This window comes from Buteo buteo, chromosome 5, assembly GCF_964188355.1.
Source record: "Buteo buteo chromosome 5, bButBut1.hap1.1, whole genome shotgun sequence".
NCBI classification, from domain to species: Eukaryota; Metazoa; Chordata; class Aves; order Accipitriformes; family Accipitridae; genus Buteo; species Buteo buteo.
The window spans coordinates 50,954,682-51,018,894 of record NC_134175.1 but is presented as its reverse complement, the minus strand read 5'-3'; the positions used below and the strand labels follow the sequence as shown (position 1 = coordinate 51,018,894).

The 64,213-nt window shown below is 39.2% G+C and overlaps 1 long non-coding RNA gene across 1 annotated transcript; it reads left to right on the top strand.

Annotated features, from left to right (window-relative positions):
- The first annotated feature begins 3,496 nt into the window (after positions 1 to 3,496).
- On the top strand, positions 3,497 to 57,172 carry LOC142031480 (uncharacterized). Its single transcript, XR_012650540.1, has 4 exons — positions 3,497 to 3,737; positions 4,042 to 4,177; positions 51,878 to 51,987; positions 57,143 to 57,172. It is a non-coding gene; the product is annotated as an uncharacterized LOC142031480 (long non-coding RNA).
- Positions 57,173 to 64,213: the final 7,041 nt, after the last annotated feature.

Here is a 64,213-nt window from a genome sequence, read left to right as displayed (position 1 = left end):
TGCTAGAAGGAAAAAAAAAAAAAAGACAGGCATGGATGAAATATGAAAACCTCCTGTCTATGAGACAACATCTGTTTAAATGGAATATTTTCATATTACCAGGTGACTTCTATTCAAGAATCTTAAAGGCAGCAGGTAAGGAACTCTATGAGGCGCTAGGGTTATTTTGTAAGATCTCTTGGACACGGCGTTTGAAACATTTTTCGGTAAATCCAAGGATGAGGAACTATGTCTGCAAGTAAAGGCGGCAGTCTGGGGCATTGCCCTGGCTCAGTGACACAGGGACCTTTGGGAGGTTCACATCAGCCCTCACGAGAAGCTTAATGCAATCCCCGAATTACAGAAGGGGGCTATCACCCAGAGGTAGCGAGCGCTGGTAAGAGGGCTTCAGGGCTGCTCTTTTATTTCCAGTGTCTGCACTTCAAGGAGGAACGTGAACTCGCTGACAAGAGTTCACAGGATGACTACAAATACGAACAGTTTTGTTTGAAAATGAGCCTTCCAACGTGAGGTTTAAGGAGGTCAGCCTTCATGTCGTTGACGGTGCCGAGGTGAGCTGAGTGCCTGCTGAGCTGCTTTGGAATGGAAAGATACTGGCTGCTCTTTGGAGGTTTTGTTCGGTTTTTTGACTTTGCAGACAGTAATATTTGGAAGTTGAAGTTAGGCCACCTCAGCCTGGAATTGAGACTCAGCTTTCTGGTGGAAAGGGTGACTGAGGTCTGGATCACATCACTGGGACGTGGTGGACTACCCTTTCCTTCACATCCTTAACAAGAGCTTAGGTTTTGTTTTTTTTTTTTTTAAATATATATGTTTAGTTCAGTTTCGACAGAACACCCTAAGGCTGGCATTTGCAGAAAGCTAGTTGTCCCTTCATGAGCAGTCACAACTACTTTCACACGGGCTGCTCTACCCCAAGCAGCAGAGAAATGCAGCTGGAACAGGCTGGCAAAGGGTGCAGGACAGTGTGGTAGGAAGCGTTGGATGGGAAAGGGTTTGATGAGATGGTTTTCCCCAGAGAGGACCATTGTGATGGGATCTCAGTGTCGCTGAGATGAGGTTGACCTTCCCACAGCTGTTGGTGGGGTGGTGGGGATGCCCAGAAGCCCACTGTAGTGTCTCTAACGCACTTCAGAGCTTCCCAAGGAAGATCCTTTCTGTGGGCTTTCACAGCTCTGTCAGTTGGCTACTGTCGTTGCTGTGGTGTGTCGAGCAGGTGTTTCATAAGCAAATCCAAGGAGGGATTAAGAAAAATGGGAAGTAAAAGAAATACTGTCTTTGTATTGCAAAACCTCCTTTTGCAGTTCCACTGCACATGGTGTCTAGCAGGGCTTGTAAAGAGCTGTCGGATTTATATTCTTTGTAACTCAAAAGAGAGAGATGAATTTTCTTGGAAATCAGTTGCTTTTTAGATGATTCTGTACCATAAATCAACCGCCTGACCCAGACTGATGTTTAATCTGGTGTCTCTGAGCAATGGGGCACGGCGAACTCGTGCTGATGGAAGCTCAGCCCACCTCAGTTCTCAGTTTTATCTCAATATATATATTAAAAGAGAACTTTACTGTAGCATCCACATGTGTTTTCTGGCAGGCTGTGACATCTCTTCCAGGTTGAGCATGGACTACTTTATAGACCTGTATTTGCAGAATGGCTACTATATTAAAACTCCAGGTAAATGTAATTGCAGCATATGTTCTGCACAGAGAATACTTGTTTTGTCTTGAAGTGTGTTGTATGAAGATAGCAAAGGAAAGAAATCTAGAAATGGGGCATAGAACAAGCACGCCACAATTATAAGAAAAACCCAAATATTCTTACAAATAAACTAACTGTTTCATATGGCTGTGTTTATGGTTATTTTTATTTATAGTGTTACTCATAGGAGCCATACCAGTAATATAAGTTAAGGACCCCTCCTTCCCCCGTGGTGCCTCTTTTCTCCAACATCTGGATGAGCACAAGCAGTCCTCTGGATGTACTGCATGCCTGTGTGTTGTTATTACTACCAGTGTCTATTATTATTTTTACTAATTATTTTAGAGTACTTATATGGTGTTATTCCAAAGTTTGCTCTAGCTCAGCATCTTCTCTGGCCAAAAGAAGATGCCAAGGGAAGAATCTAAGAACAGGGCAACTGCATATGAAACTGTTTTGTGCTGATTTTTAAAACCCAGAACAAACAAAGGGACATTTTTTACTATTTAAGATTAAAGAATGTATTTTTAGGTTTGTGCCTGCTATTTCAGCCTGGAGTATCTTTCGAAAGCCAAATTACAGAGCCTTAGAAATGAAGACTGCAAATGACAAAAAATGAATGCAACTTTAATAATGGCATTGGAAATGTCAGAGGAATGATAGAGCTACTGCATTTGCTATCACTGCTCCCTGACTGCTATTCTTTATTGGCATGTGTGCCTCGATTGTTCAAACTACACAATGTCTGAACATTGATGTCATATTTTTGTTATTGCAAAAAGCCTACATTTGACCTTTCTTTGTAATTGTGACACTAGTTGAATTCTGCTTTAGTTCATGGCAATTTACTAAATCCTTTGAGAGTTCACTAGTTAATTATTGCCAAGTGAATTTTTAATTTGCTCCTATGATTACATTGGTGAATACAGTCATTAGTGGGAAATTTATTTTAGAAATTGGCACTAGAGGGAGCTAAGTAATTGTATCATTTATGTATCTAGGAAGGAAAAAAAAGAACATTCATTAAAAACTTGCTTTTTTCTGAACCTGCTGATTTTACAAATATGGCAGCTATGCCTCAGCAAATTATAAGCGATAATGAATTAGTTAATTTTCCTTACTGAAAACTGCTATGCTAAGATTATTAAATTACTGTATTTCTATTTAGTGAAACTAGCTACCAGTCAGTAAATTAGGATTTCTAGGACTCTTTTGGGAGGGGGAGCTTTTTGTGACTATTATCCTTGTTTAGCATTATTTTGCTCTTAACAGAATTAAAATGCTCACAGATACCCTCCCGAAGAATAAGTTCGTTCCCAAATGCGTTGCGGGATGGATGGCCGTGTCGGATGCTGCAGCTCCGTAAGAGGAGCCGGAGGAGGTGCCTGTAGCGCAGACCCTGAAACCTTTCTGGACTGCGCCAAAGCTGTATCTGGACACGTAGTGACATATTTTCCAGCTCGACGTCCACTTAAATCAGTGGAGTCCCATCTTTATTTAGCGGCGGCTGACTCAGGACATTTATCTTCACAGCTCAGAGGCCAGCCCGACGCAGGACCCCGTCCCCAACCTGCCGGGTGTCTAGGTTTGGCTGTGGTTCAGGAGGTCCTGTAATTATCCCCAAATTGCCATGCTGCTCGGGCTCCACGGCTCTGTCCATCTGAAGAAATGGTGACTTTTTAGCGTGATATAACCCTTCTGGTTGCATGTGAAATGTCATTTCATTTGAAGGTGGTTTTAGGAGGGCTCTGCAGTTCACCTGGAAGCCCCCTGTGCTCTCTGGATTATTGCTGAATGACTTCTCCCTCCCAGTTTTCTATTCCTCTTAAAAGAAAAAAAAAAACAAAAACCCAACGCTCTGTTTCCCTGTGGTGGGGTGAAGGCCATAGGAAGGGAATGACTCATCTCTGCCTTTGAGGAACCCACCTCTACTCCTTCCTTTGCTTCCACAAAGCTGTCCCTTGCACGGGAACACCGTGAACGAGTACAGAGGAATGGTTTAGCTGGTGGTTCCCAGCTTGCTGACCTGTGCATTGGCTGTAAGTATGAAACCATTGCAGGAATTGTCCATCTCCAAGAGCTGATGCTTCATTTCTTTAAAAAATTTAACTTTCAATGTGGTATACCCAATAAACAGAAAGTAATGCAGACAGTTAATTAAAATAGATAAAAATCCTGAATCTCAGATGTAGCAAGTGGCCTGGATTCTTTGATAAGGGTGAGCAACATCTGGCCTTATTATGAAATATCATTAAACAAAAATTTCTGAAACATAGTGGCTTTCTGATCCCCCTTCTCTCTATTGTTTACACCAGTTTTTTTTTCCTGTCATCCTTTATTTAGGCACCAAGAAGGCACTACCACCTCCTGGAAGCAGTATTGGTTTCACCTGCTGAACTAACTTAGTCCTGCCAGGGAGGCATTTAGGCTATTGCTTTTAAGTTAGCCACTGTACCCACGGTGCTCTGTCTGCGTTAAGGTATGGGATTTGTATGCTGGCTGGGTTGGATTTCATGATATGTCCTCTTTTATGCACCCACAGAGGTAGGTATAAGCAGGGTTATAAATGAGGATAATGTTGCCTTTATTTTTTTGAATTTTTTTTTCTTTTTTAAGGATGTTTTGCACCTGTAGTGCTGAATGGGTATTGGTGTTTGCTATTCCTTTTGTCACTTAAGAAATTTGGGTTCTTCTTATGTACAGTGAATAATTTTGCCAAATTCTTTTTTTATGTCTGTTGTAGTCCATTTCAGTGTGCGTAATACTTTCCTGATGTAGTTATCTGAACTGAAGTTGACTAAATGAAAACTCACCATGCTTTGCAAGTCACTTTTCCAGTATAAGCTCCTGTGAAATCCTATGAGAAGTAAACACCACATTTCATGCTTTTGACACTAGATGTGCTGTTCAATAGTTTAAATTAATATAAGTAATAATATTGCCAATCCAAGGCAATTTTTTTCCCTTTTGTGTCATATGTGCGTATAGGCAATCGGGAAAATGATTTGAAGTTCTGTTGGTTTGGGTATGTTTCCCCGGTGACTTTATTCATGCTTGGCTAGAACAAGACATCTTACCTTACGCTTCTCGGGTGTGAACTATGGATTAGATTTAGCAGTCTGATATTATTGTACAATAACTGGGGCCCAGAACCAATACATATTCTTTATATTCCTAATAAACCGGTTTATGCTAGTAAATATTAAGCTATTTCTGTCAGCTTTCTGGCTTTTCAAGCAAGTGCAAAAGTTGTGAATTTACGGTGGAGTAAAATCTGTTTCAGGAAGGGTAGTGCTCAAGGCACCTGTACCGTCTACAAAAGAATTTCTTTCTTAACTCCTTTGATTTAGCTTTATTCTGTACCAAAAGTCTGTACTATGAAGGTCAGAGATAGGAGTAGAGGGAAGAATGTTATCCTTTCCAGTTTCTTTGTAGTATCAGTGGGTCTGGGAAAACTTTGTAGCTCTGTGTCCACTTTGGGCATTTCTTTCCAAATTTCGTTTGGAAATGAGGGTATCTTGTAGCATCTTTTTCTGTACTTAATTTTTCTTAAAGAGTATCTCCTGATAGACATTCAACAAGATATGCAAGTATAGGCATTGATAGAAAAATCATCTTTATTTCCTGGCATTTATCAGGAGCACAGGGAAGCATTGTGGAAGCTTGTCCACCCTTTACGTAGCAAGGGCTAAGTATGGGCTTCGTATTCTGCACAACTGTTATGATCAACGCCAAAACACATAGGCCAGCTTTCTAGCAACCTAGAGATGAGAAACCAGTACATAAAAGCTAGCCTGGGTAGGTGGTCTGCCAGGTGGGTGTCTAACTGGTTGAACTGCTGAGCAAAAATCACAGCAGCTAACTGTTCAAGGTGTAACCAGCTGCTGATGGAGCCCGTGCAATTCTGCAAGTGTTGTCACTACCTCGATGGTGGCATCAGGTGCACGGAGGCTCTTCTCTGAGGTTCTCCACCCTTGTGGGCTTTCAAAAATCATCTGGTAGAGGTTCTGAGCATGGGGGATTTGGGAGATTTTTAGGGTTTTTTTGGAGTGAAGAAGTTATGCAAGGTGGACAGTGAGGAGCATGCATGTGCCTGTTCTTTAAAGGGGGAACTTAAACAGGAAAAAGAAAGTTGTCTTGAATTTTTGGCACGCTGGTGGAATGTAGAGGGCAAGATTAAATTCCCATAGTTTAGCTAAAAAAAATTAAATAATTATTTCATAGGAGTTATAGATTTTATATCATTTCTGCCAGGAGAGGGAAAGAAAAGGGTAATATCATAGGAGAAAGGTAGAAGGAGGAAGAGGCAGTAATGCTGTGGAGCCATCTTTCCTTTTACTTGCACTACTACAACTAGTCAGACTGATTATTAATGCTATGTTATAGCACTCTGGTCACATTGTTGTTTCTGTCCTCAAAACAAGACAGCTTGGTTTTTATTGATCTAAAGCATAGGAACACAAAGCCTGATGTTGTTTCTGCACATAATAAATTAACTAGCACTGTGTGTGTCCTATCATCCCTTAACTTTCATGTTATCTCAGTGTTTTCCTTCAAATTCTGCTTTAAAACAGTCCTTTTCCTACCTTTCTGAAATGTCTAGGGAAATTTAATAAAGGTTAAGTCAGTCACATGTGTACTACTGATGGCTCAGTACAGTTTACTGGCTCGCATCCAGCTGTCCATATCCCTCCCTTGTATTTTGAAATAGGGACTGAATTTTATGTTGCATTTCTATGGCACCCAACGTAATGGAGCACTAGCCCTTGTGCAAAGCCTTGGGCACCTTAGTCAGACAAATTCTTATCCATGAAATAGGAAAAGTATTCAAAATAACTCAATAGCTCTCTCTATTAACTATTACTATAACCACTATTTAAATGCATTAGGTGAATTCAGTGATGCAGTTTTGTTTTCAGTAGGTGAAGTTGAACAGTTTCTTTTTGGAAAAATAGATAAGGCAGTAGTGAAAGAGCTGGTATGACTTATTAAAATATGATGGTGGGTGAAGCTTTTTATGATACAATAGGGATGTTGGTATAATTAATAGGTTAGGAGTTGGAAAGCCAAGGTAAGTGTGAAGGGAAATACATAATTGAAACAACTTTTGAATCTGGCTGGCTATGGATAAACACTGAAATGCAAAGAAAAGCAGTTGTATAACAGCAGACTGTTGCTGAACTTTTCTTGTGAACTTTGCTTGTGTTAACTTAAGATGGGCCATCTCCTGCTGACTCCTCGTGGTGCACTGCTCTTTTCTGTGGTTCTGTCAGACTGAATGTTATTAGCAAAAAAAGGCATTTAAAAATGAAAATATTGCAAGTTGACAACAAAAGTGTGATGCTATTTTAGATTAACCTCCCCCTTCCCCTAACATTGGGTTAGTTCAGAAGTATCTGAATTGTTATTTCAGCCTATCTGTGGGCACTGGCAGACTTTTTTTATACGCTGTATGTCCTGCTTATATTTTGAAGGGTATTTTTAGAGCTGTGAAGGCCAGAAATATATATGTTGGGGTTTTTCTTTTCCTTTTTTTTTTTTTCCCTTTTTTCTTCTTTTAGAGTAAGCTGAGATTCAGGGGCACAAGATGGCAGCATAAGGAAAACTTGCTAACATCAGAAATAGCTGACTTGTCTAAACTGAAAAAAAAAGTGAGAGTCCTGGTTAAGTTTTTTAAATGATTTGGGCAGATTTAATAAGATTTAATAAAACTTCTTACTAAGACAATCTATCACATGATCATCTTAAAATCCCCTCCTTCTTTCAAAGCCTCAGTGAACTCATATCTTATAAAAATTTGCTTTCTTAACACAAACTTCTTCTTTAATAAACACTTTTGCTAGTTCCTCCCCCCCCCCCCCCCCCAGTTATTTATTTTCATCTGGAGTAAGATCAACAGGAGACTTAGACTTTATAAGGCACTTATCCAATAGCTTTTTTGTGATAAAATGTCCTCTGTATGCCCCTTTAGGAGGTACTTGTCAGGGCACAGTGCGCTGTTTCAAACAGAAAGCTAAGTTATAGCAAATTAAGTACGTCTATGCTGAATTTGGAATCCCAGTCTCTGACTTTTTTTCACTAGAAATTGCAGCTTTGATAGAGCCTTTGACTTTACTGGGTAAGAAATTGTAACTCTTTAGAACCCCAAATAAGAAATGTTCAACATGGGGTTCTTTTTAGCATTATACTGATTGTGTTACCACAGTGGGTATTAGAAAACCTTCAGTTGAGGTTTGTACCTTCATCTCCCCAGTGTACTCCTTTTGGTGTGTCTTTATGATTTGCATACTTCATAAGACAATTCCATGATATCTTTGATATTTGTTATGCTATGCTTTGGAGAAATGATGCTTTGTACAGTCGTTTAGCTTGAGAGTCTGTAGTCTAAGAGGTCTTTCTGGATATGCTAACATGTAGAAAAATGCTCTCTCTGTCAGCAAAATTACAAGGTGTTCTGCTTTTGTGGAAATTATTTTGCATCAGCTCTGCTTTCTAGAGCTCACCAACGAAGTCCCATTGATCACAGGGGAGCCTGAGATCTTTGGAAAGCATGTGCTGTTTCTCTGAGGTTTGCGACGTCAATCCATGCAGTTGTGGCAACAACGAGCAATGTGAAAACCAGACACAAAAGTTCTATATTTCCTTTGGTTTTACTACACAGCACCCCGTGACCATCTACAATGGCTCAAAAAATAAATACTGCGATGGCCAAAGAGACAGCTCTGTGCGTGGATGTCGGCTGCTAAAGGCCGCGGCCGTAATAATCTTGTTATAAGCCACTTGTGACACTGGAATTGTTGTTATTAGTTTGTACAGTGTGTTAGAGTTTTATCGAACATATCACAGGATAACAAAACTCTTTAGTATAAGCTCACACAAAACTCTCATTTTGCTTCATTTCTTTTGGCTTCCTAGCTATGATCTAAAATATAGTGCTTTGCTGCACATTTTCATGCCTCCAATATCTGTCTGCCAACTTGTTAAGCTGTGGTTTGTTGCACATAGAACATATTTAGGAATAAAAAACCTAACCAAAACAAAAAAGGTGATCCATATTCACATTCATTTATACAAGTACCTAAGTATTTCTAATGCCATCTTCTGAAGATGGAAGCTGTCCCATTGATTAAACAGGCTTGGGGCATACTTTAATTCATGTTGCCTTCTGGTTTGCCAACAAAAATATGTTAAAGAAATTCGCCATGTAGTAATGGAGAGCTTGAAAGGCAGTCAGATGCAGTTATCTATGTATTTTGCTATGAAATTCTAGACAGCTACATATACTTTCCACTGCCTGCACAGATGCAGGAGGATTGCACTGGTGTTTTGATGCACCACTGGGGCTTTTATTTATTGCCTTTTCCATAGCCCAAAGGGTGCTGCTTTTTCTGTTTAGGAAATAAGTTTGGGAAAACATTGTTGGCCTCTCCTGATTATACTGCAAGTCTTCTGATGTTTGGCATCTCTTAATTTCAGACCTATCCAATGAACATATATTTTCATTATGACTAATGTAAAACAGCAAGCTTCCAACCAAAATCTGGATATGAGACTTGAATGTATTTTAAAGGCTCAGAATTAAGAAAGAGGATCTAATTCAGGGATGCTGAGCTTTCTCACCCTTGATCCCTTTCTACTGTCTCTATGTGCATGTTTTTTTTTGGGGGGGAGCAAACAACAACAAAAAAAACCCAAAAGCAAACGTCACGGGGGAACTCCCTGTAATTTCTAGGCTCTACCCCATTGCATGCCGACCAGCAGCCCTGGCTGCATGCAGCGACTCACATTTCAAAGAAATGGAGCATACAGGCTCAGCTGAATACACTGATTCCGAACAGACTTTGATTAAAAGAATGGCTGAGTTTGAACAGCCTCGGTACGTTACGATCTACGTGCACAAACTGCAATAAAATGATCCAGGTGCACCCGTAGTTCGTGTAGAAGTCTTACACCCACCTGCGATCAGGTGGTTGTCACCTTGCAGCAACATTTGTCCCCTTCTCTCTTTTTGGATCGCTTTTATGGACCTAGAGTTCTCGGTTCCCCTTTGTAGTTGCAGAGGTAATCAGGAAAAACAATTTCCCCAGCATCCTTCACTCTGCTCCTTGCCGTATAAGGTCAGGAGCGCGTCACAATCCCAGATGTAACTTCAGAGGTGAAGAGAGGCATCTTGTTCTTTACCGAGCAGGTCACTACCATCCCCTTCCTTCTCACCTGCCACTTAGACCTGTTAAAATGAGAAGCTGCTGACAATGTTCTTTAGATGTAATCTAGAATACTGTGGGTATCTGCTCATGTTTATAGAAGATATGTATAGCAAAGCTTTTTTTTTTTTTTTTTTTTTAACTAAGCATATACCACCCCACATTTTTTCTGATTTTCTTTTTTTCGTTTTCTTCTCAAGTTTGAGGCATAAACAGGGCACTACCTATGGATTTAGTTGGGTATCAGCAGCACAGCCAGTGAAAGAGCTGTGACAGTGATGAGAATGTACACAGATCAGAGATGAGACTATGCAGTTATCTGTGTCAATTAGTATTTACACTTCATATACATCCAGTTTTTCTTTACATATGTCTCCAAAAAATAAGTGTGCGCATCTGTGTGTATACACATATACAAATAATACCGCTCCAGATCTAAAAGCTTAAATTTTTCGAAGTTCAGGGAAGGCTGAGCTGTTGTCAGTAGTTCACTAAAACCTGAACCAAGCTGAGTACAGTGCAGAACTTGGTGTGGTTCGGATGATGCAAGGAATTAATTCATTTCCATGCTGATCTACGTTTCTCGTGTTGAGAAACCTTGACGTTTTGCTATGTTTGGTACAGCTAAAGGTAGGCAGTGCCTGAATTTCAGGGAGATCTGTTTTCATAGGAGTGACTTTCCAGCTAACTTGACTGACCTGAAGGAGCTTATCTTTAGCAAAACTGCACCAGACGTGTTTTTTTTGTATTTGTTCCTTTTAAGACCTATACAGCAAAAAGTAACTTTGGTCTACCAAGCTGTATCTTCAGCATGATGTAAAACACAGACACAGATGTAGCATATGATGGAATCATGGAATTTTTAATTTTTTGTGATGTATTTTCTATTTTAAACTTTTTTTACATTCCTTGTATCACTCCTCCATTCCTTTCACACTAGATGTTAGTTTTTACTTGTGGTACACAGCCACAGTTTCTTGAATTCAAGTTGGACAATCATCCAAAGTTTAGGGTCTTACTCAAATACACACCTATTCTACTAGAGAGGGTGGTTTGGACATGGAATAAAAGACTTGCCCAAATTTCTCAGTAGTTCTTTATAACAGTTACCCTCAAAACATTAGAACAGACCTTCTTTTGAAATACCTTTAATTCATTTTTACCATTATTATTCCCAGTTTCATTGTGTCACGAAATGTACCTTGATCGCAAATCCTTTAAATATAAACAAGGGAAAGGCTTACAACTTAAATACTTTCTTAATCAAGCATTTTTTTTAATGTTCAATAGATTATTGAATGCTTTGGTAGCTCTTTTAGCTGATATAGAAGAATTTGTATCTTTGTGCAAATGAAAAGAGCTGCTGCCAGCAATGAATTACAGCTGAACTAATGTTAGGGAAAAAAACATCCCTATGGCTTTGGTTTATTCCTGTCTACTGCCAGAGGGAGTTATGCCTCTCTGTACCTTCTCTGATTTTCTGGGTGAATGAAACACTCTGCAATATGTGAACTTTCAGCTGGGGTTGGCAATGCATTCTTCTTTTTTTTTAAATGAAGAATGGTACCCCACTTACACTGCAGAAATTACGAATATTAACGTGACATACTGAATTATGTGCTGTGGTGTTTCGTCACATGAACTAAACCCCAGCATGTCTGGTATCAGTTTAATGAGCATTAGTCCTGTTGGTACCTGAGGCTGCATCTATATCTTTGGCATATTCAGATTCATTTGGGTTTCTCTGGTTCTTCAGGTGAGAGACGTGGTTGCTGCTGTTCGAGCGATGTGTTTCAACCACCTCCAAAACCTGGTGCTCCAAAGCTCTGGGTGTGCGATGAGCTAGAAACGTGGTTGTTGAACACGCTCAGTAGGGATGGAGGGCAGAGAAGAGTTTACGGGTCTCAAGGAGGCAAATGCTGTTGTTTCTTTGGGGGCTCCCTGTTGGAGGAGTTAATTAAGAAAGGCAGAAATACCTCCTTCTGTTCACAGCTCTGTTGAATGGAGGCTTAGTAAAATCCTGCTCGGTCTGTGGAGACCGAACTCCCGAGTCTCACTTAGTGTAAATAATGACTTCAGTGCAGCTAGACCGGTGCTTACCCATTTAAGTAGACAGCTGTGTTGGTCCAGCTTTTTATTATTGTTTTAGTGTACCTAAAATATACGGGCACCATGACTATAGGTTGTAGCCAGTAATTTCCTCCTGTGCGCGTGGATGAGTGGTCATGGCGTGCGTTCAACTTCACCCCGTGGTCTCCGACAGAATAGGTGGAAGATGCTCCTCAGTACAATAGTCTCTTGGAAATGCACCATCATTAGGAGAACTGCTTTTTTTGGAAAATGGCAAAATAGTAATCTCATCATGTAATTGACAACACCTTTAACTGGTAAGTTAATTGTAATTCGTCTTCAAGGTTCAGAGAGTAATGCATTGTTAAAGACATGCATGTGTTTATCAGCGTCTATTGTCTTAGCAGCTAATTACCTCAGAGGTTAACTCCAGATTTCATGTTAAAATTTGTATGTAAAATAAATCTGAAATTTGAACAGGAGTTAGTTGATGGATATATTTCAATTTAAAACTGAAGACTGAAAGTCTTTTCCTTACAGTGACTAAATGTACTGTCTGCTCACAAAATCTGCATAGCAAGTTCCCTTGCCACACATTTCAGTGAAAAGCAGAGTGGGGTTTTTGTCGTTTTTTTTTTTTTTCAAAGGGAAAAAAAAAAAGAGCTCTTTTAGACTCTTTCCAGTTGATGCTCCATGTTGTGACATGTCATGTAAAACTGCATCTGTTATGTTGAAATAAGAACATAAGAGAGACACTTTGACATGACGAATCACAACACAACTTAACAGCAGGAACATTTAAAACTCAACACGGTTTCGTTGTCAGTAACCTCAGCCCTGATAGAGATGAGGTATTTAGTTGAGCTTCCAGCTTCACTGAATCTGTGTTTCTTCCCTAATGAATTTTCCTTGTAACGTCAGGCCCAATCCAGCCATTCTCATAGGCAGAAACTCCTGGTAACTTTTAAATGTTGAAGCCAAGGAAAGTTTTGCCTGAGTGAAGACCTCAGGATCAGGCCCAGGAGTTTTTACCGCCTGTGAAGTATAAAATAGACTCAGATTAAGCTAGCAGACTTGTTATTTGACAGTTTATAAAATATTTTAGTATCTTTTTGGCAGTAGCAGTTTGAATGTTGGCAAATGTACACATTGCTTGCAGTTACAAAACCTTGTAATGAGTATTTTCCACTGTAATAGCAGTGAGTTGAAATTTGGATAAACCACTTAGACTTGTGAACTCTGACATGCATGGTAACTATGTCTTTGCAAAAGAATTTTGTCAAGTATTGGAGCTCCTACTAATAGCACATCCATCTTTCTGCACACTATAAATCTTAAGAAAATTTCTATTACTCTGCAATTTGTCTGGCTTATGCTATTTATTAGCCATTTTATTCTGCTGCTTTAAGAAGTAATGTGATGTTCATTTTATTGCTGGTTCAATAAATTGTTAATTATAATGCAGTGATTGCTGCTGACGTGATTTAAAAGCCACATTAGCACTATAGCATTAAGTTTTAACTATTTTACCCTTCAATTCCCTGTTTATACAACAGTAAAAGGAAAATAGCCTTAGACTAATTTAAAAAATGAAGGTACTTGTATCTATTGATCACATGATATACTAGAAACTTTTGTTGTTTTTTTTAAAAAGGTTACATTCAGGTCTGAAAAAGAAAGAAAATGCATCAACCGAGTGTGGTCTTACTGTTCAGCAAAAAGTGTTCTTAAAGCAAGATTAACCCCAAAGTTAAATTAAAAGAATTACTTAGTTAAATTAGGACAATTGGCATAATATATTAAAGGAACAAAATACCCAGATAAATCATAATCATTTTATAGTTATGCATAGCTTCTGGTGCCCATTTTGTTTAATAATGGAGCATAAGGGAGGCTGAGATTGGAAAGCATACCTATTTTCTCCAAGAATATCGTAAATGGGATTGGGAGAAATCTCCATTTTGCTGATTTAAAGTCAAATCTAATTGCAAGTATAATGATATATCCTTGGCTGAGCACTTAGAGGCACTAGAACTGACTCTGTACCACAAACCACACACAAGTATTGTGGAAGATGGAGAACCATGGAAATACTGAGCCTAGAGTGAATAGGCACACTTACTGCCCGTTGGAAACATGTATTAGTGTTAGTGCAGTACCCCCAGACACACAGACTGTTGGTGAAAATATCTACCTTTTTTAGTTAAATCAGGTGATTTTATTTTTTTTTTCTTAGTTGAGCAAACTATACTCATAGAAAAATAGGGAAAAAACAGAACAACTGTGGAAACTGGTATAGAAAGCTGTTATATTTGCACATACACACACATATACATTTTTAATATACATAAAAATAAGCATAAATGGAATTAATGGATCTGAATGTTGCTGTAATGTTCCTGTGCTTTTGCAGCTCCACAAACACACCACCACCAAAACTAATGTGCAGCTCTCAAACACTGGAAGCTAGAAGTCATTCATTCAAACAAAGCCATTTAAATACATAGAAAAATGTAAATTTTAACTGCCTGTTCCCATATAAATTTGCTGACCCTGCCATAGAGCCATTCCTTCCCGTAGGGGATGCTTGCAATCACGTCCTGTCAGATGGTCAGACTTTCAGGCTACAGCATCTCTGGTGGTGTTAAAGCATTATGTGATCCTTGGTACTCAGATAAGGACAGGTTTAATATGTAATTAATAATACAAGGAAGAAAAAAATAGTAAGATGTGGTTATGAAAAGCTGCCTGGGCTGAGATTCCCAGCTCATCCCTCCTCTGGCCTTTATTGTGAGCTGCTATGATCTGGTGATAGACAAACCAAAAAAATCACGACAAAAAGGCTTTCCTGCTAGTTAGAGATTTGTTGAAAGAAATTAAACACCTAAACCCTTTAGAGAGTCCTAGGAGAGAGAAATCTTACCTTTAGGTGTCTAATTGCATTTAAAAATCTGCCTGGAAGGAACCTTCCTACCCCTTGACTAAGTCAGAAATAGTTATTAGCTTGATGACACCTGTTTTCAAAGGTGGACTCCTTTGAAACCGAAAGTGGTTTTCTTGTAAGAAAAGAACTTAAATTATCTTCTTGAAGAAGGGTCTTTTCCCAAGAGGGAATAGTTTCTGCCAGGATAGTGTATTTAAAAAAACCCAAACAGGACAAAAACAGTGAAAAAGAAAGCGAGCCAAACCAGCAGCCCACCCCACACTTGAATTTTGATAAATCCTAACTTATTTTATTTAATCATCCCTCATGTGACTTGTATATAAGAAACTGGTTGAACTGCTTTCAAATAAGGATGAGTCTTGGCACTGGTCATGGTAAAAATTACAGATATACGGAAAAGTTTGACAGCCAGCTAGCTCCAAGATTTCAGACTTTGGGAGCAAAGATCTGAGCTAAGGGACTGATAAAGCTTACTGAGCTGTCATAATATACTTAAAATCCTATACTTGACTTAGTACTGCATGACATTTCAATACAAGAAATTAGGATATAAAAAATTAGTGTAGCCCATACTAAACAGATTTAAAACTGGTAAACTAATTGCAAAAAGTAATTGGGATGTTTTTAGCAGCGTCTCATAGGGATCTAGTCCCGGCCTAACGCGTTTCCACGATATGAGTAATGATCTGGAAAAAACCCTTTCCTCTTAAAGCTTGCGGATCACACAAGAATTAGAGGAGTGATAAATAAAGAAAGGGAAGAGTCATTTATATAATAATCTAGACTATTTTGGAAGACGGAGCCTTGTTATCAGACAGAGCGTCAAAGCTGACTCTGTGCTCCGTCAGAAAACACTGACAAACCAGGGGGAAGGTGGTAGTGCTACAAAACCAAGACAAAATCAGGCTCTGAACCTTTCCCATGGAGCAAGAATTTGCCTGTCTCGGTTTTGTAGGATGGCGAGAGACTCTGGCCGGGGACAGCAGCGTGGCCGCTGCTCTGGAGCGGCGGATGGGGGATGCTGGGGGACGTTGCGCTAACGCCGCGCTGGTCCACGTCCTCGGCATCTCCTCGGCTGGCTGAAGAGCCCTGGCAGCCTGCCGGGTGGGGTTTTTTTACGCTTCAAGCTGGTTTGCGTTAAAGCCTTGTTTAAAACCCCCACGTTTGCAAAGGCTGGTTTGAATTTGTTTGAAGAATTCAGATCAGTTCTAGCTCTACCAGAGGCAAATATGAGATTGCGGGGAGGGAGGCAGTGTGGCGAGTATGAGGCTTACTCCCAGCCTGGAATTAACACCTTCCCCGCCTTCCCCCAGTTAATTAATGCCATGTTACACGAGTGAGTAGGTAACTGGGAGATAGCACATCATCCCTGTGATCACTCCCCAAAACCCCATCGAGCCCTGTGGTCTGAATTTGCAAGGTGGCAAATTCTCTGTGTTTGCAGAGAGCGAGCTGCTAACGGGATTCCTAAAACGTGATTAATGGTAAGAGAGATGGTCTGCTAAAAGCACCAAGACTGTAGGAAACATAGTATACCTAAGAGCTAAGGGGTAAATCAGATCTATCCCCATGTTTAGGGCTTCTCTACATTATTTATTCCTAAATAAAGGAGAGCAGGCAAGCCTGAACTCATGAAACTCCGGGAATGCATCGCTCAGTCATCTGCATAAATAGCGTTGCCCAGCACAGAAAGCTGAACAGCCTGTAATGGAGGGTATAAAAGAAATGGTTAAATAGGTAGAGTGAAAAGCAAACCACATAAGTTTACTGAAAACATCAGTTTCTTGTGTGTAGGAAACTCTGTCAGGAGAGTAAGGGGAGCGGGGCATAAGTTGATAAAGCCAACACGACGTGCGTCTGCCGTAGCTTTTGAAAAGTGTTCAAACTGTGACTTTGGAAATGCCAATTTACTGTTGGCTCTAAATAGTGTGTATAAAGTTATCCACAAAGCCATAAGAGAAAAAGAAACTTCTAATGAACTGTGAAACCAGATGCTTTATGCTGGAGAAGCACATTCTGCAGTCTGCATATTATTATTTTGTTTTGGGGAATGCTGCAGTGTGCTAGGTAATTTCAATTATAGATGCAGGCGTAGTTTGTACCCCAAAGAGTTTATGCTGGGAGGAATATTCCTATTCGTGGTTGGGGGGCGAGGTGGGTATACATTCAACAGAAACAGATTTATGAAAAATAAGTGTATTTTTCAGTCTGGAACAGCAGTTTCATTTAGAAACCACATATTGGGTATTTTTGCATGCTAACAGTCAGCCCCTATCTATGAGAAAGGACGTGAGTCTGTACAGATGCTGTAAAGGGTTTGGGCACAAACAGGGTTTGGATGAGAGCTGTAAGAAAGTGTCTGCATGGCCAGCCCAGATACCCTAAAAACTTGCTGGGCTGGACTTGACATCAGGGTCTCTTGTTCCCCAGAAATGTTCGGGACAAATAATATGCCTACGTGATCTGGCTGCAGTAGTCATTATTACGAGAGGTTGAAGTAAAGCAATAGTGACAGCCAATGAGGTAATAAGTTCTGTACACAAGTATGAAGTAAATTTTGCTCATGAGAAACATTTTGATCCTTTAAAATTTTGAGCAAAAAGAGGAGAATGTAAAAAAAAATATGTTTGTCTTTAGTATATATGATTGAAGTACCGTTGCACCATAACTGAAATTTCTTGTGGGTTCCTGGAATTAGTTATGACCCAATCACACCTCTAAAATAATATAACAAATAAGGAAAACCAATTTTATGCTGAATTTATTGATGAGCTGACAGAATAGTGAAAACCTGAAGTTGAGATACATCATGAATTATAAAAAGGGCTACATGTATTTGAATTATCTACACAGAGTAGAAAAAGTGAGATACAGAAATATGTTCTGATTAATAAGACAAAGGGAAATGGTGCAAAACAGATACATGGCATTCCATTTTGCTTTATGATTATGTATGATGTCATTATAAAACACTGGGATTTTTGTATTAGGTGATTAGAGACCAAATTATCAGCTCTACTTTTTCTAAACTTCATCTTAATCTATATAATTTTAAATACAATGGGTAGTAGGCTCCAACAAGCAGTTCCTGAAGCAAATGCTGCAATCGGGAGTAACAGTACAAAGAGGAATTTAAAAACAAACAAACAAACAAAAAACCTGAGACACTTTTCTGATTTATACATCAGATTCTGACTTTTTAATAGTCACTTCTGATGCATAACTTCTACTGTAGACCATGTTACAAAGAATAGGAGAAATACATTGTCTCACTTTATTGCTTATGTTCCAATAGATTGGAGCATAAGCAGTAGCAAGCTAGTTTAAGGAAGGATGAGGTAGGTACGAAGAAGGAGACAGATTATGTGGTATGTGGAAATAACAGAGGAAATCTAAATATAATGGCCTCTATAGACAAAAGCCAATTTTAAAAAAAATTATTATTATTTTTATATGGGTGGAAAAAACTAGGAAGGAAACAATGTTCAGCACTGACTGCAAAATGGAATGTGTTAGGCAAGCAGAAAAAAAGCTGAAAGTGAGACAGGCTTTGAAAAGCCTAGAAAGGAAGGATGGAGAGCTTGATTTGAAGTAGTTCCAGCTGAAGGAGGTCTGTGTGGCTACGACTGCATCATTAAAGTGCCATTAATTGTGCTTGATGCCAACACTTTGGGTGGATCGGAGGAACGCAGACTGAGAATTCACACAGGCAAGAGGGACAAGGTTAAAGAAATGATGATAGGAGGTTTTGAAAGCTCCATGACTATTTTTGATTTTGCTGCAGCAGGAATATTTGCTTTCTTTGCTGTACTTGAGTACTGGGCACTTCTATTTCTGGAAATGCCCCAAGAACGTCATTCAAACTATTTCAAAACTCAGGAAAATTTTCTGAGTAGTTTTCAGTTTGCACTGCAGTTTCACTTGTCTCTTATTTCCGAGACTGGTTTAGCCATCTCTGATGAAAAGCAATAGATCCTGTAGATAAATTCACATGTAATCTTTATGGAAATGAATAGTTGTTTGTCCATTGACCAAAACTACTTTGTCTTCATCTTTGCATCTTCATTTTAATCTTCAGTTTAAATTAGGTCAAGGGTAATGTTCCTTAGCAAGATTTTTTTTCTTTTTCTTTTTTTTTTTTTACCAGCATTATCTGAAAAATCAGAGGAGGGAAAGTCTACTCTTCAGCATTGAGATGTCTGATGCCAGTTTGATTTTGTATTTGAGTGCTTTTAGCAAGTGTCACTTACTCATTCCATTCAGGTTTTATCCATTTTTTAATTTGTCTTTTGTGTGACACATTGAAAAATGCTTATATTAACGTGTGTGCTATTTGCTAAATGAAATATATACATAAAAAGAAATCACTATTTTGCTTTACTGAAGACTGTACCTGTTTTAAAACACTTAGTGAATTCTTAGATGCCTAAAGTTTCAGAAAACAGTATGACAACCAGGAATATTGAATGTGTTTCATTTACAAGTTAAGTAAGAATACAATAATATTCTCACTTTAGCCACGGTAAAAACAAGGTATGAATTAACAATACAAGTAGAGAGGGAAGAGCACAGATATACGAAATATAGCTGGGAGGCAGGATCAACTCTACCTAAATCATTCATGACAGATACTTGTCTAACTTGCTCTTTAAATCTTCAGTGATGGAGTTTCCACAATCTGTATAGGCTCTTTTTGCTAATGTCTAATCAAAATCTCCTTCTCAGCAGTTCAAGCCTGTTACTAGTTATTCTGTTTGAAGTGGACACACCGAGCAATTCCACTGCAGCTACCAACCATCTATGTACAAACGTACCACTGCTTATTCTTCCCTTTAGGTTAAACCATCTCGGTTATTATCGTTTTTATACAGATCATGTTTTCCAGGCCAACCAGCCTTTTGTTTCTTATCTCAAGAGTTAAGGGAAGAATTGCTAGATGAACAATTACATAAAAATGAGTGGTGCTTAAGCCAGGTAAATATTCAAGCCACAAACAATCAAATATAATAATTAGAAATGAGTGCAGATATTTGGGGTTTGTTTCTGTGGGTGTGTGTGGGTTTTTTTATTAGACTTTGCCCTGAATATATGTGGTCCAATATCATACCCCACTCTGTCCTTTGGTTATGTGGGATGGGGATGGACGGTTTTGAAACTGGGGACAGTCTTTTACCCTTAAACCTGTTGATTCTATCAACAAACTCAATGCTGAATCAGGTGGCATTCGAAACACCTCTCTGAAAGCATTTTGAAACAACTATTTTTAATATAAACTGGTTTTGCAGAAGGCAAAAGGGCCTTCACAGCAGAGCTGGAAGAGCAGGGTGCAGGGCATTTGTCCTCTGTCTCTTGCTTTCCCCTCTCCTGTCACTTTGTGTAGGAAACCATCACTAGTGGCTGAGACCCATGTCCTAAAGGCTATGGAGGACCATAATTTTTAGGATCTGACAACTTTGTTTAAAAAAGAAAGCAGAGAAGTTCAAGGCAGAAAATTTGATTTGCACTTTCATATATATGACACAGACTATGAACTTAAAAAAAACCCAAACAACAGACTTACCAAATTTTTGCATGCTTAAGGAAAATTAATGGTTGTATATTCTTTAACACATATTAATCCCAGAAAAATTAATTTGTGAAGGAGAGAAAAAAATACCTCATGTACATTTCCAGTGATAGAAAGAAAATAAAGTCCATTCATTTTTGTGTTCATATAACGCACACACATATTTAAGTTACCAGACAAGCACTTAGCTATTGAGATGACCTTTGAGATATTTGCTAAGTGATTGTATTTAAAATAGAGTTTTGTTTTGTTTTTCTTTTCAAAGTTCCCTGTTCCATTCACCATCTATTTTTGGCCATTATTTTTGTATTTAAATTTAGGGTTTGCTATTTTTATTGAATCTAATAGTTGTATTGCTGCCTCTTGTACCAAAAGAGTGGGCTTCTACGACTGGTAGTGTCCCATTTTGGAAAATCCTGAGCAATTAGCAGCATTGCCTTTACCAAAAGTGCATGTTGGAAACTGGAAAGTTATTTTATTTTATTTTGCGAACTTTAGCTTTCTGTCTCTCAAGAAATGTGCTATTTGAGTGAGGAAACCCAGCTTCTGGGGCACAAAGGCCCTGCAGCACACTCCCAGGCTGGCAGGGAGTGGAGTTTGACTTTCCAACCGTGGGCAAATTCATCTCCTGATGCAAGAGGATGGTCTCCCCGCTCCACAGTCAACACAGCTTAAAACTGCGTCCTCAAAAATCTGTTTACTCATCACTTTAGTCTTCCTTGAGCATGCCTAAGTAAAAAATAGATTATCCCCCAGGATAGGATTTGCCTTATCTGACTTCTGGTGTTTGCAACGCAGACTTCTACAGCCGAGCTAATCGCCCAACTGCCCTCTGAGTCAGGGAAAGAAATGGGCACTCCCCGAGCATGCTTCCCATCAGCTTTTGCTGAGATTTCCTTTTATACTCCCAGCTATGGTTACGAAATGAGGAGATAAGTCTGGGTTTTTGTTTGCTTGTTTTAAAGCAGATTTGCAGACAGGAGCTGACCTGGTCTGGTTCATCTGACTTGATCAATGTATGAACCTGAATGTTGATGTTGAACGTATAAGCGGAACAAAAATTTGGAGCAACATTGTCTTGATCCAGGGGTCAACGGCTGCATGTCGGAGTTTTCCCACAAAAACCCAAGTGCAATATTCCATTTCCTATCTCCTTGTACATAACAGGCAGCTTTCAACCACAAATGTTGCTGGAATGTGTCAATAAGCAAAGTTTAACAAAGTTCCTATTGCAGATATAATTTCTGATAGGGTGCAAAAAGGGCTTTGCCTTAGGAAGAGCAACGACAAACTCAGGCTGAAGCTAAAGGAACTACCCTCTTGCAGTGCAAAAACTATTTGGACGTAATGTGGTCCTCTGTTCTGCTCTTGGGGACACTATTGCAGGTAGTGAATGGGATGAATCCCCTTGCCACTGCAGGCACATCGCCCTCTTATTTCAGTGCTATCGCCTTCAGGAGAGTCGGGTTTATGAGTTTATTCCCAGTTGATAAAATATTTTGTTATTGTTGTTAAAATGCAATTACTTCAGTTGGGTGGTAAAAATGGAGCAAAAAATATTACAGGCAAAAATGCCTATGTAGTGCTTGTCAAAGTGTCAGTGACCCTCAAAGGTTTGTCCATTTATCGTAAATGGCTTTGTTAATACGTATCATCCCCAACACTTAGACCTGCGTTTGCTTTAATGCTTTATTCAAAACCGTAGCACAACAACGACGACAACAGGGCATAAATACTTTATAAGCCATCTATTGTCATCTATTTATCATTTATAACACGCAGAAAAAGCATTATAAAACATTTATTATGCATTTGTAGGTAGCGTTTTGTCACTGGCGCCGCGCATTCGGGATGTGGCGCTCCTCTCCGCCTCGCTGGCAGGTAACCTGCCTGCTGCGGAGGGACCGGAGGAAGAGGAGGAGGGAGAAGACGACGAACCCAACCGCGACAGCGCGGCATCACGGAGGGGAGAAGGAGGAGGAGAGGGGGGGAGCCGGGTTCGTCTTCAAACGCGTTGTAGACAGGAGGAAAGGTCCGCGCGAGGGACGAGATAAAAGATTTAGGAGTGTTTTTTAGCACGACGCGCACGTTCGTTTTGAACGCCGGTTGTGGAGCAATCCTGCTCTTGTTGCGGGATGCTGGCGCAGCGCTCCCGCTTGGGCAGCGGCCGCCGGGCTTTGCTCTGGCTGTGCGTAGGGCACCGCTGTCGCAGAAATGCACCCGGCAGCTTCGGGAAGCAAAATTCAGGTGCTGTTTGGTCAGGAGAGACAAATAACATTTGACTGCTTTTTCTTATTTGCATTGCAGCTGTTTCTTATTCCCCGTGTGAGACGTGGTACCAAAGCACTCCTCTTCTCCAGAGGAAAAATCCCTGCTATTATAATTTTTTCATTACAGCTTAAACATTTTCAGTTTTAAAAGAAGAAGGGAAAAAAAAAAAAAAGATAATTTGCTTGATCTGATTTCTGATGCATTTTGTTCAGTGTTATGTAGCCACATTTTTCTGTAGGAAATTTGATACATTACTTTAAGTTAACTACATACAAGAGAATACTAAATAAATTCACTTTATGTGCTTCCCTAATTAGTTTTCAGTCATGTAATTCTCTTCAATATAGAGTTGAGAAATCCCCAAGTCTACCTTGATGTAGTTAGTGTCACATACACTGATCATGTGAAATTGAATTTGAATTTACTACTAATATTTAAACACGAAAGCTGACTTGAACCATATTTCCCCCTTGGATATAGATGTCACTGCTCTCTGTAATGAGTAGCATTATGTTGAATACTTAAGCCAAGAACAACCAAGTTACAGGAACAGGACATTAATCTTAGAGAACTGTTGAATTTCATGCTTTAGACAATACAGTGTCTTAGCATTACCGCTTACACTTTAATTACTCGAGACAACTATTTTGCAATATGTATTGCTTGAGTATATTTTGTGGAGATGGAGTGGGAATATAGATATCAGCAGGATGTCTTGGAGAAGTGGGTAGACTGAGTGCACAAAACTACATTATTTTTGTCTATAACCTTCAGCTGTTGAAGGCACAAGGCCTAACAAGTTCCTGTACAGATCTCCCTGACTTTCCCCCCAGATCCGAGGGTGTCCGTGGGGCCTGTGGATGTGTGCCAGACCCACGTTTGGGGGGAGAGGGAGACGCCGAGTGCTTGCTCCCTGCAGGGTTTGGTGCCGCGCTGCTCCTGTGTCTCTCTTGCAACTCTTCTGCGTGACTTAAATAATCGTGCGCCTTAAAATCTGAAGCTCAGTGTCGCTTCGGGGTCTCTCCCCCACCTGTGGGGACACTGAGGCTTTAGGGAGTCCGTCAGGAACCATTTGCAAAGACCCTGATTAAATCAAACTTCTTCTGGAGTTCCTTTCTGCAGCCTCTGGGGTGCTATAGTTGGAGAGAAGGGGTGGGTACTGCCGGACTTAGCACTTGTGGCCCAGTTTAGGTTGCTGCTTGATTAATTCCTTACCTGAGTGGATATAAATACGTGGATGACTTTAAAGTACTCTGCAGTATGGACTTTCTTGGCTCTGTTAGCACCCGCTGTTTGCAGATCACTTCATATAGAAAGATATGGGGGGAAAAAAAAGAAGATGCTCTTCAAAGCTCTGCTTTGAAACTGGGCTGTTGAATCTCTCTGAAAATAGGAAAAGCAGATGAAATTTAAGTCCTTCACAGCATACATGAAAGGGATGATTACCACTGAAAGACATATATGGTGAGAATGCAATGAAACCCAGGCCAATTACCATGGGCGCAATAACCACCCATAATAAAGAAAAACGTGTCTGCCTCTGGGATTGCAAAGGGGTGCACCCGCTGTGGGGCAGGGGAAGGGGCTGCAATTCCCTCCCCGTGCAGGGTTGGTCCCAAGGGCAGACCAGAGCAGCAACAGGCAAATTGCCCCGTGCCTTGTGCTGCTCAGAAAATTTCCCTCTGACTTCAGCAGAGGATAAATGAAGGAGCTGGATAGGCTGATTGCTGTGGAGATCTTTACAATTTTCTCCCTACAGTGATCAAATAGGAAAGAAACAAAGACACGGAGGAAATCCCCAAAGAACTATAAAATGAAGTAGAAAACTTTCCACTGTATGTACAAAGGGAGAGTCAGGAGACAGGTCACTTTTTTTTTTTTTCTGTAAGGTGTCTTTAGAAAAAGAGAGCATGCATTTATGCATATAAAATATACAAGGTATTGCACTGCATGTATAAGATATTTTGATCTTTGTGGGAAATGTGTAGGTGAACATGTTTCTTTTTCCCATATGCAGTTGTGAAACTAATGTTTCTCTTCTCTAAATCTCCAGCAACAGGCTGGTGCTGGGTACATTAAGTCCTTGCTTAGGTACTACTCTTATAGAACCACAAAATGGACTTTTGTCTGGTTTACCAAGCATTTCTCTGTCCTTTCTGCAAACCCATCCAGATCCCTTTTATTTTCCTTTTTTTTTTTTTTAAATGGGGTGTGATAGACTTGTTCCTAAACGTGTCCGATTTGCTTTTCTACTTAAAGACTTTAAAGATGTTGCTTACAAACTAATTTACTGAACCTGCATCAGATTAATAGCATGGTCTTTTTGCATGACAAGTCATTAGCAACTGCTAAACAAGTGGATTGTGACACATTTGTGGAAACCCCCTTCTCTGTATTGATGTAGATTTTCTTCCAGTTTGTTGCAATGGGTGATGTAATAACAGCTCTTTGGCTGACTCATCTCCTGCTTTAAAGAAGGAGTTTGGTTGAAATCAGGTACCAAAAGCAATTTAACTATTTTCAAAGGAGGAGTGAACTGTGAAGGCAGAGAGTTGCATCTTTCTGTATTAGGGCTGCATGACTGCCTTCAAGGATAACCCAAAAAGTTGGATGGTGAAGCTGCATTTTACCACGTTTGAATGGATGAACTTCTCTTGCTCCTGTTTTCTCAACAGCAGTTGTGCTGTGGTGTTTGCAGGAGGAGGATTACACTGCATCTGGCAAAGGAAATTAAGGATTAACATGTGCGTGATGTGGGAGAAACATTACAGGAAAACTGTCATTCGTATTTTACAAGGAAATAATCCTTTAAGTCTCTTAGGACTGAAATAACTCCTTAGTTTTTCTCCCCTTTTGGAATACCCTGTGAATCCTCATGTCAGAATTAGTAAAAAAACAACAAAAAGATTAGAAGAATCTGGACTTTTTCAACCAGAACGGCCAGTGCTAGAAAAGAGATTGCAGAAAACTTTCCAGCAGTGACTGAAAAAAAACCCTCAAGCAGTCGGACACTGAACTGCTAGGGTCCCTCCATCCCTCCCACACTGACTACCGGGGCTTGGATTTCGTGGAGTTACACTCCACGTGCTGAGTGTGGTCTAGATACATCCAGATGTCTTTCTCTCTTACCGTAGTGAAAATGTGGAGTAATGACCTGCAGAGGAGCTACACTGGTTGCACTAAACCTCAAAGAAACAGGCTTACAGCCCACAGGCTCAATCTATAATTTTGATCGTTAATATTGCCCAGGAGGAGTGCTGCTTGGAGGTCAGGAAACATTTGAGAGCTAGATGAACCGAAATACCCACTCGCTGGTGCTCTCCTTAGCTCCCGCGGCGGTCTTCTACTCCCAAATCATCCGATGCTGCTGCCCTAAGCTGCTCAGGTTTGCAGAAGGAAGGTCCTGCCTGCATCACCCAATTTCTTAGATTTGCTCAAATAGCGCCTAATTTATTTGCTTTCCCAACGTGTGGATTAAGGATTTTTAGAACTGCAGTCATCAAGCAACAGTGGGAAGTGCTGACGAAAACAGCCGGGTGCTGTTGCTCCTCTCGGTCCTTGTCGTGCAAGTGTCCAGCATCGGTCGAGTCGTTGCTCTGAAACGGCTTGTGACTATGGAAGGGGGATGCTGGACCTTGATGCAGATCATCCTCCGGACAGCTCTTCCCTCCGTGGGGTTGTGCCTTTGCTCTCCAGCAAAGGTCTCGGTAGCGTTTTCCTCTCCCGTCTGGGCATTACAAGAAATGGTGACGCTCTTACAGCTCTGCGGTGTTTGCTGTTTCTCAGGCGGTCAGAGGGTCACCTCTGTGCCGTGTCGTGGGATGCGTGCCAAAGTTGGAAATCGAGAAAACAATTTTTAAAAATGCCCAAAAGGGGCTGCATGGCCCCGTGCTTGAACGGGAGACCCCACGGACCCCATAAACATTTTAATTTTGGCTCCAAAGCTCTATGCGGCATGTTGGAGGGCTTTACGTGCGTTTACCGTGGCTGCTCACTTTACCCTTATGCTCGAGATTACCACCTCTTTCCAAGAAAAACACCAAGCTGAAAGGTAGTTCTGAGGGAAAACCAGTTGTCAGGTTGGGCCAGGGATCTAAATTTCAGCACATCGGGTCGAATGCTGACTTTGGCGACGCTGGTTCGACTAAAACAGAACATGACACCGCAGGATGTTATTTTCGCTCGTGAAAGCTGTCATCTCACCATCTGATTTTTGGCTAAACTAAGTGCAGCTTTAAGCAATACTCTTTATTTTTTAACAAACTCTACATTTACATTTATTTTGGGTTTTTTTCTGCCCTTTTTTTTTTTAATGAATTCCTTGGAGTCTATTTTCCAGCCTACCAAGAAACATTTAAATGACTGAATCTCAAAGGTTTGAGTACTTCTACAAACAACAGTCACAGGGAGGAAAATTAACGGCTTTCTGTTAATGACTCATATTAGTCCTCTTTGGTGGTCCAAAGCAATGGATTATATATATTTTTTTTCATTCCCCCCCCATTTCTTCCATATGCCTGTCATGGGGCTGCTTTTCTGATTGCTAGTTTTGTTGTTAAAAATGTCACTCTCTTTATTCGCCCTCCTCCCCATAGAATCTTTAAAACTAAATGCAGGAAAAGTGGAATATACCTGTCATTTAGACCAGCTAGAACAAAGGTTGATAGAAAATACATTCCTAGTTTGAAGAGGCTTCCCTGCTGATTTTGTTTATCAGAAAATGGCAAGTTTTGTTCCTAATGGACTGAAATTTAAATAAAATCTGACTCTGGAAATAAAAGCAGCCATTATGACAAAATAAAATTATATATTTTATAGGAGAAATTGAATTAAAATGCTAGTTTCCTTTTGTTAAATTCTTTTACATAAGGAAATGAATAAACGAGAGAGAGTGAAATAGAATAAGATAGAAAGCTGATTGTTGAAGTAAGCTTTTTAAAAATCAATAATCTCTTGTAATTTATATTTTTGAAAAAACTTTGAACAGACTTCCATACAATATCTTGAATTATAGCTACATTTCTATGTTTCCTTTCATTAGAAGTTGAACTAGGGGTTAAACAGTGTTTTACCCCTGAGATCTCAGGTTCTTATCAGGCTGTGGCTTTGCACTACAACCTTCTACAAAAGAAAAGCGTCGCCAGAACCTGAGTTAATTGAACAATTTTATTTATTAACATTTAATATTTTTATTTTTTTTTCTAAATCAGATTATTTTGCCTGCCAGAATGGGAACTTAACTATCAGGGGAGGTGGTGGAGCCATGTCAGAGCTAGGGAAGGTGATGGTTCTGAGCAATCCACCCGTTTGAGACTCTTCTTCAGGGAGGCGGTTCATCTGGATTCAAGTGGTTTAAGATTCAGGTCCAAACCCCTGATGATTAGAACTAAAATCAACCTATATGCTCACAAGGTAACTTGGTATGTTGCTGTATGCACCCACAGCCATTTTATCAACCTTAAATTAGCACGGCTTGCCTTGGAGACGCCCTTGCAACTCCTTGCAGATAAAAGGATTGTCCAGATTTTGAACACTGGCACAAGTTTCCCTAAAAATAAGTGGCTGGGGTTTGAATAGGCAAATAAAGAAGCTTGCAAACTCTGAACTATTAATTAAATTTAAAGGGAAGATCAGAGTTGTACTAGATGTCCTGCCTGGCCCCTAGGTAAGAGTGCACGGGAAATAAAATCCCAGGGTATTGCAAATCCTAATTCAGATTGAAAAAAAATAAAGTCACAAAACATAGATTCTTGAATTTTCCTCTGTCCCCCCCCAAATTATGACTCTTTACTAAGTGCAGTGTTTCCTAGTGGGCCGGAGGATGGAGCAGGTTTGAGAGTACCGAAATGTGAATCCCCACACAGCTTCTTGGTACGACAGGGAGAACCACCCGTTTCCATTGAACCTTGGTTTTCACATCTGTAAAATGGCAGCAAGGCAGCCTGGCTGTGATGGGAATGGCATCATTAATCCCCACAGAAATCTCTGCCACCCCTGAGTGTCAGCAGGGTTGTAATTATTGTCTTCTTTAAACAGTGGCTGGAGAGATTCTGTTAGCAGATGTTTTAAAAGTGCTTTGAAGAATAAAATATCTAAATATTCTTATTACTATTATTATTATGGCTGTCCACAGTGATTACTGTGATTATACAGCACCTTTCTGACATGTCCCTAACAATAAAATATCTTGATATCTTGTGGGCTGTGAAGAGTTGAAAGCAATTCCTCTGCCCCACAGGAACATGCATATAGGACCCGATTTGGGGCAAATCCAGCCACGGTACAGAGGCTGGTGGTGCTGGGCTGGCCTCAGCCCTGCTTTCCCCAGCGGTGTTTGGGAGGATGGAAATCCCTGGACTTTTTTTCCTCATCAATTTGCCATCCAGTGTGGCTGTGGGATGCCAGGGCTGAGTTCGCAAGACCGTGGGCTGGGACTGGTCACACCATCGTACTGGTGGCTGTCTGAGCCTTCCTCCAGTGGTGCAGAAATATGGAGTAAATCAAGAAAACTGCTAAAACCACACTGGTTCCTGTAGTGAGGTGTAATGCAATAGCATCATACAGGAATCTGCCTTTATTTTTTTTTTTTTTTTCCCCCAGCTGACTGAGGTTGTGGTTTAACAACTGCTTTAGCTGTTTCATTTCCCAAAGAAGTCTAAGCCAAAATTTAAGGCCATGAAGCTAAATTTAGGATCCCAGGTTTATGTTTAGGTATCCAAACTGAAGTGGTCTGATACCCCCCTGCCAGCACCCTGATGGGCTGCACACAGCACCCACCAAAACGGGCAGGTGTACGAGCACGCTGCACCTTTCCAGCTCACGTCTCACTTACATTCAGAATATAGGGTTCCAAGCCTAATTTTAGCAGGCTGGGTTGGACCATTTTGATTGTTTCTTGCTAATGGTTGATGTGGGAAAAGCCTGTTCTCTGGGAAATGAAATTCAGTTTCATTTAACAGAGGATATGTCTGCAAGAGATGGATGTGTGACATAAGGCTTACCTGTTGGTGTACTCATGGGTTATGGCTTGGGTGCAGTATTTCAGAGCTCCTGGTAATAACGGCGAGGCAGAGAGGGACCAACAGCTGATACAGCTGCTTTTATGCTCTGTCAGATGCTGGAAAATGCTCGTTTTCCAGGTGGCAGAAGGTACTGCCATGGCTGGTCCTTCTCCATCCCAGGTAGAGCAGGGCAAGCTCTGCTGCAGACCAAAGGGCAGCAGGGTGGTGCGGAGGCCGTTTTCCTAACAGGGACCATTTTGCTCAGGACACCAGCGGGAGCAGGATAAGAGAACAGGACAGATGTATACCTAGACCTGGGGACAGGGGGAGATCCAGTTATGGCACCTGGTGTTTCATTTGTGGAGGGATTGATTTAGCTACATGGACGAAATGAGAGCCAAAGGATCCTGGTTTGGGCAGCTGTGCATTTTCACCAGATGTATAGGATCCAGGTTGGGGCAATTCTAAAGGATAACTGCCAGAAGCCAGCGTTTACAAGGACAAGCCAGCTTCCACTGATGTTGCTCAGCGTTGAGGATGTTGCTTGCGCGTGGGTGGGAATATCCCTGCAGAAAGCAGCGTGCTTGCTGGAGGACGGGAGGGTCCTTTTCTGCTGTGGCTCAGCACCAGGAGTCGCACGCTTCCCTTTGAAGCTCTAAATCTTTTGAAACACTTCAAATACATGCTCTGGTCTCTCCCTCGTCCAACGGCAATCAAAGCTGGATGAGTTGTTTACGTGCTCCTTTTTGGAAAGGTTCATTCCCCCTTGAAGATGAAACAACCCCGAAAAGCTTATGGCTGCCACGTGAGCAAGTCACGAGAGCGTGTTTGTGTGGGCACGCTGTGTTCATCAAACGCATCTGTGTGGTGATCAGAAGATATGAAACTCCCTGTATATTTGTGGGCAAAGTCCAAGTACAGACAAGGGCCCTGACGGTGTTTTCAGAAAATAAATTGCTCATGATAATCCTACTAATTCATCTGCAGATTTCCCTCTTTCCAAACAAACCTGCACCAACTGAAATCACTTGTAACACAGACACTTAATACGCTGGTTGTGTTTTAACTCTCTCATTGAGTAGGGTTCAGTTTCTTCATTCCCATTTGGCTTCTTTTTTATTATTATTTTATATTTGATTACATCCTATTGTATCTGATACTTACCAGAATTAATCTCTCCTCGCTGTAATGAAACCTCAGTAAGCCTGGAGTGCTTTGGCAAAAGTAACCTCAAGCTTGTTTGTCGAGAGGGTTTTGCCAAGCCCACACAGCTCTAATTACATCTTTTCACTGGCCTGTTTTAAACTGTCCCCTCTTTCCAAAGTCTTTTGTGTGTTCTGCAGAACTACATTGTTATAATGAATATGTTTAGAATAAGTTTCATTGGATTTGGTAGCCAAGCAATTGTACGTTTTTATTAGAGGTACTGTAGACTTCCAATGGAGATAATATTTATACAGTGGTCCAGAATTGTTTGCATTTAGAAGAATAAATAAAATGAATAATATCCAAACAAGATAATTAAAATGTCAGTTACAAAGTACCTTTAATTTGCTTTGGCTTTTGATTTGCATATTCCTTCCTTTACTTTGAAGACAAAGAGAAATACACTTGATACCAAATCTTCAGCTCTCTAATATATCATGTAATAGCTAAATACCTCCCTTTTGGACTGTATTTATGGCAGGATTGCAGAAGTGCACCCACATTTGCATCTTTGGCCAGCATTTTTCAGTAGGCAAGCATTTTTTGTATGGCTTTGTCAGATGCTAACTTCCATTTTTGTGAAGTCAGTGTGTTGTGGATGATCAGAAAAAACCCAACCCAAACCAAAACCGAATAAACATACAAACTCTTGAAGTTGTCTGTAGTGCTTGCTAAAAGCTGTGATGGACAGGTAGTTGTGGAAAAACAGTTTTCTGAAGTGTCTTTCTGTAGGCACCCATATTTCATTAAAAAACCAAGCCCACAAAACAAAACGACCCTCCCTTGTTTTTATATAGAGAAGATACTTAAAAAGTATATCACACATGCAGATAGGTAGATATACGTATATATGTATGTATATATAGACATAGATAGTGGGGGAGAAAGAGAGAGAGTAGATCTGTTAATCACAGACATTTAAGGCCTCTTGACTTAGCAGTGGAATATTTCCTGAAGAAGTGGACTTTGAGAAACTACAGCACTGTTTAAAGTATTTGTTTGGAGCTTAATGGCAGCAATAAGATGACAGAAGTACATAAGTTACGATCAAAACTTTGTGAATCTGTTGCCTGTTACATACCTAGAGTTTTCTGTTTGCTACATATTCAGCACTTTTAAAAATGTGTAAGCTTGCAATACCTGGGAGTATGTTTGTGTTTGGGACTAGAAAATTCTTCCTTGTGTTTCATGAACATGGCCATTTTTAAACAGGTTGGACATTCCTTATCTCTGGTTTTGGGGGTTAAACTATTTTTTTGTAACTATTACTGTGCCTATGCTATGCATTAGTTGTCCTTATTACTTACTGCTCTCCATTTTGATCTCATGTATGGGTACTTTGCAAAATCTGTTGGGATTACTCAAGATGAAAGGGTTGCTATGCAAATATGAAATCTTACTCCGTAGTATTTCTCACTAGTTGCAAAGCACAGATTTTAAATGAACAATTGTATGGCATCCTAAATATATAGGGATGCTGGCTAACACAGCCTGTATGTCTCTGAGACAAGTGAAAAGAGCAAGTTAAGCTTTTTATTTTTATAATAGTTATTTCTATTCTCAATTTTTTCTGGCGTGCTTTGTTAAGTAGATCTTTATTTCCAAAGACTGAAATGTACTCCTCTTTCTTTTTCCTTGAAAATTAAAAGCTTCTACCTTAAAGAAGTGAATGATACATTATCTGCTGTCTCTAAATTGAACCCATTTGGAGCTATTTGCATCCTGTAGAAACCTACAGCTGAGTGCTGTGCTCAGAGGTGTAATGACTGGTTGTCACAACACGCTGGAGGTGGCCCCATAACAAAATGATCCCCTGTCAATCCCCTTGCAGGAAATGCATTGGCAACCTGTAATTCGGCCTCAGTATTAACATCCTGCCTGGGTTTTGTTAAATAGCACTTTCTAGGAAGTAGATCTGCTGAACTTGTGCTTAATAATGTTTTAAGGGGAATATTTGATGGAAGTTTTAGAAAGCATCACATGGGGTTAACAGTGATTTGTCATTTGTTTCTAATTAAAGGACTTAATCTCTTATCACTAGAACAGCCTATTTTTTTAATACTAAAGGCACAGATGTGAATGGAAACATATTAATGAGATGTCATACTACACAGTCATTTAGTGTTTTGTTTAACTTAAACATAGCAGAAAATGTGCATCTAAGTAGACACATGTAATGACATTGAGATAGAATTATAATTTCCTACATTTGCATAACCTTTAGCAGCATCCACTTTAGATCCACCTTGCAGTGGTTATTCTATATTCAAAATTGATGTTTGTTATAGTAGTAAAAGGGTTTGAAATCACACAATGACATTGTTTTCCTGTCAAATGGCCTGTTTTCCTTAAACCAAAGATACGTCTGTTTGACTTTGTTGGCTCTTCTTAAGAGAGAGAAACAAAATCTGTCCAGTCGGGCAGTCGTGGTTATTGTTCTTGCAAAATGATGAAAAGCAAAAGCTAACCTCATCAGTAGGTACCATTCCAGTTATTGTCAGGTACAGAACAGCCACTTTACTGCTGAAATGTTTAAAAACTAGGAAAAAGTGGCATGAGTTAGTATGAAATTTAAGGCCCAAAGAGACCATTTTGGTCACATGCTCTGGCACAGACTGTCATGCATCACTTTGTAATATCTCCATCAAGCCCAGATAACCTGTGGATGACCTAGAGAGGGTCATCATTTCCAAAAAGTCACTTTCTCATTGTCACAAAACAAGTTGGGGTTGGAACAAGTACGAATGACTCATTTAACATATTCGAATTCTCTAAGGAGGGAATTTTAAGCCTAAATATTCAGTATGCATATAATTGGGAAAACCCGATGAGAAATTAAAGGTTTCAATGAGATTAGGTATAATGCAGTTCCCAAATAAATATAATCAGTGAAGAACTCACCAAAGCTATACATTACACTTTTCTTCACTCCAAGAGGTGTGGTCAGCTGCTGCTGTCACCAGGTTGGTGAGTCCAGCTCCTCCACCACGTCCTCGATGGAGGTGGAGGACCTCCTGCAGCGGGTGGCTGAGCTGCAGAAGGTGGTGAGAAGGCTGCGTAACATCAGGGAGGCTGAGAAGGAGTTAGAGAGCTGGTTCCAAGCTGCTCCCCATGTAACAACCAGCGCAACTAAGAAAAGGCGATGGGTGGTAGTAGTAGGCGACTCTCTTCTGAGAGGTACAGAGGCACCCATCTGCTGACCTGTCACGCTCTGGAGAGGTGTGCTGCTTACCAGGAGCTCTTATCAGGGATATCACCGAGAGACTACCCAGCCTTGTACAGTCCACTGACCGTTATCCGCTGCTGCTGTTTCACGTAGGCACCAGTGATACAGCCGGGAGCAGTCTGAGGAGTATCAAGGATTACAGAGCCCTGGGAGCGGCGGTAAGGGACTCGAGCACACCGCCCAAGATGCAGAAGGTAAAGGGAGGGAGTGGGAGAATGAGGAACTACCCACTGTAGGAGAAGGTCAGGTTCGACACCATCCAAGGAACCTGAAGGTGCACAAGTCCATTGGACCTGATGAGATGCATCTGTGGGTTCTGAGGGAACTGGCAGATGAAGTGTCTAAATCACTATCCGTCATATTTGAGAAGTCGTGGCAGCCTGGGGAACTTCCCATTGACTGGAAAGGGGGAAACATAAGGCCCATTTTTAAAAAGGGAAAAAAGGAAGAGCTGAGGAACTACAGGCCAGTCAGTCCTACCTCTGTGCCTGATCATGGAGCACATCCTCCTGGAAACTATGCTAAGGCACATGGAAAATAAGGAGGTGGTTGGCAACAGCCAACATGGCGTCACTAAGGGGAAATTGTGCCTGACAAATTTGGTGGCCTTCTACGATGGGGTTACAGCGTTGGTGGATAAGGGAAGAGCAATCTACTTTTTTGACTAGAAGATTGGGAGTTAAGACACCTGGGCTTTATTTGTCTGGCTGTCTTGCAGTACAAATTGAGACAAATTGCTTAGAGCCAAATTGTGGCCCCACTGCAGTGGGAGTCAACTTTTCCTTTAAGTAAATCAGAACTTCTGCTTTAATTCTGTGTGCCAGACTCCAAGCTAACTTATGCAGGTATCGTAATGTGACTTCAGGATTGGTGCCTCTCTGTGTTATTTTGGATGACTAAAGAAGGATAACAGTGATCATTACCCTGCCTGTCTTAATAGCTATAGTAAAAAAGTCTAGCATTGCTGTTAGCTATCGTGGCAATTACTCTGAGAAAGCATGCTCTTTACTTTTTACTGGCCTTTTCTTATAGTTAACAGTAACCAGAAAAAAAGAAAATCTGCTCCAGTTTTCACTTAAATAATGTACAGTTATTTCACGTTCAGAAAAGACTAGATGGCTCCTGTGCTGGAGGCAACATCAGGTGGAGCAGTACTGGGTGCAGGTAGTCTTTCTTCCCTCAAATGCTTTCTCTTCCCATCCTGAAACTATCATGGCAGGCTTCTCTGCTTTTCTTTCCCTGGTGCCAGGATTGCAGCTTCCAAGTCACTTTTAATCCTTTTCTCTTTCCTACATATTCATTTTCCAGCTTAGTCTTCTCACAACTCCCTCTTTATATCTCTGCTTTCTCCACCATGCCTGTCATGGCCGTTAGCTCCCTTGATTACTGTAATCTTTTCCCCTTAAGCTTTTCATTCCTTTTCTTTATTCTTTCCAGAGTGCAGCTACCAAAATACCTTTCTCTCCATCCCTACTAGCACTTAGCTCCTCTTTCCTTCCTTGTACTCACCCTCTATTCCCATTACAACTCAGGAGTCAAGCCAGGGCTCTCCATAATCCTTGTTTCAACTACATTGCAGTAATTTCTTTTTAATTCCTCTCTTTTAGCTACTTATTTTTTTTCTCAACATATTCAATTTTTTTTTTTTTAAATGTCTCACATCCCTTCACTTTTCACTTACTGAGCTTTTTCTGTTGCTTTGAACTCCTTCAGAAACACGTCATCCTACTGAGACCTCCCTGAGAACGAACTTTACCCTTCTTGGTAGCCTCTTTCAACTCCCATCTGCATCCCTCTTGTATCATATCTTCACTGGCTCAGCCTGTGATACTCAGCTGTGCCTTTGTGGCAGCACGCGGTCTCGGGCAGAGATACTCTGCTTGTGTGCAGAAGAGGTGGTTGGTGTAAGTGGAGTGTTGGGATGATGTTGCTTCGAGGTCAGAATGCTATCAGGAGTGCTGTTGGAGGAGTGGGTAGAAAATAAAGGAAGAAATAGGGAATAGTAGTAGTAGCGGAACTCTGAAATACCATAGCTTGAACAATTATCTTCGTTAGGTGTTGGGGCAAAACAGAAAGTTTTTTATCAACGAAACAGGTCCCTGAGAAACCAGGAGTTGAACAATATTTTTACTGTCTCTACTTCTAGTATCTTTTACTGTCTTCGACTTAATCTACTTCATTGCCAATGCTTCTAAAAGGAAAGCCTTCAGGACAAATGGCTAGAAGTAACAGTTTCCTAAAAAAAATGCTTGTGGCTGGCAAAGGCAATGGGTGGAAAATGGTTCCTTCCCCGATAGCAATGTGGTGCGTGTGGGCTAGGCAGCGCTTTTGCTGGAAAGGATTGCAGGTTAACTACGTATTGAAAAGGAGATGTGAATCAGCCTGTCAAGTCCTTGGTCAGAGGTTTCCTTAGCTTTCTTCCAGTCATGTTCTGCATAATTATATTTTTTTTTCAGAAAATGTTGATTAGGCATGGAGACAAGTAGTAGCTTGGCAGTTATGTCACTCTTTTAAATGTTATCCAGAAAATCAAGATAATTTATAAAACAACAGCAGTAGAGTTCAGCTAGCTATGAAAATCAATTACTAGAAATCATGAAAACCATAAAAATTAAAATTTGGTTTGAAAAAGAGCCTGTAATGTTAAGATCAGCTTGATGTATTTTCCACCAGAGAGTTCTTTCGATGTCAGCTCTAGCAAATAACCCACTATTTTAGTGATTTTATTTTTGTGGAATATATATATGTATTTATATGCTAGTAATGAGTAAAATAAATGGTTAAATAAGTCTACATTTTAAAACAAAAGTGCCTGTATTTTTCCTCTAAACTGGTTTATAGAGATTATGAAGTAACCATGCTATTGTGGCAGTCAGTTTATCAAAATGTAGTATTTGAAAGTAAATGAGGATTATTTATGTCAATATTCATTTGCTTTTAGTACAGTAACTCCATCTATCTGTTTGATCCATTGCACTTCAATTCAAAGGATTTCTCAGTCGGTCAAAGAAAAAAATATTCATTAAAATAGTTAAGGCAGAAATACAATGGAACAGTCCTAATTACCTTAGAATAATATTCTGCACACCAAGTTGCATGAGTAAATCTTTTCACATGGGTAGGAAAGGTCCCTCTGTATTAATTTAGAGACTTAAACTATGAATGAACATAAACCCATGTTTTTCCATGCAGAATGTTTGGACCACCGTGCCTGTTTCCCGTAGTGCTTTCCTTTGTATTTTGTTAATGGGAGACCACTTATAGTAGGTGACGTCCCTTCTTTTATAACAAATTGTTTCTTTTGGCTGGGGTGCTTATGATAATTAAGACTGTTCCTTCAGAATTCCAAATTTTACTCTTTCCTCACTTGTATCATAAGTTTTCCTTAAAATGGAAGTAATGACATGCTAAAAAGAATCCAAAGCCAGGTCTGTATAGTAACAGTTAAGAACAATTATAGAGCAGAATTAGGTTATTTCAACATGCAGGAGTTTTTTCAGGTGGCTCTAACCTTTGGCTGCTGCTGATAGGCAAGAACAGCTCATTACTAGAGGACTGCATAAATATGTTTCCTGGCATTCTGAAACATCCGTTTAGAGAAAAGGACAGAAATGTGTTAATTTAGACAAACATTCTCCTTTTGTGAAGATGTTCTCCTTTGCTTAATGGAAGGATTGTGATGCAAGTGAGAATGTTTCAGTTTTTTACACTGGCTATCAAATGCAACAGGACTAGATGGCCTTAAAAGAAAATAAGAAACTAATTGAAAATTTGAGTGCTTCCGTACACTGGCTGAAAAGAAAAATTAGATTCAGTTTTGGAGAGGAGACCTATGGTTTTCAGGTTTTGGCTTTCTTATTTTAGCAACTCACAGGTTTTAGTCACTCATAGGTTTTAACGTTGAGTGAAACTCAAAGGCTGCGCCACAAACTGCAAAATAAACCTGGTGGTCAATTTGGCTATCGCTCTGTTTCTCTCTCTGTGACAAGGGCAAAGACTGAAATGCTTTTCCATTTCACCTGTGCATATTGAATGCTCAGGCATGTTACGATGGCAGAAAACTTTATTATCAGGGCTATCTACATCTTTAGCAAGGCAAATGTTGTGCAATTTTAGTATTGAAATAACAGGTATGCTGGGTTGCATCGATTTCTTATCTAGAGAACAAAAATTAATTTTGTGCCAGCTAGAATGCAAATTATCAAACCTATTTCTTATCTTTTTCTCATTAAACAGCAGTGTAAAACCCAGGTAGGACACATCTGTAGAGAGTTGCCCCAACATCTCCATCCAGCCCCAGATCTGTGTCTGACCGAGAGACTGCTGGTCCTTTAGAGTGTGCAGAGAAAGTTGTCACTCCAGAGTTTACTAAGCATTTCTGTTCCCCTTTCTGCCCTCTGTAAAAGTTTGAAAAAGGCTTATAAATGGCAAAAAGGCAGTTGTATACAGGAAATGTAACTTGGCAATAAAAGCCTGTTTTGAAGTACACTACATGGTTTCTGAATAAATATTTCTTTAATGCATGTAATTACCGGATCAGCAGAATAAATGTGGTCATGTCCTTGTAATTAATACATTGTCAAAAGTTCATTTAAGTATAATAATTTCACCAGAAAAATGCTGTCTATGTAGTTTGTGCAATAATTTGTTAAATGAAGTGCAATAAATATAAAATTATTGGTAGATATATATTTTTTTTTTTTAAGTTCTTATTCATTTCAACATGCCATCTAATACTCTTAAATGGATTTTTTTCATAAAAAGAAAAGATGCTGGAAATAAAAGTGATGTAATAATTTTTTTCTTTTTTTTTGCTAAAGGAATTTTCAAGCAGCACCACTTAGTACCGCAGCTGCAGTTGGCAAATATTTAGTTAAGAATTGTGTAATCGAGTTGGCAAAGGCTTGATGATCCAGTGAGGAATGCACAGAGAAGAATGCCTGTTTATCCGCTGTAAAAACCCAAAAATGTTTATCCTCGGATTTGGTGTCGTACTTCTTCAATTCTACCCAGAGCCGATTACAGGGCTGGGTTAAACGTTACAGCTGTACGGAGTTTTTAGCAATAGGAAGAGGGTAATTCTTGACATTCAGAGCTTATTTAAAATAATTCTTCAGAAAAGAAGTATTGTGATTCTTCACTGCCAATCTCAAAGTGGTAGTTTTTGTTTGGTGACTTGTTTTGTTATGAGCAGGGAAGCAGAGGCTGTGGACCAGTGCTGTGACCATGGATACTGGTGGTGGCCACGGCCAGGTTACACGGCAGTATCAATTTGCTCTCAATCAGCGTGTACACATTATTGACTCCTGGTGAACTGTATAGTTCAGAGAAATTTCTGCTGGTTTTATAGTGGTTGGAGGAGGGCTGATGGTACCTGCTCTGGCACAAAGCTTGTGAAGGGGGTGCTGACCCATTGCCACACATGGAAGAGTTTGCGGGGGGCAGAATGAAATTTTACTGGATCAGGGCTTTGCGCCGTACAGTCATGGCATTTCTCAGCTGGCACTACGGGTTCTTAAGTCTATGTATTATATTCTTGAACCCTGGTCAGAGATTAGTTGCTCACTTGACCACGCATATGACAAATTAATGTTAAAAATAGAACTGGAATTCAACTCCCCAGTTTCTAAACTTGTGCTCACTTGGTGCTCACAAGACCATGCCTCTCCCATATGATGTAAACCACAGAATGACTAAGAGACTAGAGAACTTTACGGCACTCCTAGTCAGACTTTTAAATTTATCCAGGCAGTAGAAGCTTCCTATTCTGTCTGTGGAGACATTAAAACTTCAGCTTTCCTTTCTCACTGAAATTTCATAAAATTTGGTAACCTGTTGTCCAAACAGAGTTTAGTATTCAAGGCAATGTTTGAAGAATATGAACTAGGAAAGAATTCAGGTGGAATTGAAGTTGGAAACAAACCAGACCAACAAACCAAACAAAACCTGGTTGGATGAGTAGGCTCGGAGGGGGCAGGAGTTAATGGGTGGATTAAATCCTGACCTGTGGATGTCTGTGAGAAGTGATAGAACCCGCAGAGGTGTCTCTGGGACTTACTCTGTGCTAACAACTTTATCAATGATGTGGAGAAGGCAATGGGATGTGCTCTCAACACGCCTGCAGATGACACCGGACTAGGGATCCAGGTGACACGCTCAAGTCAGAGGGTTTGCTTTCAGAGGGACCTGGTGGAGTGGTTCAGTAGGAACTACAGGAAAATCAACAGGGAGATATGTAAAATCCCGCCCCAGGAAGGAATAATTCCTGTGAACGATTCTGCTGGGGACAATCTGGTTAGTGAGCAGGTCTCGGGAAAATGCCCAGGTGCTGGTGGGCAGTAGGAGCAGGGACGTGGCCAGGACGCAAAGGGCTCTGATTATCTCCCGTTACTCAGCACTTGGTGTGGGGCAGGAGGGTGAGGGACACCAGGCATAAGTTGGAAAGGTAGAGTTCCACACTGCATACAAGGAGGAATCGTTTTCCCCCTGACAGCAGTCAAGCAGGGGAGCGGCTTGGCCAGAGATGTTGTGCCATCTCCATCCTTGGAGGTTTGCAGGGCACGAGTGGATCAAGCCCTGAGCGACCAGGTCGGACCCCGGAGCTGACCCTGCTGGGGCAGGAGGTCAGGGCAGAGACGTCCCTTAACCTCCCACGTTACTCTGTATCCCACGGATGCGAGGAAATGCTCAAAACAATCCAAATCTGTAAATCCGAGCCACACTTTGTCAGCTCTGAGTTACATGCTAAAAGTAAATTACAATATCTAATGAGAATCCAAAATCATCTCTGACGTCTGTCAGCTCCAGCATATAACCCACTGAATATTGCATTTCTATGCTAACAGTTATATTTGCTCCAGTGAGATATAAATGTTACTTGACCTCAAAAACAGGTCGTGAAGCACAGACGACATCTTGCAATTAAGCTAAAAGATTCATTGACAAACATCATTCAAGTAGTACGATTTAGATGGTTACAAGAAATCGTAAAAATGTTGTGATACTGCAGGGAAATTGGCTGCAATGGGTCTATATTATATCTTGGCATTGAGACATTGTATGCAGTAAGAATAAAGCAATGCTGCTCATAAACAGAGGAACATTAATTATATACATTTAATTTTATGTAACACCACACTTGTGGAAAACATAAGAAAATTCATGTATTGTAAATGTCATCTTTTTTCCTGAAGGAATTTTCCATTATTATTTTATGATGATAAAATAAGGTGTACTGATGTATTCTCAAAATAATTTTGTATTTATTTTTACATATTTCAATAATATTGAGTCAATAAAGATGATATCAGGAAATCTATGAACTATAATGAATTTTATTTACATTTTTATTATAGCACTAACTTCACATCAGTTCCCTTCAAGTGTATATATGAAAAAAATGTGCAAATCATCTCTTTTTAGTAAAACTACCCAAACATCTCAATCACTTTTGTAATGAAATTTTTATGGCAATGTTTGAAAATATTTACATCAGCAAGAAAAAATGTTCATCAAATGAGGCCATATTCTGGGAGAACAGGGAAAATAGAGTAATGTAAGTGAAATATTACATGGTGAAGAACTGGCCCTTGACTCGATAGCCCTTTTCCAGAAAATGGTAGTATCAATATAGCAAGATGAATATATCTCAGCGCAGACAGAAGTTACAGAACTTGTTCTGCAGCACAGTATTTTTAGATGAATCTCTTTCTCTTTAAAGTTGTGCTTCAGGTTGTCACCAATGTATTAAATGGGATTGACAGTGGTTCTCAAATTGTAGTCTGAAGACATTGTTATCTAGATGCTTTAACAACTGGTTATAGTCAGAATCAGTCAACTGGATCTTCAGGAGTGCTTTTAACCACATTTCTGATGAGATGAGTGTTTTGTCGTCCGAGAGAAATTTTGAGGGTGGACAGCAGTCGGTTGGCACAAAAGTTTTGAGGCTCGATGGTCCGGAGCAATTAATGCAATGATCGTGTATTGGAACCTGGGAGGAAAAAGGTGTTTCTGGCAGGGAGGACCGAAGGGTCTTAGCCACCTCTAAACCCGTGTCTCTTCATTTGGAAGCGTTAGTGGCACAACTAATGGCGTTTGCTTAAGGCAGCCATCTGGTAAACATGAGAATATAATGCACCATATTGCATTCCCAATAACATTTTAAGCGGTTTGCAATCTCAATAAACTTTTGACTTTTGAAACACATGCACGGAGGTCAGTTCCTTGCTTCTGTTGGAGGGAATATCAGATTTACATAGCGTCTGTATACTTCCGTTTCCAAGAGGTGCAAAGTTGACAGCCAAAAATAAAAAAGCTGTCCAAGAGCAGGAAAAACTCATGAAAACCTCTGTTCACTCTTTTTTCAGTTCTGTTTTATTCATTTTACCACTACAGCTTGGGGTTGGGCTTCTGGATTGGGCCACTGGGAGCTGCAAGGTGTGGACCTCGCTTGCTTTTTCCACAGGAGGAGATGGCAGGGGTTCTTTTTGAGACTTTGGTGTTGGGAGTGTGCAGAAGTGCCTCCAACCAATAAGTGCTTCAAGTCAGAAGCAAATATATAACTTTTCAGAGCTTTTCTTTTTGTTTTTCTTTTTGCTATGTGTTCTTCACACAGTGGATGAAGAGATGAAATGTTCCTTGTTCTGTTTTGGCAGGGTAGCTTTTGGGAAGGAAAAAAAAAATATGAGAGAACAGCAATTTACTTCACCTGGTCACTTCATTTCATTTCACTTCTATTTCAAAATAGTGACTTCCACAGCTGATTGTATGTTGTATCTGAGCATATTTCCCGCATCCTTTGGTGTGGTGTTGCTGCCCTGTTCTGGCTGTGACTACCCAGAACGAGGATGCTACGGCTTTATTATGTACTGGAAAGAAATGAGTGTTCTTCCAGTCATCCATATAAATTCGGTGTTGATGAAACCCGGGTTCATGTCAAATTGTTTCCAAATCCAAACCACCTTCCTGACCTGAATTTTCTTTCTCTCTCATTGCACCAGGCATCTGCATCGAATGGGTACTCTCTACGACTATGTATAGTTTTCTCCTCCAGAGAGAAACGTGCTGGGTTTCACATGCTGCCTTCTCTGTTGTGCTGCTATCGTACACATTGCTACTCAGACAGGGTAGCAACAGATAGTTGCCCTATTCTTTTCCATATAATGCTTCATGTTTTTGTCTGGATATTTCAGCTACAAGCCGTCTCTTTTAGGACGGTACCCCATTATTATAATATGCCAGATAGATACTTATGTCAAGGCATTGATATATGTCATTAACACAATGGAAATAAATTTAAATTCATACATTGTATTTCACACACTGAGTTTTATCTTGACCTCCTAAGGTGAGAGACAGATGTTTTCCATTGGCAATGCTTTGGTTATTTGTTTATTTTTGTAAAATGCACATCTGAAACCCACCTATATAAAACTGGAATATGGGCTGCATTTTAAGTGAAACCAGGGAAAAATATGCAGACTTTGAGAGACGAAGGGGAAAAAAACCTGCAGCAAGCACCAGGATATGTGAGTGAGTAAGCATAATAGATCAGAATAAAGCCCTAAATCAATTTTATTTTCACAATTCTAGCATCATAAAAAGTGGGTGGCAGTAAACCAATTATTATGCAACTTAATGAACTAATTAGGAAAATCAGAGCAATAATGGTACTGGTACTGACTGATCTGAATATAAAAAGTAGAATTAAGTTCTCGGTATTGAATTTTTCAATACAAAGGGTTATATAATAACTTTTAAAGCATTTTGAATTTGGGGAGAAGCAGGATTGCATCTGTAGTTGCTGTGGGTACCCAAATGATCTGCTGTTTCCTGTACTGAACTCGCTGTGTAAGTACACTCGTGTACTAATTTTAAAAAAACCAACAAACAAGTAAGGACCAGATCATTAAAAGCTTCATTTGCATTTATGTGCCCCTAAACACTGTTGAAATACTGATATCTGTGGTCAGTAGGTGCTTAAGTACCTTGAGCATATGGCTTAGGTGGCTGATCCTGCAGACTGGTGACATGAAACCTTGCATACTGGGATCGCTACATAAACCCAAACACTGGTTTAATCTTTCATAGGACTGGGATTTGCACCAAACGGAACGCAGAGGAAGAGAAGAAAGTAATCACAAAAGCACAGCTTTTCTTTCTTAGTATTAGCATCGTAGAACATGCTATGCTTTAAACTATTTTAAAAACCTCACATAATATTGTGCGTTGACAGAAATTATAAATATATTTCTATCAGACCAGCATTTCTCATTATACATCTGAGATTATGTATGAGTGTTTCAAGACATTCAATAGTTTGTTGATTTTCTTTCTTTACAACATTTCGGCCTTTACATATGTTGATAATATGATGTGTGATTATGGGCCTAAACCTCTTCTCTTTAACATCAATGACAAGGTTCCTTTTGCCTTCGGTGCCGAAATTGAAATGAACCCTCATAAATTTCTCCATCATTTCCTTGCTATTGTGAAACATACTATAGTGTTTTCATTGATTCATGATATATTTCTTTATCATACAATTATAAAATAGGGTTTCTTTACTAGTTTTCATATGATACCACGTCTGCTCTATCCATGTTTGGCAAATTCAACAGCTATAATATTTGTATGTGGCATGTTGACTTTTTTAATGGCCTTTATGATATTTGGATATGGAATTATTGTTGCTTGAGAATGAACATTGGTCTCATAGACTGGGTCCTACATGTGTCAGGGCTGTTTCTACCTTGAAATATAAGCCCTGCAGTCTCAAATGGAGTGTTACTCGTGTGTGTGTGTACCCAAGGACAGGACTTGGCTATACCAGTATGTGAAGAATTGTGCTGTTTCAGATAACGTGCGTTATTTTTTCCAGGAAGGTAGCTGTTTGGTCCCCAAGTGTTTCATCGTAAAGCAAAGGTGAAAGTCATTTCTTAAATAGCTTCATGGAAAAACACAAGTAAGAAGAAAAATAATTTCAGCTTTCCATGATAAAAACAATCAATGTGAATAGTTTTGTTTATTTTCCTGGTGAAAAAGTCACTGTCAGAGTATATTTAAAACAAATGGGGAGATGGGAGGGGCAAATGGCCTTAAAGCAAATGTATCACATACAATACTTTTTAAAAAAGTGAAAGAACCCAGGCCAGCATGTTAAAAATGAGCATTTCCAATACAATTTGTCACCCATGCATAAATCTTGCTGACATTTTCAGTCACTTTAATAGCCTTCCCATTTTATAAATCAGTATGAACTTGCACAGTTGCAAAAAGTGTGTATTTTGAACATCTCATTTGCATACTTTACCAAAAGCCAATGAGGCAGTGGAAGCAACACTGGTGATCATAATAAGTGTTTGGGAAAAGGCAGAAAGATCACTAATGGTTTGCCTTTAGGGATTTCTGTACTCCATAGGGGACGAAAATGAGAAATATTTTTCAAACAGCAGGGGTAAAGGTTTTAAAACTAGAAACACATGGAGTGATAAAAATGTTAGTGCCACAGGGCGCATAGCAGGAAAAATTTACAATGTAAAAACTGTAATTTCAGCATTAGGAAGTAATAATCGTGTTTCATCATTGTTATTAAAGCATGACCCTTAAAGTCACATAAATTAGATATAACTTTCTAGAGAAGTGTATTAATCTTCAATGGAAAATATTAGGAAAGTTTATTATCATATGAAGATCAGAAGAAACTGGTTTTTATTAAAAAAATGAAGTTAAACTTGGTGGGGTTTTTTGGAAGAAATCTCCAGCATTTTGAAACAGCAGATAGACTTGTGTTTACTCAATGCAAAATGCAGCGACCAGCTTTGCTCTGAAAACCAATAGTTACATGAGAAGAAACAATCAACCAACAATTAAAGAGTGAGCTAAGGGAATCCAGGAAGTTCTATTCACAGGCATAAATGGCTTATATTTTGGTCAACGTAGTCTTTCTATGGTATTGATGCCAAATGCATCCAAATGATTAATGAAGAAAGTTTGAGTCATCAGAAAAAAATAAAAGTAAAATTGTAGCCTGAGGTACCACAAGAATATGGAAGACTTGGATAACTGGTTCTATTTCAAGGTGTGTAATGAGTGACTGAGGGATAGTTTCCATCCTATCTGCAAAGAGCAATTTCACAGGGGCCTCTATATTTCTTTTAAGTGCTGTTTAAGAAGGTCACTTCACCTGCAAGACCTTTTGGGTAGATTTGTGTTTGCAGAAATCTAATGCCACACTAACGCTGCAGGTGTGGGACCCCCTGGCTCTCCTAGCTTGGGCTATGAAGATCGGTCCAGTGTGGTGGGAGGGGACCTGCTGGGAGAAGCACCCGCCGCTGAGAACCACACGGTACCACACTGTACCACTGGAGTGGATTCATCCAGGATGAATGTGATTTCTGCTGCCTTCCTGGCTCCAAAAATCCGGAGGGTTTCCAAAAATGAAGGGCTCAGGCTATGGGTTCAGCACTTTTTGCTGTGGCCTGCAGAGCTGCCCAGATGATAACTAGAATAAGAGCCAGATCTCTACATTTCTCTATTTCCACAGTTTTATATTGAAATTTCTCTTCTTGGTTTCAATTTAAGAAGCTAACTGTTAGCATTTTGAAGTGGAAAAGTGTGTAAAAGAGAACTCAGGTGAACCTGACAGACTGGGTGTGCTTTTAATTTTCTGGACATAAAAAATAGAGTAGCGCTATGTAATTGATAAAGCCTTTTAACTTCCTGCAAGACAAACAAGCTTTGACCTGTTAGGGTTTGCAATGCTGGATACGTCTTGTGTCACTGAGGATGTGCCTCCCAGAGTATGATTTAGTCAGTTCTCCATTGCTCAGTCACTAGAGCGAAACCACTGATAACAGAATAGTACAGACAAGATCCCTTATCCGTCCCCCTACATTGAGTGCCCTCATCATTAGGACGCAAAGCTTGACTTCCTCTTCCACACTCTACTTCTTGCCTTGTGACTTTCCTTTTTCTTTATCCACATTTGTTCATCTGCAAGAAGAAGAGGTCCATAGTTCATTTGGAAGAGTAGATGACCCCCTCCCAACTTAATCTGTAGCTTGACTTTGTGGGTAGTCTCCAGAGGAGCAGTAAACTCTTTCCCAAGTGCTCCAAACACAGGACTGCTATGCATAAGGAGGGCATCATTATTATCTCTCCTTCCAGCTGTGTTCTTATGTGAAAATGGTCGTACTGTTGTTTTTTCTGTCCCTTTCTGCCAGTCCCTCAGGCAGTTTATGAAGCTCATGCATAGCCAAAGATTAGGCATTCTGCTTCTCTGTGCTGTTGGAACTAACACAGCAAACTTGCCCAAATGTGATTTTTTTTTTTTTTTGCCTTTTCTGTTTGCATCAGATATGATTTGAAGATTTCTGACACTAACCTTGGTGCAGAATCGGTGATTTTCCAAAGCAGAGAATTTTTTTTTTTTCACTTTGTAAAAAATTACCAGTTTTCTAATCCAGAAAGTTCATTTTCTGATCCAATATGTTTTAAACACCAGCTACTGCAATGGTCCTAATAGAAAGACGGTTCATCATTTTCTTACTGAAAAGGGAAAGATATTAGATATTTGTCTGCTTAAAATGGGGCAGCTAAAGAAAGATAATGAAATCGAGAAAATAATGAATAAGGGGTGAATTTGTTGAGTTTATAGTTTTATGTTTCATTTTGTGAAAATCCTGCTGTTTTCAGATATTCCTTTACCATGAAGAAAAGTAATAGCTTTCATAAGGTGATATGAATGACAGTAATGACTTGCTACTCAATATTATTAGCCATCTGCTTTATGCTGGTGTAAATTGATTTAGAAGAGAATTTGGCAAGTGTTGAGCAGTCTATACAATGTTAGAGACTAAAGCTTTCGATTTCCAAATACAGAATCCTTTTTTATCTGGAAGTCTGCTGCTGAGATCACAACTTCATTAGTTGGCAGTCTGCTTCTACAACAGCGATCTGTAGAACAGAATTAAAAAATAAATAAATCCCAGTGTATGGTAGATTTATGTATATTTTTAGCATTCCAGAATTTGAAGAGTAAACTGGTGGCACGCAGTCTGACAATGAACTTGAATGACCTTACGAATTATTAATGACATTCATCCCTTAACAGTATCCATCGATGGGACCAAAATGTGGTCCGCATGGAAAGCAGTGCTCTCAGTGCACCAGCTGATATCTGCTCTACCTGTTGTACACGTGGAGATTTCCACTGTATAAGGGACTGAGACCAAAAGTCTACCTATGTGGCCAAATTGTAGACTAGAAAATGCTGTGTGCTGGTGTTACAGTCATGAAACTCCTCTGTCTTTGTGTTGATGGTAGTCAAAAGTGGAGCCCTGTTTAGAAGTTCAGCCTCTGGAGCCTGTAACTGCTAAAACAGGTGATTAGGTTTAGCTTTGGAGATCAGGAGTGTTTTTACATTTTCTAAATGTAAACTGCTGCAATCAGACTTCGAAAGAGTTGTACACATAACACATAAGTTTTTAACTGGTGTCTGAACTGTTTATAATACAAAGTTCAATGTAGTTCCATACCTTTTGGAGGCTGGCACAAAGAAATATTAGTCTTTTCCTCTGTGAATTGAATAACCTTTTTAAAAACTCTGATTACATTAACTCAGATGTTAATTTGGTAAAATTTTGTACATTCGGTTGTATCTATTCAGTTTATTTACAGTATATATAACCTGTATAAAAAAACTATTATGAAAAAGCTTAGACACTAGCAAGAGAGGTATTTCCAGCAGGAAAAGAGAAATAATATAATTCTACAAGGCTCTTGTAATATTATCTTTTTCTTCCCCCCCCCCCCCCCGTTCTCTAACAGTGATGTTGTTTAATTTTCCTGTAATTTTCTTTCTTCTTTCCTCTGGTTCTGTGGGATCAGTTTCCCTTATTGCATCCATTCTTTGCAATGAATTTATTGTAAGTACACTCACAGTTACAGTCATTATGGATGTATGACATACGTAACTGTACATGTCCTAAAAATAAAAGTATAGGTCTAAAATAGCCCCCCCCCCAATAGAAGACTAGTTATGCAGAGACAGAGCATTTACTCTAAGTGGGATCATGACATAGTTTCTGGATTCCTCTGGGAGGTCAGACATATGTCTCAATATCTTGCTGTGTGTCAGAGACATGTCCTGATTTTCCCTGGAAAAAAAAAAACTTCTGCCTTTCTTTTCCATTTGGCTTGTGCAGCTGAAATGAGGGTTTGGAGCTGTTACATGATGTGAGCTTTTCAAGGGAAAGCTCACTTTAACGGTTGGGTGCATCCTTCAGTGAAGGTTCTCTGAAAGTGAACTTTTTCTGATGAGGCAGAAGGTATACACCAAGGAGATTCTGACTGCCAGGAGAGGACACTAAAGCAGTAAGAGAAGCAGAAGTGTCTTTCATTGACTAGCGGACCAAGAGGACTTGGGCATTCCGCAACATCCTGGGCTGCAGGGTAGACACTGAAGGTCTCCAGGGAACCTTTGTCAGAGGTCGTTTATATACATGGTCAGAAAGAATTATCGAATTTAGTCTTTTTTTAAATACTTCTGACTCCTTGGGGGAAAAAAAAAAAAAAGAAACAACATCAAATGGACTGAAATGAGTTCTTAAGTGAAACCCACTAATTTAGATCTGTTTTCTCACTTTTTCTTTATAAAGTCTTCTAATTTCTTGGTATAGTGTCTTAAAATAAGTCATAGCAATCTTGTTTTTCCAAAGTCAGTCAATAGTCAAGTAGTGAGTAGTCAACATCTATGGAAAACCCTACAATAATAATGTTTATCCTATAAAAACCAAACTGGTGCGTATGCCTGATGGAAGAAAATAAATTTTGAGGGTGATTTCAGTATCAAGTGAATGAGAGATTTATTGTATAAACCAGAAGTGAAACACATTATTAAAAGTTATGAAAAAATAGTGTCTTAATAACTGTAGAATGCCAGTCAAAACATGGTATTTTGCCATGCTACTTAAATTCAGCAGCCTTTCCCCCACGAAATATATTTTTCCTATGAGTTTTTAAGTAAATATTTTCTTGGGAAATTATGAAGTATATATTGCATAGAAAAATCTAGTCTTAAATAAAATGCATTTGGCTACACGATTAGCATGTTAGCAAGGGTGTGGTAATAGTCCCTACTGACCCTAAAATATACAAATGTATCATTTTTTGCCAAATTACCAGCTTCCACAGTTTTGATACTGAAACAGAGAAATATTATTTAATTTTACTTTGATCTAATACAACATTCACACCTATCAAATTTAGAAGTCTGTGCCTCATACAAGCCACGAGAAACACTCACGCGAGAAGAGCTGCTCTGGGGCACAGCAAGTAGAAAGCAGATTGCTGGAGGGTACTCTAGAGTTGGAGGTAGGGAAATGTGGTTGCAATCATCCCCAACTTGTGAGGGTGCATAACGCTTCCAGCCGAGAAGAAAATATAACGGTCAAGTTCAGCCAAAATATTAGAAGGTTGAATTCAGTTCTGTTCTTTGTTGGTGTGACCCATGTCTGTGTTTCCTACCACCTGTATGGATGCAGATGTAGAGATGTAGAGTGTTTCAGTTCTTAGTTTTTAAATCATTTGCCTTATTGGTCTTTGGTGCCATTAGCATTGACCAGTTGACATGAATGCTCCAACAGTTCACTAGGACTCTTTACTGAAGCGTAAAAGAGTTTATTACAAAAATATTGAATCAAGCAAGAAGAAAACCCCTGGTTTTGGTAACTGAATCTCAGTTTTTGGTGTTCGCCAAATAAGAACTGTGTTCCACTTCCTAATATGTTGAAAGCGTAAAGAGTAAATACATCAGATTCAGCCATTGTCCAAATGAAAAATAATTTCTAATAAATGTTGGCTTGAGCAGCAAGCCAGCTAAACACACAGCAAACCAGTTATCGATCTTATTTTTCTCCAGGTTTTAGACACAGTGACTCATATTCCATCAAAATTATGAATTATTGGTAGTTGATTTCATTCACAGAGATTTATGTTCCTAGTCAAACCCCACATTTTTGGCAAAATATTAATGGAGATATAAGAATGTTTGGGAAAGTGCACACTTTCCAGGGACATCAACCATTGCTGGTGGTGTGAACTGATCTCCTCTAAAACACTTCTTTAAAAACTATGGTCAACTGCATATATAGTTTTTAAGTCTTTTCCCCAATATATACTATGCATAGATGGGAACATTTTCCTTTTGCTCAAAATAGCTTCTAAGAGTAAAATATTTTCTTATGTACAGAATAGCATACCTGTAACAGCACAATAAACTTTTGAAAATATCTAGGCTGATTTTCTGTAGCATAGACATTGTAGATCTCAGCCATTTCTACATCATGCATATATCTTCTGCTGAACTAGAGCATAACCTCTTAGAAAAATATTGTGAATTGATTTAAAGACCTTGAGTGAAGGCGATCCATATGAATTGTTCCTGTGATTAATTATTAAAGAACCGTGTTGTGTTTCTGCTCTGGATTTAAGTGTGTGTATTTGCATTTGCCAAACTTTGGAGCTACTTATGTAATTTTCTCTAATAGTGACTGAACTTTGTATTTTCCTTCTGGTAGAGGCACTTGTCTTTTACTAGGGATAAGTAAGAAGGATTTAGCTTAGTAAGTCTCTCCCCAAGAAGACATATCTTCAAAAAATTTCAGAAACACTTTTTTAAACCTTTCCTAGGTTTGTGGCATTGAAATAGCAAACAGAGAGGGGCAGAAGATAATGCATGTTTTCCTGCCTGATTCTTCCGAGGATGGAATAATGATGGAAGTGAACTCCGATGCATCAAGGTAAGACCTGGGCCAGACAAAATCCCATGGGAATCATTTGGCAGCCTGCAAGTGGTTAGTTTGAGCTATGATAACATTTCAGTACCCGCGTACTGCTTTTTTGTGTGCTAGAAGTTGCAATATTCAGACTGTAGCTCTTCCTTATGGGTTGTCTGAGCTGGTGCTTGAAGTACTAAAAACCCGAATGGCTGCAGATTACATTGGCTACTCCGGGGCTGGGTTTTGGAGTACAGTCGATGCAAAAGTGGTAAAGGTGCAAATTTTGGTGAACAGCATTAACGGAGAGCGCAATAGGATTACCAGCACGGTGGGGGAGGCTCATTAATTAGGTTTCGTCAGGATTAGCAGTGATACGAGCCAGCAAGGCAAATTCTTTGGCGTCCCAAAGAGCAAGGAGCACGTAGAAGGAAAGATAACTGCTGATGTCCCTCTTTGCCCGGCATTTGGTATGCACGGGCGTAGGCATCCAGCGACAGCAGACAGCACTAAAGAAGGACTGCCCCGCTGCAGAGAGCCGCGCAAAGTGGGAGCAGCTGTGAGTGCTGGCAAATTTAGCTGTTAATGCTGCCGACCCTCGCAGATGAGGCTGGCACGAGACTGCAGGAATGAGGACGGGGTAGTACCAACAAGACCGAATTGATCTGCATATATTACAAAGGAAGACCAGAATTCTTGCATAATCACAAATCTGTGAAGTAGGTCCAGGGGAACACCTTGACTTTCCCAGGAAATGAGAAGGCAGCTGCGAATGGTTTTGGCAGAAAAGCGCTTCTGCTTTTGAGAATTGCCAGCCCGCCGTTGTTCGCTCTCCTCTTGGTCTGGGCTCAGTTTGAGCGTTGCCGAAACTCACTCTGCGTCGCCCCGCGACAAGATTTAGTGTTCTGTGTCGTGGATCTGGAAGAAACAAAAATAAGCCTCCTGCCTGAAAAATTGCGTTAGAATACAAACACTATAAAAATATTATGGAAAGTCATATATACTGCTTTGAAGGAATAAAGACAAACGGGGACCGTTTCTTTTGTAAATGAGAAATTATTTCTCTTTCCCTGATATAAAATGAGATTGCTGTTTAGGAAGGGTCATATAGATTTTAAATATTTTAAATATGTTTCTTACAAAAATATGAATACACTCTGGGCCCATTTGGCCAGCACTTTGAATTACAGCCTTGAAGTTGCAGAAAGCTTAAGTGAAAAAAGCAAACAGGAGCAGAAAGAGACAAGGAAATGTATCAGCCCTTTTCTCTAATAAAGAAAAAAACATATTCATGACTTGCTGATAAGCTGTAAACTTTTGTATACTGCATTTCCTTAGGCAACCACAATTGTCCTCCATAAGGATTGTTTCAGCAAATCACGCTATTCAGATAGGCATAGCAGAAAATTTTAGCAATCTCAAGAACTGCAAGCTCAGTCTTGCACTTGGTGAAGTGCGTAATGTAAAGTGATGCCTTTAGAGAAAGTACCCTATAACGCAAGAAGACAAATCACTGATTTGGAATTGATATGTTCCTTGTACTTGATATGTTCATTTATATGCAAGAAATTTATTTGATCCCAAAATCAGGAATTTAACCAAACAGGCAGATAATTACATGGCCATCAAGTGAAGAAATGGAAAAAAACCCCATCAAGATCCCTGTTGCAGAAAACAAGTATATAAATTAGGGAACAAGTGACGAATCCTGAAGAGGAAAGCAATAAACTAAATAAAGTACTATTTCATGCATGCAACTTGTGTAACATTAAGGTTATGCTTATACAATGAGAAGTAAGGAAATTGGAACTAAAGAGAGAAAACTCAGCATTAATGCTGAACCTTGCCCTTCTAATTTTTAAAATGAATTTATTTTTATTTTCCACATTCACAATGCATATGCCAATATAAATCACAGTGCATTATTAACACAAACAACATTAAGACATAGAAAAATAGAGAGCTTAGACTTTATTTGATTTTCAAGTCTGACTGAACAAAACCAGACAATGTACAGCTCCCTTCTCTCTCTCTCTCTCGCATACACACATTTGTTAGGCTGTTGTGGTTTTTTTTCCTTAGTGTGACATCTTTCTTATTTTAGGGTTTAATTACTAGATGCATAGCTATAAAATTTACAAAATTTCTTAGGTATTTTTAAAAGGAGAAAAAAACCTTAAAAAAAGATGTACCAAAAGAATTTCAAAGTCAGATATCTCTTCTTTGGGTTTTTGAATAACATGTTATTGGCTTATTTTGATACTTATATTCAGACTTTCAGGAAGCATTTTAAAGTATGTTAGCTAACTAGGAATCTCAGTTTCAGAAACAGCCCATAGGATCTGGATCCAAAAAGACTTAGGAGATAGTGCTTTCTACTTAAATTACTTATTTTCTTTTTTTCGTAAGAAATTTATTATAAAGTGTTAATTTTTATAGATAATTCAAAATTGATGAAATATTGCCTGTATACTTAAGTATGGGGTTTTTTGCTGAGTGATACACTCTGCAGTAAATAAGCTGCTGCCTTCATCTGGAGCCATCTCAGGAAAGTCATCCCTCCAGTGCTCCATGTCTCGTTATGGATGGTTTTTATGCAGTAATTTGATCCCAGAAAACATTTATGGATCCCAATATGAGTAATGCTTCTTACCATTAGCAGTTCACAGTGTATGATAGTCAAACAACACTCAAAAACTCCTGCTCAAAACTGTGAGGAAAAATATTTAATGTCTGTACTAATTATTCATAGTTAGTAGGAAGGGGTTATGCATATAATATGTAAAATTGTAAGTATAAAAAGTATAGAAAGAATTTATACTTGAAAGAATGAACTGGATCAAACACGCCATTTTTTGAGATACATCTGGTTTTACAAAAGCAGTAAATACAAGTCCAGACTTAGTTTCCTTCATTATTTTTATTGAAATATGGATAATTTCAGCTTCCATCATTCCAACTCCATGAAAAACCACCAGACTTTTGGCAAAGCTGATCTATTGAATACTTCATGGTTGGGTTTTTTTTGAAATTACATTAGAGAAGTATGTAAACGAAATGTGTAAAAGAAATGCAATTTATGTATCTGTATGTATCTGCCATGATTTTTTCCATTTTTTACTTCTTTCTTTGACTCTGAAACTGAAAGAAGCAGAATTACACAGTAAGTCTTAAAGTCACAGCTATAAAGTCTGTGGGAAATTTAATGAACAGAAACTTACCCAAAGAGATGACTTCTTTGAGTGTCACTTTTCTTTCCCTGCATAAATTCATTCCAAGCACAAGACACAGGCAGTGAATCAGATCATTAAATGTGAGTGTTTGGAATATTCCACAAAGTGCATTTCACTCAGGTTGTTTTTGTTGTTTTTTTTTTTTTTTTTTTTCTTCTAAATACTGAGGATGCATTAAGATAATTGCAATAGTCTAATTAGACTTTCTCCTAAAAATGACTTGTCTACAAGTGGTTTAATAGATTAAGGATTTTAAAGGGGTTAGAGAGAACCAGTTACAGTAATCAGAGAAGAAAAAGTGCTGAAGGTATCATGAAGGCTCATAATTAAACTGAAGCTTACAGCTCAATTAAACTTGAGCATCATTATGCATAAAACATCAGTGGGCATCAAGAGTCCAATAAAAAGAGATGCTATCAATGTTAACAGCCAAAAGGTAAGACATAATATGGATTGGACCAAGTCTTCCAGATAAAGTCAAGGAAAATTGTGAATAAATTTGGAGGTGACGTACAATCTAAGCCATGTCTAATAAGCTGATTAATACAAGTTTGACATTGGAGATACAGTAACTGCAAGACATAACACTGAGCTCTGTTTTATGCAAACCACAATAGATTAGTTTTGAAGAGGGGAAATACAAGAGTGATTTATCTGGCAGAAACAGGACAGGCAATGCCTTTGACTGTGAAAACACCATTTGTGTCATCCAATCCTGTGCAGTATTTGTTATATTTAGACACGGACATCCTGACCTTAGTTTGGATTCTCATTTCACTTTTATAGCTATATAATTTGGCAGTGCTTCCTATTTCAAGATCCCTATAATCACGTAAGTCCTTTGTAAATATGTGGCAAATACTTTATAAATAGGCAGTAATGGAGCCATCAAGCAGATGACTTGGATTGTGAGTACACTTCCAAGCTCAAGGCAGCTTTATCGGATTCTCGTAGCAGTTGGCTTGTGTCAAATTGATGTACACCTTACAAGATGTTTTCTTTTACATACCTCAAGGGAGCTGAAGGCCCAAACCTACCAAATCTATTGTGAAAATCTTTGTAGCAGAGCAGGTGATGCTTTGAATCAAAAGCTCAGGGGATTGTATCTTGAAGTTTTCACATTTTTCTTTCACTTAAGAGTCTTGTGTTAACTTTTTTTTAACACATATGCAAATGCAGCAGTCAAAAAGTTTAAATATTGTTGAATTCCTAGCAGTGTTAGTATTAGGAACAGCATATCAGTAAAATTATTGTGTGATATTGCACACAGAAGAAATTTGTTGCAAAAGAAAATTATGTAAGAAAAATTGTTGCATAAGAAAAGAGCTTTTGGTGCTTTTCTCTGAAAGGTACAGCAGGCGTTTACAATATCATTAACTAAAAAATTAAGAATGCATTGATTGTGCAATCTGTGTTTCTGTAATGGGAAATTTAAGTTAGTGAGTGCTGGGAGAAGTACTGCAGTAATATTCTACAGGTAGCAGAGTATCCCAGAAAGAATGAAGAGATCCTGGCGTGAAATGTTTTACACAGATTCTATAAGATGCACAGGTGTTAGTAAACTGATATATCTAGATTCTCTTGACCTTTTTCTTTGCAACTTTGTATGATTTACTAGTCTGTCTTTCTTCTGTGGTGCCCTCTGGATTGGTACCTGCAGGAACCTCCAAGTTCCACTTGGAGAAATATGAAATTAGGAAGAAAATGTCATCATTTAAAATAGAGGAAAAAAGAAGATCTGTAAGTGATCAGCATGGAAGTCCAAGTGCTAGGACATAGCAGATCCAAGTTCTTCCCTTACATGTACAATGTTTGTACAACTCCTGTTGTCTTCCTGGGGAGTCCTTTGTACAGCTTATTGGGTATTATTTGTGTAAAGGCTTTTATTTTATCAGGAGCCAAATTAATAATTAATACCAGTTTCAAAGAATTTTCATGTGGAAAAGTTTTCAGGTCCCAGATGGAGTATGCGGTGCAAAGAGAGTCTGGAGGGGAGAGGCTCTTCCTAATCCAAAAACTGCAGGAGACCTGCTGTGGTTCAGGCTTGAATCTGAATGTGGATCTTCTGCATTCTAACTGAATGTCGCCGGTTTCAGGCTGTTCCTTAGGAGATTCGCTTTTCTGGATCACAGCAAGAGGTAAATTCAGTTGGTAGCTCATAACTCCAAGCAGTATTCAGTCAGAGGGGCGGTGTATTGCAGAATCCCAGATTTGATCGTGTATTTGATCATGTCTTAATTAGCCACTCTTCTGTTTATAGTGAAATGAAGATGCTCCAGTGCTAATTAAGAAGGGTCTATTAAGCCACATAGAAATGCCTTCCTGATTTAGAGCTTAGACATGGGTTAACTGGGCATCAATGGCTCTGCAGTGAATGTCCATGTACGTGCTCTGTGGCAAATGTGAATTTATTTACTTTAGCTTAGCTCACAGAGAAAGCAAGATAAACCAATTTAAATTTGTCCTGCCTGGTTAGTTCATGTGAGGTATATTGATACTCTTTGATAGTATTTAGATTTTGTTGCGAAATCAATAGTTAAGTATACATTTTACATTAGCCAAAGGAGCATGTTTGCTCCTTCTCAGGACCTTAACTATTAGTTTTGTTATTGTACTTGTTAGAGCATTACTATATTGCACTAAATAACATTAACTAAAATTATAATCACAATCATTATAGTTTGCATTGTATTAACTGTTATATTGTGATAATATGATCATATTATAACGTTATCAGTGATGGTGGGTAGTGATACACATCCATTTCTGTAAATAGGTACATTCTTTGTAGAGCAATGGTAGGAACATTATGGCATGAAAGACTTTAACAATTGCAATGAGATCAGCAGAAGGAGTAAAGATCTAAAAATCGCTACTGAAAATCACCCCTTAGAATTTTAGATCCATAAAATGCACAGGAAAAAAATTCTGAACTTCAAGGAGTCCGTAGTCACCCCCAGAGAAAATACTGTTGCTACAAGCTGCAGAGGGGATGAATTTGGGCCATGTCTGTTTTCCTCAGTGTCTTGAAACAAACCCACATGTACAACAAAAGTGCCCATGCAGAGAAGTCTTTTGAGCTTGACATATTTTATGTGAGCCCTTTATTGTCCCATTAAAAAAATACACAGGATATTAAATATAGGAAAGAATGTAAGGGGTCTCGCTAAACCAACAAAACCAAACGAATTCATGAATCCCATAATCTGTCCCTTCCAGGTTGTTCAGTGTACACTGTGATACCTAATGTTTGGACTACCGTAATTCACTGACCTAAGTGAGTGAGCGACGAGTGAAGAGCACAGTATTTCATCTTGAGGGGTTTTTATTCTTTCCCAGAAGATACTGTTAGTAGTGTGAAAAAATTGTATTATAACAAAATTGTATAAAAACAAATTCCCTCCCCCCAAGCCAATACGTGTTGTTTTACAGCTGGGAGGCAGAAAACATATTGGTTGAAAACATTACAATATTTAAAAACCACATGGAGTAGTAAAAATTGGAATGAGTCCTCTAAATCTTCTATAAAATGGTTAATCAGTTGATCCTTAACAACTGCTATGTACAGTACAGAGAGCTTATAATTCACAAATGCAGGTTCAAGCAGTGTTCCCCAAGGATGGGGAGAACAGATTGAAACACTGAAAAGAAAGAGGAGGGAGACAGAAGGAAAGAAAGAATTAATGAAAAGGTCAAATTCTTAACTTGCTTTTTTATTTTGTGTTTTCCCAATGATTGTTCCTTGTCTCTTAACGCTGAAAAAATCTCTTCTCTCACTCTCTCTTGATGGAAAAGGAAAAAAATCAGTTGCAATATATTTTGGAATACTAATTACTAAACTTACTTGCTACTTTTTTCATTTCTTCTAAGAAATCCTGCTACATTTTGCAAAATTTAAAATCAAGGGCTTGCCTGCAGTAAAATAAAGGGAAGATATATATATATATATTTTTTCTTTTTATTTTTAATGACAGTCTAACAATAGTCACACAACTCACCAGTGCATTCCAAAAATTTCATGCTGTCATCATAAAAATCTGACTGTAGCAGAATCTGTCTGACACTAGACATAGCCCTAATGACCCTAAACTCACATACGATCCCTGGTGATCAGAAGAAGAAAAATACGGTAAAAATAGAGAAATATGTAAACTGCTTAAGTGACAGAAAAATATTCTCTGGAGAATGTCATTCATTTTTTTCCTGTCTTTCACAACTGTCAGAGGTACTAGCTCTCTGAACTTGCCTTTTGTTTTGTTTAACAGGAAGCATAGGAGAATTTACTAGTCACTTGGAAAGTAAAATTAGTGATGAAGTCAGGTCATTCCCCCATTTCTACAGTTACAACAGTACATTTACACTATTTAAACAGGCAGCATAACACAACCCTTTCCACTTTTACAAATGTTGGTAGTGATGAATTTCTCTCATCAGACTTCTGTTTCCTAGGGTTCATTTAACGAGAAATTATGTTTCAATGTAAACCAATAAATAAGGTTTTACATGAACACAGGAAAGTCTTAACTGAATCACACATGCATTTAAACAACAAAAAAAGTCCTTTCTATGTGCTTTTTCTTTTTTTGTGTGTTAATACGAAAAAGCTTGATTTTAATTGTGATTCATTTCTAGTATTCCTATAAATTAAGTAGGGAGAAATTTATAGGATTCTTTGAAAGTTCAAAAGCATTCTAGAGATATTATGCTAAAGAAATAAAGATTTTAATAGAGTTTGATAAATTTTTTGCCATATTGTGTGACATTTGATGTTTTTACCTCCAGCTTTTGAAATCAACCTGATAATAGAGACTTCTTTCTGTCTCTCTCAGCTATAGAGATAAGACTGAAAATATGAATCTTAAATGTGCTGACCCTAAAAGCAATGAGAAATATCACTGTAGTATTGCTTTGAATAAATTACTGACACTTTAAAGCCAATTGGTGTTTAATTCATTATGGTTTTTAATGTTTAGAACAGTAGTCTGTCTGGGCTGTGTTTTGTTTAGCTGTGCCATAGCAATGTGTTTTACACATTATCATGAAGACATTGATTTCCCTGTGACCTGGGCCTCTCCCATTCTTCGGTTGGGCTCCAAATACCACGTGGAGCATTTTCTTTCAGGTCCTCCTTCTCCTCTCATGGGAACTCTTGAAGAAACATTTGGCTTTTACGGAGCTCTTCCGAGGTGAACAAAGTCAAACTTCCTTATGAATGGCATAGATTGACAAATATGTGAAGTTCTATTACCAAAAGAGTACAAAAAAGAAAGACCCATATGACCAAAGACCTGAAAAGAAAGTCACAATTCAGACATGCAAAGATCCTGTATTTGGGGGGGAAAAAAAAATCCCTCTTATCTGAAGAAGGGTCTGTCCTTGTAAGACTTGGAAATACAGATGTTGAGGGATTTGCATCTGTGTGAACAGTAGCTGGACAATAGTCCATCAGGAAGAGATATTATTTTGGTTGCTGATTCATCAGAAAGATTGCTATCCTAGTTTCCAACCAAAGAAGGAAAAAATGGGCAAATTGTCAGCTCAATACAGTCCTAAGCTGTATTTCAGCCAGGGAGGTACGTTCCCAGCGAAAAGTAATTTCTTCCTGTATAACTGGATATCTCGGCATACCAGGAGCTCGGAGAATCAGAAACAGGCAATTTCAAAACCAGGTTTCCTGGTATATAAAAACTTCATTAAAGCTACCAGAAATCCTGTACTCAAAGTGTGCTGAGGCGAACATTAGCATCAGTGAGTCCACTCCCTCCTGATCAAACTGTGCACATCCTCATGTTTAATTGTAAGAGTTTATAGGCCTGCCTCCGCATCACTGTAGTATTTTATGCCTTGCAAATATTAACAAATCTAGCTTCACAACATCCTGAGAGGTAATGCCAGGAAAACTTCATATAAATATTTTAATCTCTCTTCTTGCAGTAGAACTTTCACTTCCCTTACACACATCCTTTATGTTTGTTGAACTTGTATTTATAGGTCTAAGTTTTCTTAAACCAAAACAAAACAGTAATTTATCTAGTTTATTTCTTTCAAAATGGTGTTCTTAAAGTACATCTTGCAGATAGATTATCTGTCCCTCACAGCAAAGCCTCACAATGGGAGTCTAATAATTGCTCTTTTTCTAATTTCACTAAATGAGTTATAATTATTTTATGTCTGTTTTATGGTTACTGAATAGTATTAACCTAAGCTCTAATTATAATATAGCTTTCAAAGAAATGTATGGACACTAAATTGATGGACTGCCAGCTTATGTAGGAACATCACATAAAGCAGATATACAGCTAACAGTTTAAGGCGTAGCATGTTAAAATTCAGGGGCACAACTTGTTCATGAATAAGTAACAGGGTGTAAATTCATTGACTATCTTTTTTAGTAGATCAAACAGAGAAGGGCACGATTAATACTTGTCAAAATGAAAGTACAGTTAAAGTTGAATGTTACTTATACCCATAGGATTGGAAGTCTCAGTCAGAGCCTGAAAGCCAGGTTAGTCAACACTGTAATGGTAATGATGGATACTACGTCTGTTTTCTTCTGATTTGCCCCGTATTAGAGCATTATGAATGTTACTGCCACAAATTACTCCATTGTTTTTCATGTCTGAAGTGATTCTTGACCAAGTATTTTGCAATTCTCTTCTCGTCAGAGGTGGTTGAAGGTCAAAACGTTAAGAATCCGAGATTTTAACATCTCTGCATGTTTTATATAGCCTCTACCTACCCCTGCCAAGGCGATGTCCGCCTGTAGGTTTGCAGCCGTGGCCCCTCATCCCCACGCGTCCCCGGAGGTGACAGCATCTCCTCCGACAGAGCTCCCCGCGGCTCCTGGCTCCCTCCGCACACTCGGCCGCCCCCCCCTCGCCCGGCCACGGGGGATTCGTGGCTTGCTCATGTCAAAATAGAAAATCAGACCTCCTAGGGCATTTCGCATCCCTTCGCTGGACAGGTCAGCAGAAAGACGTTATTTGGCCCTGAAAACTCAGAAGTGGTCTTCAGCGTGGTTTTTCCTCTTGCCTTTGGTATGAGAGGCTGCGTTGGGCAACACCGACTTTCTGCTGGTCATCTTGACACAGCTAACAGAACGATGCCGAACCACCCCCCCAAAAAACCAAGCGTACCAGAAATAAATGAGAATTTCCTTCCCCAAAGGTGATCCTTCTCTTTTAGAGACCCTGAATATGTATGACACCCATTCATTCTGGATTTAGATTTTAAAAGTCGGGTGCAGACTTGTAGTTAAAAAGTGCTGTTTGAATTAGCTTCAGACTAAACAAATTAGATGTGTAAAACACACCTGGCTCTTATCTAGCTAACAGTTAAACCTTAGACTATGAGAACTAAATAAAACCTACGAGCCATTTCCTGGCCACTATGTGAGATTTTCCATTAAGTTTATTTTTTAAGCCTCAGTGTCTGTTTCTTAATTACTTAAAGGTCCGTGGATTCATTCTGTTGTATGAAATTGAATATAAATTGTTTACCAGACTTAAGGGGGCAAGGAGATTATGCACTTTCTTATTTTTAATATTTCTCTCTCCTATCTGCTGTGACTGGACAGAAATTTCAAGCAACAGTTCTTGGAAAACATATGGAGATCAGCCTGGGAGTTTTGTAAGGTAAGGGACCGGCCGCGATGCCAGGATGTCTGGCTGCTGCTTCTGCTCAGCAGCTCTGCATCCTTTATGTTTTGAAATTATTCTATTGCAACCATTTTCAGTTTAGTTTAGTTTGGCAATATATCCTTGTTTCTAAAGGTGTCTACACTTATTTGACTACAGAAAATATTTACTTTTCTAAAGGGCAGCTTAACCTTTGTTTAAATTTGAGGTGAGCGAAAGGTCATCGTAATTATTTGCTGTATTATTTGTGTCACATCTGAGTTACTATGAAGGCTGAACATGCATTGCCCTTTATTAGGAAACTGCTTAACAAAACGCAATATAACCACATGTTTTGCATCCAGCAAATATTTTATTGGACCACTGGCTTGTACAGGAAACTTTTGCCTCTCTCGGGCTCTGACTGAGAACATTTAAGTTAGCAGAAGGCTTACCCAGGGGATGGGATAGAGATGGGTGGTTTGTTATGGCAGCTATAGCCACTTTGTTTTAAATATCTTGCAGTCAGGTAAAGGGGAAATTGGAGTTCAATGCTTCCTGGTAAAGAGCTGGAGAGTGGAAATCGCAATAGTGGTGGAGGTATTATAGCTAAGGTGGATTCATGGGAACATTGCACTGTTTCTGCTGACAAAGGCTTACTTTCCCATAAAGTTCCCAGAACATAACTTCCTTGAGAGGTAAGGAAGAATAAGTATGCAATATGGCTGTAAGTTATAACTAAAAGTTACAAGGGGTGTTTTGATCGCATTTACAGGTAGAGGCATTTATTTGTCTGGCAGAAGGCTGTTCGTGGGTGCAGGAGGCAGCTCCGCCGTTGCAGGCAGCGTGGATGGCTGTGGATGGATCCTCCTCAGCTGGGGCCGGTGTAATTCCCAGAGTGAAACCCAAGATCACCCTCTCATTTTGTTGCTGTTGGTTCGTTACAACATTTGTGGTCTCATGCTTACTATTTGTGAGATGCTACATTGCATAAATAAAGCTGCCGCCTCTACCTTGATATGAAGTCATGATCCAGTGAATAATGGGTTGCTAATCTCATTTGAGACAAAAACCTCAATGACTTTGCCATAGAAATTGTCTTTGAAGTAGAGCAAACAAACATTTAGCTACCCTTAGATTAGTATGTCCGGTAAGATTAGTATGACCAAAAAAGTTTCACCTGATAGTGCTCGCACACAGAAAAAATGAGAGCGTCAAACAAGTCTTCAGGAGCAGAAACGCCATCATGAACTCACACGGATGCACAAGTAGTATAGGATTCAGCATTGAATAATACAGGTTATATTGTGATAATATAAAAAGGAAATTGTTTAAATGGATAGAAGGTATTACAGCAGCTACCAAAAAAAGAATCACATCCTTTTTTAAGGCACGAGTCTT